Raw genomic sequence first — 72,089 nt, forward strand, 5'->3', positions numbered from 1 at the left:
ATGTGTTGATTTGCTCAAAAAGCCTGTCTGCCTTTGTTGTCTCCCACAACACAGACTGTAGCCAGCATGTGGCTGCTAGCTAATGCTGAGAGATGTAAGGCAGAGGGGAAGGGGAAAAAAATCCCTGCTTAGCAGGGAGAAGCCAAGCAGATGCTTACAGTCTGTGCCAGAGCTCCAGCCAGGGAGCAGAGGGGAGGGGCCAGCCCTGCTGGAGAGCAGAGAGTGCTGCCCAGCCCAGAGAGCATGCTGGTATGCTGGGGGATTGAAACTGGTTTCAGCCGTTTTCAAACTGGTTTATCTGCACTGAACATCTGTGGCCCTTGACACAGATGTGCAGAGCTCCCCTGGGGACAGGCTGAGATCTTGCAGCGATGACAGCATGGTCCAGAGCCAGGGCAGAGCTGCAATCTGCAGTCTGCACACCCTGGCAGATGTGCAGGCAGTGGATCATGGCTCTGCCCCAGCTCTGGACCATGCTGTCACTGCTGCAAGGAGCTGGGGCAGAGTCACAATCCACTACCTATATGTCCCTGCCTGGCAAGCACAGGCCACAGATTGTGGTTCTGCCCTGGCTCTGGACCACACTGTCACTGCACCAAGATCCCAGCCCAGCTCTGGAGCAGCTCTGCACCCTGCCATGCACTCTGCCATCAGAAATGCTGCTGGGGGTGGGAGAGGCTATAGCCACCCCAAAGTTCCCCTTAGCTCCCCATAGCCACCCATCCCAGTGGTGGTGCTGCTGCTGCTGTCTGCTAAGCCCATCCCTCTCCCACCTATAGCATAGCTCCCCCCTTAGCTCTCCCTCACCCCCCACCCCCACCACCAGGAAGAGGCTGGCACTGCTACTGCCTCCAGTGCTGCTGGGGCCAGTTTCCATGGAAACCTTGGCCCCCATGCTATCACAGCATGGCTGCTGCTGGGGTCCTAGCCACGGGGGCAGGGGCTGCTGGGAAATGAAGTCCACTGCCTGCTGGATCCAGCCCACAGTCCAGATTTTGCCTGCCCTTGCTTTAGAAGGGCTACAGATAGCTATCCTTTATTACTGCTATCAACACTAAGTAGAAGGTTTACACAGCTAATGAGAAATAGCAGCATTCCTATTTGTATTACCATAGCATTTTACTAGATACTGTACAGACACAGGGGGAAAAAGAAGATAAGACCAGCCCCAAAGAGATCTCAAATTGAGTATGAGCCAAAAGGAAACAATATATTGGAATATAGCAAGACAGTGTTGGTTGGCATGGTAAGCAGTTTAACCATTTTTATCAACATTGATTTGTGCATGAATGTCTGCAGCAAATCACAAACTTAAAATTAGTTGTAAAAAGGGTTTATGAAAAGTTTTAAAAGGAAGCATTAAGAAAACTGCAAGCTACTTGCAGATAATTCATGATCAGAAAAATAAATTAATATCAAATTAGTTACTTTGAATTATGTTGAGCTTTAACACTCAGTCACTAACCTGTTGTAAACTTCTGAATTAAACTTATGATCACACTTGTCACCATTCCAACTTAGTAAATGTGGCATATTGAGGAAGAACTGGCACTTTACTCTTGTCTTTTTGAAGAAGTTGCACCTAATGAAATATTTCAAGCTTTAACGTGTTTATGCATGAAAGAAACATACTTTCAAAGTTCTACTTTGAGTAAAGTTCTATCATTTATACTTGTTTGTTTGTACTCGGTTTTGAGGTTAGGATGTGGGATTGATTTAGCTGAACAGTGACTTATTAAGTGACAAAATGATGGCTTTCTGGGGTTTTTTTCTTAAATGCAATGAAGAAAAATCACATAAACAACTTTTAAGTGGCTTACTCATCATGAGCACAGCACTTAGAATTTGCATTTCCATCTAGCTAGATCCTGTCCATCTTCTTTTCCCTCTACATCTTTATTAAAGGAAGCAGCAAGTTACTATCAATCAATTGATCTCTGATATTTTTGCCGTCTTTTGGTAAGTTGAAAGGCCCTGGGCCTTTACCACAATAAACTACACTTTGAAATATTACTGTTTAGAGTTAGAGCAATTTTTGATCCTTTCTTAGACTCTTTCTTGAGTAGTAGCATCCCCTACCAACTACTAAATTGTGGCTTTAATTTAGCACACCAGGGTTGCATCCCCTTGAGTAGGAACGTGTGGGTTGTGGTGCCTCAAAGTCTTTTGAAGTGCCACAAAAGGCATGTGATGCAAGTTAATCTGTTCACTGTGCTGCATATTTGCTATGTGGAGGAAAAATTAGATACAGGAAATCCCAGTATCTTAAAAAAAAAAAAGCACCAAAAAACCAGCACAGCACATGTGGCAGCACCTGAAACTGGAGCCTGGCTAGCCAGAGCAAATGACCCACTGAACAACAGGTATCCTTATGACAATTCTGATTGACTCTGAAAGAGTACATGCTAGATCTACCGCACTTGTACAAGATGCTTCCCTCTGCTCTGGCCAATCCCTGCTGGCTGATGCAAAATTACAAGGGCCAAGGCTCAGATCTTGCCTCATTATTTTCCACACATTTCTACGGAAATAGTATACCTCAACACCAGGTGCAAACCTAAACCAAACTTTATATTTAGGAAGCAAAATAATTGTGGTCATAGCCAGTCTTTATGCTGAGGTTTGGAGGGAGAAAACTTCTTTTGTCTTTTCTGATATTATTTATCTATTCAGGGACATATACTCTCTGATGTTAATGTGTGTCTACTCAGAATTTGAGAATGAGGAAATGAATGGGGAGCTCTGGAGCTGTGTTGTACGTACTGAAATACAGCTGCTCTATTCCTGCTTCACATGTTAGTCGTAGGTAGAATCACTCAACAGTGTTCATTTCAGCAATTGAACGTGGCATCACAGAACAGATTCTTAGGAGTTCCCTCCTTAATCATGGTCAATTAAGTACTATATAAAAAAACTCATGGAATTCTAAAGTATACTTCTCACATTTTAGTGTCTTGAAAGTAAGGCTGTCTGTCTTGAAAGTAAGGCTGTCATGAGTCCTGACAATAGATATATTTCTGTCAACATTTGACATCTAAGAAATATGCAATCTAAATCAAGGATATCTACCTGTGTACAACACAGGAGCTAGACCTGTAACTCAGTTACACATAGGGCAATAGTTTCTAGTGAGTTCCATCAACTGTATTCATTCACAAAGATATCATAGAGAGGTAGGGCTAGAAGGGATTTCAGAGTTTATCTAGTCCAACTCTCTGCCAGGGCCCTCCTCCTCCAACCCCCTGCCAGATCCTCCTCCTCCAGCGGCTGGTGGCAGAGAAGCAGAAGGAGGCCATATTGACTTTAAAGGAAGAAGACTTGGCTTGGGAGGAGAGGTGGAGGGAGGAGGACTTTGGCTTGCCAGGAGAGGTCACAGGCAGAGGATATCACCCAGGAGGAGGCGTTTCAGGCCAAGTGCCTGGCCCTGGAGCAGGAGCAGGAGCAGGCCCTGTGGGAACAAAATTCCATCCTGGGCTGGTCTGTGCAGGTCATAGATGATAATTTTGGGGTTCTGGACATCGCCATGGTCCTTGCAGTCTCATACAGGCCAGCTGCTACCCAGCTCCCATTCCCAGTTCCACAGGTGCCCTGACAACTGTCCACCACCCCACAGCAGGGCCCCACCTGGGCCTGGGAGGAGGTCCTCCATTGCCTCCCACTGCCAGAAGCCCATGGCCCAGTGCGCCGCCCAGGTCCACCGCCACCCAGGCCCCCCACCTGGGCCCAGGCCTGCTGCTTGCATGGGTCCACATGGTCACAGAGCCAGATCAGACAGAAGTAGGAATAGGAACCCATGCCAACCCTGCTAGCCACAGACAGCTTCTCGCAGAGGGGGACCTACCCATGCTAGACAACCAGTGGCCACCCAGGGGCAAGCCCTCCACCCACCACATGCACCACAGCATATACCACCCCCCCCCCAGCAGAACAGCCTGAGGCTGGGGTGCTGGCCAGCCACTCCTGGGCTCTGCCTACTAGGCACCCCTCCCCCATGGCCCCCCACTCCAGGACATAAAAAAAACCCACTTTGTATATAGTTTTTGCTGGGAAGAGGGTTTTTCATTGTTGGTGGTTGGAGTGGGTAGTGGAGGGGTTCTGTTTGTTGGGGAAGGAGGAGAAGGGGGATCTATGTGTTGGAGAGGGAGAGGGGAGGGAGATGCGGGTGTGATGTGAGAAGAATAGAGTTATTGTTTGGACTCGTCTTCCATGATAGTGGTGCTGGGGGTTGGCAGGGAGTGGAGGGTCTGTGGGCAGCTGGGCAGGTGGGATAGAGTGGGGAGTGTAGGAGGTGGTAATCATCTGGAGCCTTCCACAGTGCCCTGACCCCACTGGTAGGTGCATGGCTTTCCTGGTGCCTTGGCAGGGGTGCCCACTGTTGCTAGCACAGGTGGTGCTCCTGCCGCAAGGCCACTTCCTTCTGCTGTGCCTCCTCCACAGAACATCTCTCCCTGGAGCTCGCAGATATTATGCAGCACTCAGGCTGTGATGATGACCTGGAGGAGGTTGTCCTTAGCAACCTCGAGGCAGGTGGTTAGGGAATGCCAGCAGCCCTTGAGGTGGCTGAAGGCACATGCAACCAGGGTGTGGGTCTAGCCCAGGCAGCAATTAAAGTGGGCCGTGTGGGGGTCCAGTGTAGGGCCGCATCAGCCGTGGCAGACACTGGTCAGTAGGGTCCCAAGTGAGCAGGGGTGGGAACACCATGGTGCCCAGCTGCAGGTCTAACACCCCCAGCATGAAGCGCCTGCTCTCCAGCAGTCCCACCTGGCTTGAGTTCTGAAAGATGTGGGCATCATGCACGCTGCCTTTCTTATCCAGCACTCACATGGGTGAACATGTCCCCATGGTCCGCAATGGCTTGCAGAACCATGGAGTGAAATTCCCATCAGCTGTAATAGGGGCAGTCTCCATGGGGAGGACATGTAACCACGATGTGGGTCCCATCCAGGTCCCAGATGCACTGGAACCCTGCCACCACTGCCAGGAGGTTATAGATACGGAGCACAATGTGCCCCAACACATTCTGGAGGTCCCCACACATCTCCAGGATGGCCTCCCCACTGATGACCTTGCCCATGCCAAACAGGTGTCCCACATAAGGGAGGCTGGAAGGCGTGGCCAGATTCAGCAGCATGAGGGACAGTTGTTGACAGGGAGGGCCAGGTACATGCCAGTGTCCTTCTGCTCCAGGTCAAGCCAGAGCCGCTGGAGCAGGTCCCAGAAGGTGACCCAGGTCAGTCAGAAGTTTTCCAGTCACTGTTCATTGTCCCAGGTCTGCTGGACAAGGTGTTACCAGATTTGCCCATCACCTTGGGGTGTGCTCATTTATTAGGGACATGTTTCTAGGGTATTTGTAATTCTATCAGTGTGCTGCTTGTGTTACTTGTGTTTCTATACAGAGCTGTATATCTCCCTTCTGCAAGTCCTCACCCCCAATGGAGCTATCTTTCAGGACTCAGATTCCCCATCATGCAGTGCTCCCCTGCTTCTCTGAGCTGGGCAGGGCAAACCAGCCATGGACCAGGTGACAATCAGCGCAGCAGACCAGTGAGATGATTACGGCAGCCAGCAGGATCCCCAGACTCTGGTGGTTGCTACCAGGGCCAGGGGCTAGGTGCAGAGAGGCGGAGTGCATCGTGCAGAGAGGTGGAGTGTGCATGGACAAAGGTGACATATGCTGCCTCTGCACTTGCTACACTGCTCCTAAGCAAAGGAAGAAGCTGCCCAGAGAGCAGAGAGTGAGCTTTTCAAGAAAGCTGCAAAGTGCTGGCAGCTGCAGCTGGAGCCTGGAGCAGACACCCTTACTGTGCAGCATTTTACTGCACAGTAAATCTAGGATGGAGTAAATGCATGTGTAGACACGCCCACTTTCATTGATTAAACCCTAAAGGATCAAATCCTAATCCCATCACTTGACACAGACAGGTTGAACAGTGCCCAGGTGTGAAAGAGAAGTAGGTGTGAAAGCATTTCTTAAAGGCCACCAAGTAGATTTGAAGTCATTATCTAAAATACGTTCTAGCTAATGACCACAGCTGGTATCACAGGTGAAAAAGCCAGGAGAATTTGCAGAGTAATAGGTGTTCTGGCTCTACCTTTGCTTTAGTTTACCCATGCCTCATCTCCTATACTTGAGCTTTGTACCATGCTAAGTACACAGCTTGCAAAACCCTTCAGAGACCTGCCTGAAATTGCATTTTGGTTTATTTGTTGATAGAGCCTCCTTGACATCATAGGCAGGAATAGAGCCTAATTCTAAAGTCCTGTTATTGGATTTGGTTAAGCTGCATGTTCTAAACTTCAGCAGTTTCCTGTGACATCACTAGGATTTTTGCTAATAATTTCTCTCAGTGGGGTTGGAGGCAAAATTTGAACACTGTGTTACTTCCAGGGTTTTTTGTTCAGATGTCAGGATCAGCTTTAGGGCTGTTTTTTGACCAAGATGGACTCTTTGATTGGTATCTGATTCATTAATATAAACCAGCTCTTGTTTCCCTGGACGTCCTGCTCTCCAGAGAAATGTACATGTTAACAGCTGTATTGCTGCGCTGAAAAAGTCCCATTGAATTACACAAATACAGTCGGAGGCTCTTAACAGTTAATACCCTTCTCCTTGCTGAGTCGAGAGGGTCTATCAATCAACCAGAAAGCCTGTTAGAACTGTGTGCTGCCCAAAAATATCAAGGGCCAGTGGAAAACATCTTTATACCATAGCAGAGGGCCAAGCAATTTTAAAAAGCACAACTCCCCAGCCATCTTCCCTGTGTATGCCACACATCTAACAATGTTTAGGCAGGAATAACACAGAGCCAGAAAATTCATTGCAGGTCTGGAAATGAGGAATTAAAAATAAGCCTGCAACTGGAGTACCCTTCAGGACAGCCTGGGAGATAGCTTACTTGAATGAGTGTTAACTCCTCAGCTACTATATAATGCCTTGGGAGCTGGCACTGCCCGAACATACATTTCAAAAACAAGAAACAGTTATTTCTTGATGAATCAGGTAAAGTGGAAGTTCAGAATCTAATTCCACAGGTTCTGTGAGCATCAAAGCTCAGGAATATTTTTAATGAACAGGACCCTTAATTAGTCATTTTGGTTGTTTTATCTTTAATTCATAATTACTGTTTTGCTGTTTTCAAAGATTTTATCAAAGGAAGCAGGCCATTATAATTCAGCATGTAGATTTTTGTTAGAGAAATGCTTTTGAACTAAATATTTTTAAACATACTTACATTTAATCTTGGATGTCTGTATGTTGTTATTTTATTTATTTTTTCAGACTCTATTGGAAAACCTCTGAGGTCAGTTATTTTCAGCAACAGTTTCTGGCAGGTAGTGAATTAAATTGGTCTGAGAAGTCACCTTGGAAAACTCATCTCACTGGAAACACAAAAAGTGAAAAGGAGAATAAAAGACTGATGCAAAAGAAAAAATGATGCTTTTCAATACTCTCTCTTTAACATTGTGATTAGAGGTCATGGATATCTTTATACTCCGAGACCTCTGATTTTAAGGTTAAAGAAAAGTCTATGGGTTCATTTGTCTTTACTAAGTAAGGTTCTGATCTTACATGTCTCTGAGTGAAAAGGCAAACTTAGGAAGTATGTGCCTTTGTGACTATAAAATACAGACAATGGTGTAAACTTTATACCATAGCATATTGAGCGGATGGGAAATTATCTGGATATTACTTGCATTCATATGATCTTGGGGGGAGAGAGAATATAAAGGGTAAATAAATATCATGCAACATTATTAAAAATTAAATGAAATCTCCATACAGTTCACACCAAAAGTGACAAAATATCTACATTTCACACCTTCTCCTATTTCTTGTATTAGTCTAGTTCAAAGACTTATCCAACACATGCCCTGCTTGCAGGAAAACAGCAGCAACATCTCTGTTTATTCTAGAATAAAATGTAACAGGCTCATTCAATAAACTTACAAAAACTTTTTAAATCAATGGAATACATTTTTAAAACAGACAGATAATTGCCATTCTTTTCAACATTTTTTTTCTCTCGTGTGTTTGAAACAAGTAAACTAAGAACCAATTCCATGTAAATCTGTGGAGTGCACACTTGCTTTCTTGCTCTCCCCTCTTGCCCCTCTCTCCATAACATAACTCATCATTCAATTTCCCAAAATAGATGCCTTGGAAGAATTGTCAGTGTTGGGGATTGGGGATGGGTTTTCAAAAGTTTTCATTCCTGGCCCAATTCTACCACTGAGCCTCTTGACAAAGCTGTCATGAACTTGTGTAGAAACAATTGGGCCACTGTTTTTGTGTTTTTTGAGAAGTCCTCTCTAGTCTTCAGAGTCATACCTAGTGAAGCGTTACTTCTCTGACTCCATGGTTAACTGAGCAAAAGAAAAGACTGTTCTTTTGAGAATGTGAGAGGGGACACGTAATCTGACCAAAATTGCAATACAAGATTAAGGAATAAAGAGAGCCAGAAACTAAGATAGCATAAACACTGAAGTCCATGAAGGAATAAATGCTACTTGAGGACCTGGCGCCCAGTGTTTGATATTTTCTGGCCATGTCTATGTGGGCAGCAGACTGTGCAGTTGTTACTGTTGCTGCACAAGTACAAGTTATTTACAGAAGTGCAACGCATGTGTAGAGAGTGATGGGGCTGTCTGGGGCACAAGGGTGCTACAGTGCAAGGGTGCTACAACGCCACCCACCCATAGCACGTTGAGCTGGGGGGAGCAGCTCCAGGCTGGCAGGCAGACCTCCAGGGACTCCTGCCAGCCAGGGCCACACTACCCCAGCTCAGTGTGCTGCAGCCCTGGGCACACACGTAAATACTGCACCCGCAAGCAATCAACTCCAGCACAAACTGCACTAGAGTTTATAGATAGTGCACATAGATGTACACATAGATGCACCCATAAAGTCGTTAACTCTCTTAGTATATACTTCCAATCTTTGCAGTGTTTTTGTCCCAAATGTAGGAAAGTTGTGCAAGTCATACAATACAGGAAAATTGGGTCTGTAGCTTAAAAGGCTAACTTCTCTTTGCCCTTATGCATTTAAGTTTCACAACAGGAACAACCTGATTCTTTGGATGAAGCAGAAGAGCTGTCAACTGCCAGAAGTGATGTTGAATGCCCTGCTTATGCTATTACAAGGACATTTTTTAAGTATTCTATTGGTTTAACTGCTCACATTGAAGTCAATGGAAGTTTTACCCTTGACCTCAATAGGAACAGAGTTAAGCCAATGCTGAATGCTTTGAAAAACCCACTGTTATCTGCTAGCTCACTCTGCAGAACAATTTGAGGTACAGCTGTTCAAAAACCATTGGAAAAAAATTGGAAAAAAATATCAAAGTTGTCTGCAATTTTCAGACTTCAAAATGAATCTAAGTTCCAAGTAGGAGTAGTGATGGTAACGATATCTAAAATAATTCCTCTAAGAAACACTAAGGCACATAAAGCAAGACTTGGGCAGACACTGGGCACATAAGTACAAAACCAATTAAAAAAAATATCTTGGAAGAGGCTGTTTAAACTCATTGAACTTTCCCTAGGTCCCTGCATTTATAGCAGTTCTGATTATCTGCCAAACTCATATTCTGATCAACTAGGCATGCAGGTGCTGTACTGATCTACATTCAAGATAGCACTTGGAAAATGTCAGTTCTTAGCTTGTACTTGTTTCTTGACTATAGAATAGTGATAGAGCAATTCTTGTGTTACAAAGAATTCAGAAAGACCATAGCACAATGTATGACATTATGGGTTCCTATTTTGAATTCCTGGGTATATCTTACAAATTATGTGTAGGTGCCAATATTGTGTGATACCCACATCACTTTTAAAGGGATCTTATGACACCCAAGAGTATCATAGCACACTGGTTGGGAATCACTGATCTAGAAATTTCTTGAAGAGCTGTAAATCTCCTGAGGGCAATCCAGTAGGCATGCTCAAAAACCCAAATACACATTGGCAACATGCAGTTTGGCTAAAAACTCAGTAACTACTTTTCTTCACAAGGGAATCATCACTGGCCTTTTATACAGTAGCCTAGCAGTTAGAATTGAAAGTTGGAGGTCTGGGTTTTATGCCCTCCTCACCCAGAAAGATTCAAATCCATATCTCCTACGTCCCATGAGAAAGCCCACATACTGGGCAATAGGCTAGCTTTGAGGGGGGAGGAAGGAGGAATAACTGTTACACTGTTGTGTAGTGAAGAATATGAAAGTCATGGGGGTCACAATGGAAGCAAGTAAGAAGGATCCTTGCCCAGTGATTAGGGCACTAAACTGGGAAGGGAGAATCTGGGTTCTGGTATCTAACTCCCTGGATTGTTTACATCTTATTAACAAAAACGAGTTATTAGTAGGGCTGTGCAAAATTTTGCTGGCTGTTTCATTTCAACAGCTTTGATTCATTTTGAGCTCAAAACAGTGAAATCAAAATGAAACAAAGGGCTTCAAAACAGCTTCAAAATGAAATGAGGGCAGCTGAAACATTTTTAAAGTTTTGAAATGTTTTGAGTTTCAAAGCTGAAGCTGGGCTTGCCTGCAGGGAAACAGAAAGTAAGGAGAGGGAGGAGGAAGAGGAGGAAAGGACTGCTCCCAGATAGACTGTGACTGTTTGGCTGCCTGAGATGCTGCTAGTGCTACTGTGCTGCTTACTAAGTTATTACCTGTTGTCATTTAAAGTGGTGGACTGGACTGAGGCTGTAGGGGAGGAAGAGACCTCATTGGGGCACTACCGTGTCATGTAGAGGCCCCAGGGCCAGTGAGGGCATGGTTTAACACACACACAGAGTCACACATGTCAGTAGTTTTGCTTGTCAGCAGCTCGAGGTGTAGTTTCCCAGAAACCCCTGCACCTATCTCCTTGAAACTTGGCAGTCTTTGTGGCCTCAGCAGGGGCTACCATGCTGGCTGTTTTTACCCCCTCCCCCCACCCCCCCCCGCCTTCACACGTACAAGTGGCACAAGTTTTGGTTCCAAGACTTTGAGGTGCAGTTTCCCAGAAACTCCTGCACCTATCTCTTTGAATCTTGTTAGGCTTCATACCCTCAGAAGGGGCTACCCTTCCTGCTGTTTTCATCCAAATCTGCCAAAAAATGACAAAGTTATAGGCAATTTTGTGATTCCCCATAATAGTCAATGGGCGAAATGTCAAAACAGCAAAACAGTTTCAACAAAACGAAACGGAACAGCACTTCGAAACGAGACAAAACTCAAAACAAAACATTGTCCCATTGAAAAGGAAGTCAAAATGAACTGGTGTGTTTCGCACAGCCCTAGTTATTAAATATAAAACAGAATTTTGTTATTGACTTTTCAAGGAAAAATGGACAACAACCCTAGTTGGCAGCTCTACTACAAGTGTTATCTTATGGCTGAGTTCAATGCTATTAATGTGAGTTAGGCCTAGCCACTATCCCAGCTACAACAGAGCTTATAGGGGAGTTAGGTGCTGCTGCATGCCTAAGTGCTCTGTGTGAATTGGTTCCAAACATGCACAGAAACCCTAGTATTGATGGCTGGGGCATTTTACAATCCAAAATAAGATAACCTAATGTTTTTAGGCACCTCATGAACTTGACTATTGGCACACTGTCAATTTGAATTACAATTTCAAATCTGGGCATGTAAATTCCACCTAAATTCTATTTAGTAGCCATTTGGAATCTTACCCACTGCAACCATAAAACTGACTATAATTAAGTGCCTTGAAGTAACAAAGCACTGTAGTTAGGTGTGTGTTGTTTCGCAGTATAGTGTGAATGATAAAGTTAATGTGAATGTACAGGTATTGAAAATAATAGCTCTCTATTCATGCTAAGTATTTTGCCATTATTGTTACAGTCAGTAAGACTCACAAGAGTTATTCAATGTAAATTCTTATATTAAATGTTTATAACAGGTTTGAAGAATATGAAAACAGTTTTAATGAGAACAGTAGTCAGTGATGTTAATTCCTCAATATCACTGAAGCAGTCAACCTCCTCAGCTGATTGACAGTTTTCCATACAAGATTGTTAAATAAGAAGAAATAGAGAGACACAATGGGGAAGCAGTGTTTCACTGTCCAGACTACCAAGGTCAGTTAAGACAGAGCATGGTGAGGGAAATAGGAAGTTGCTATCAAAGTTGGAGTAGGATTGGAGTGTTGTTGTAGCCATAACCTGAAACCAGGCTTGAAGAAGGGTATCTTTCTCAAAATCTTGTTTTGCTTTTTTTCAAATTATACAGTTTGTTTTTATATAATCACCTCCCCCTTCCCCTTGCTTATGTTGGAGCATTTCCCTTTTTTTAGAAATTCTCTCTTGGATGGCTTGGATGAAGAACCATATAAAAGCTAATAGGCTTTTACAAAGAGGACCTGGATACTGATTTATAAGAACTGAAAACTTAAGACTCTGACCCTACAATCTGATGCATGTTGGTGGTGCCCAATGGAAGATAATGTGAAGGCAGAACTGGAACTTTTCATATTTAATGCAGTTGTTCCCCAAATTTTGTCCCAATATTGTCCTGTATGTCTTATTAAATATGTAAACTGTTAGTGAGCACTTTCTTTATGATTTCCAAAAGCACTAGGTGAAGGGGATAAGGATAGTTCTACCTTGCAAAAAAGAAGAGGAACACCAGTTTGTTCAGGGAGTGTCTACACCTTAGGCCACACAGAACCCTTCATAGCGCTGAACTCCTTTTGTATCCCTGCAGAGATGTGCTTAGAGACAGACAGTGGGTTTCTGACAAGACTGATCGATTCCTCCTCTCAAGATAGGGGGATGTATGGACTTCAGAAGATACTGCAGCCCTTGTACATCAATAGCAGCTGTGTAGCCTGAAGAAGTTATTCTGTCTCACCAAAAAATCTGCAGAGGCAAGCCCATATGCTGTGGCTGAGTACATAGGGAAGCATTTCCCCTTGATGAAATGGGATCTTGTATAATTCTGTTCCTTGTTTTATATATAAGGCTTCTCTTTAAAAGTTAGACATGAATAAATAGATTTTTTTTCTTGAAAAGCAAATTCTCCTAGAGGAATTGTTCAAAACCTCATTCTCTTCAAATTAAATTCACATCTTGGGTTTAAAAAATGGAGGATATGCTAACTTTGAAAGAGATCAATCAACAGGGGACCATGATCTTCTGTATTTGAATCCCATGAGACAGCACAACTAAATGAGTCCCTGTTTTGTTTTTAAACCATCCTCCTTTCTTTGAAGTTGAGCTCCTCCTCCTGCTGCTGCTGTTACTGCTAAATAATGTATGTCCTTGTGTTCCAAAAAACTAGGCATCCATCACAGCATTCAAACATCACTTACTTTTCTGGCTCACAGCTGTAGGAATTCACAATGGTCCAAGGCAATTTTCTTCCCTCAAATGTGCTGCTCTCCTTTTGCTTCATATACTTTCACAAAGAAGAAAACCCCCTCTACACGGGTGCATGAGAGTCTTGCAGGTTTGTAGTTGAGCTCTGATATCAACACCAGCCTGTCTGATATGATGGGGATTTCCCATGGCTGGATTCAAGGCTGTCCAACTGGTGGCTGTAGGGCCTCATGAGGCCCATGAGGGGTTAATTTATGGCCCCTGGAGTCCCACCCAGCCATCCCTCCCTGCATTGCTCCAGCTGCAGTAGCAGCTGGGATCTCCCCCTCCCTCCTTCAGCTTCCACTTCCTCTCCCCACTTTGGGGTAGGGAGAGAAAGGAGGTGAGAGAGGAGGAGGAGGGTGTTACAATGCAGAGCCCTCATGTGGGGTGGGGTGGAAGAGGAGTCTATGGTTGCAGAGCTGAAAATGAGGCTGGCATGTCCATATGGTGTGCAGCCCAGGGGCCATGGCTTGTTGGACAGCCCTTGCTTGCCTGATTATGCTGCAAAATTGGGGCATTCTCTTCTGTCTGAATCTTGCCTCTCAGTAGAAGATCCATGGTCTCAGCAAAAATACAGGACCAAAGTAAGAAAATTCAGTTGACTGGCAAAGTTATTTGTGTTTAGTTCTGATCTCACATTAACACTTGCAAATCCAGCCTAACTCAATTGAAGATTATGTAATATATCAGTTTTATACAGGTGTGAGAACAGATTTGATGTTTGTTCTCTGAACCAAACCACAAAGTGGAAAGCAAGGATATAGATGTATTAACATGTTTTCCATTAATTTCAGTGGGTTTTGGACTAGGATCATAATTGCATGTATACTGCAATATATTTTAATGCCTGTCCTTACCGTATCTCCACTGCAAATGAGTTTACTTGAAATCAGCAGCTGTGAAAACCCATGTAGAAAGCCAGTGGTGATTGGTAATATATATGTATTGATTTTTCTTTTTAATTATTTGGATGACATAAGCTTACCGCATTTTCTCAGATCCTTTCTCCTTTTATCACATACTACTGTAGTTTTGTGGCTTACAATAGAGTTTCTACTCACTTGTTTATTATAGGCTAAAGTGGATGGATGTAAAAGGACCCCTTTTAGTCCCCCTTGCAAGGAAGAAGGGGAAAGATCCTGTAAGGATGATTACTGGCTGAAGACCTCACCACTTAGAGGAATATAAAGAAAAGGCCTCAGCAGTAAGATGCAGAAGGACTTGGACAGTGGAGAAACCTGAAAAGATTAGAAGGGCAGCCAGTACCATCCAAGGCTTATCCAGAAGACAAAAAAAAAAAAAGAAAAATTAATAAAAGGACTTTCCACGGAAGGGAAGACCAGCCATAACAGGCTTTGAATCAGTAGATTCCCTGGAGTCTCAGCTCTGAGAGTCACCCAACCAGCGAGGCTTCTCCCAGTGCCTGAACACGTCAGGTGAGTGGGGAACTGAAAAAAGAGGGAGGACCTGCTTGAAATGGGAATCATAAGGCCTGCACCATGTCCAGAAAAGGGGGCAGCACTGGGTGGTCACAGTGGTCTTAACAACAATAGATCCTGGGGTAAAAAGGAATCATGCCTTATTGTGACTCAACTGTTATGCAGTCACCTTTTACGCACATGATCTTATATTGTAGCATGTGGAAGCTAACCTGCAGAAGCTTAGCTCTTGGGGAAAGAGGGGTAAATTATCTCAGGCTGGCTTCCACTTTCATAGGTTAAACAAGTGAACAAGAAAGTTACTGCAGAGCAGATAATACATGTGTTCATTTTTTCATGTATCCATACCCTTAGAAATGGGAACTGTGTTCTCTTTCTGAATGTTAGTAATAAAAGGATTTAGAAAGAAATAATATCTGATTTATCTAGAAAAATGAAAACAAAATGAAAAGTAAGTAGAGCCTTTTTTTTTTTTTTTCCAGATCAGGGCTGGGAGGGAGAAGGAGGGCTGTTTCCATCTGCTGCAAAAAACCCAACCTGCCCCTGGCTTAGACTGACGTTGAAACGAAGCAGAACATTTTCCCTTTAGCAAAGATTCTTTTTTTGTCAGTGTGTTGAGTTTCTTTTGCTTTAAGGAAGGTAGCAAAATTTAAAGGAATTTCACAATATGTCAGAAGTCTGAAGTCTATTAGTGTTGGATTATTGGGAATTGAGCAATTCAAAAAGAATTGCTTTGAAAAGAGCAGGTCAAATGAGCAGTGTCAATACTCAACTATAGATCTGTCACTGAGGAACAGAAAGATTCTTTGTTGTAAAAGCCTAAGAAAGTAGGATTTGGACAGATCCAAATTCCACTGAAGTCAATAGGAGTTTTTCTATTGACTTCAGGGAACTTTGCATCAGCCTAAAGTTGGCAAGAGAGAATGTAATCGAAGCACAGATCAGTGTTGAATGTAATTAATGTCCTTTTGGGGAAAAAAGCCCTTCTCAACATTGTAGATGGACAATGTGAGATTATGACACACTGATCCTGGTAAAATGGAAGCACCCTCTTTCAAAAATATGTCCTTAATTTGGCTGAGTGAAATGTCCTTTACTCTGACTTCCCACAGGAAAAAAAGTATGTCCCTCTTTACTTGCAAGCTGTCAGTCATGCAGCAATGAACATAGACATTGTATGAGTCACTCTTCTTTCAGTTCTAATCTCTGTTCATAGTGACAAGTGAATCACAAAAAAATCTGTTTCTGACTCCTGAAATCTTCTGTCTGGAGAAAAAAACATATATATATAAAATGTGGGTGTATGCATATATTAAAAAAAATTATGCTTAACTTACCCCATAAAGGCTACAAACAGACATCACATTTTATCGCAGAACAAAGTGCAATTGTTCCGATGTCCATAACCATTGACCTGAGAGAGATCCTGAAAAGGCTCACAGGATAAATTAACAGCTTATCCCAAGACACTGCAAAGTGTGTCTGAATGGTTATCCCAGGATTACTTTACTGAATCAGTAGCAGAAAAGCAGTAGTGCAGTCATTCATTCACTAAACTCTGATTAGAAGCACAATGAGGGTACATGCCAATTCAGGACATTCCTGTTCCAGGCAAAGCACAACTTGTCCAGGGACAAATGCAACATCTGTCCCTAGCCTAAGAAACACTAATATTTAACATATACACCTGCTCAAATAAAGTGATCCTGATCCTTGAATAGTTTGGCAAGATAGTCGTGGAAAAAAATTAATGGATCCTAAGGGCCTAGAACATATGAACAACTTACTGAGAAATAAAAGCAGGTGTGGCTTTACCACACATCTGGTAAAATATGATAACTGCTAGTGTGCCCACCTTCCCCCAAGATAAGTGAAAGCTAACCTGTGGCAACTTTCACTCAGGCTGTGCTACCATGTTTCAGTTTTCATCTACCATGGAGTGAGAATATGTGCATAACGCAGGAGATGTGAGGTGATGCCTCTCCCCTTTTTATTCAACAGAAAGTTGCTCCTATGTCCATATCCTAAAATACTGAACACATGAAGTGAATGATCCTCGATGCGGATCTGCATAATTCAGAAACATAACCTAGCACAAAGACTTTTATCCCTAAACATTCTGTTAGCTCTCTGAAGCATGTTAAGCTAAGATATCCTCTAGGCAACTTGTCCATCTGGCCATACATCCATTTATTTAAGTTCTTATACAGTAATATCTAAGCAATTATTGATGTCCCACTGGTCTTCTTGGTGTGTATATATACGTATATAATCTTGCCATGCAACTGTAGTAGGAAGCCAGACACCTGGGGCATGAGCTGTACAGAAAACCAGAAAGAGGAAGCAGCTTTAGAGAGAGTTGTTCTCCTTATTCTGTCCTTTCAAAGTTGAAAGATTTTTTTTTTTTTTTTTTTTGCTGTAATCCTGTGCCATTGTCTCTTATCAGTGCAAAAATATTGGTTTTTAGATGGCACTTTCATTTTTCAGTTCAGCTTTAACTTCACCTTAAATTCATTCTAAATATTTTACCTGTAACTTTGACAGTAATACTGAAACGTACTGCAACTAAAAGATGCTAGGCTTTGTTTACACACAGATTTTGGACTGCTTGTAACTATTTTTTTAGGGATGTGACTTCTGGGGAATACTTTTCTTGAAATAGATAGACTAGTACACAGTATGGACATGGTTATATGAGAATTCAAGGGCCTATAATTTTCATCTTATTCCCCTTCTTGTTCAAGTATTGCTATTCTAGTATAAATCACCTTTCTACTGTCATATTTACACCTATGGTAAAGGGGTGGTGTCACTTAAACTATACTAGTTCCATTAAAACAGTGCATCTTATGTATACAGATGAGGTCTTAGAAAAAAAAAATCCTCAATTCTTCCTCCTGCCCTTCCCCAGTGTGTTGACTTTGTGCTGTTTCCACTCTGTAGGGTCTTTCACATAGCAGATGAGTAAAAAAAATGTAGATGGGTAAACCAGAAAAAAAAGTTGCGGGCAGGAGGTTGGGACATTTGTAATATTCAAAACTGTTTTTAACTGAGTTTCTGAAATTGATTAAACTTCAAGTTAATGATGCCCATTTAGGTAACAAAAATACTGCTAACAAATAAACATTGCTAGTTACTATGCATTTATTGGTAGGCATTTATTTTTATACTACACTTGTGAAGAAAAATGTACAAAGGGAACATCACAAACCTTGTAATCACTTTGCTTTGTACTGGCCATGTCAAATAGTCTCTCTATCTGTGAATCATACTGCAAGACACTCCTTGTAGGGGAAGGAAAACAGTGTTTCCATCCAGACTTAGACTGTCAGAAACCTAACTTACCTTGCCCCTAGTAAGACTGTTTAACAAAAAAGGACTTGACTGCTCAACACAATAAGTTATATTGTTGTGTAACTGCAAAAAGATTGATATAGCATAGTTTAAGACATCACAAGATGATATATCAGCACAAATATGAAAGCCTTAAATTATAATATACCCACTTTTCCTGTCATCATTATATACCATCATTCACAGAGGTACAGCACTTGAATTCTTGCTGAACTCTCTGGCACATGCCCATTAGACACATTTACTGCCAAATATATGTTCTCCTTAGTAAGCCCAGAGCTCCCATTGTTACTTAGGAAAACGTGACCTCGCGCCAGTAGAACCTTCAGAAAATAATTATAAAATTACGTCTGAAAAGAAAGAAACACAGGATTATGCCATTGTTGCATTTCTCACTATGCAGTTCTCACTATGCCATTCTTTGAAGACTCATTGGATTTTTTAGGGTAACAGCAGCAGTTTGAGGATTTTTTCTACCTATACCTGCTGTACAGTTTTGATAACACACAATTAAATACATATTGTGGTGTGTACCCATTTGGGGGAGAATTCTGTTTCACCTAGTGCATGACCTAAGTGCAGCTTGCAACCAACTCTGAGTTACCCTACTAAAATATAGAAGCAATTCTACCACCCTCTCTGGATGCATTAGTGCCCTTGTTATAAGAGAAGGATTGCCTCCCAGAAGTGGTCAGATGTCTCTAATTCCTATAACAGGAACACTTACAACCTAGAGGGGATAATGGAAATACTCCTATATGTTAGTTGGTTAATTCAGAGTTGGGCACAAGCTGCACTTTACTTGTCCACTAGGTGAAATATAATTATGCCCTTGGTGAATAGTACAGCTGTGAAAACTCTATAAATATAGTAGTTGAAGCATAATACAAACTTGAAAAATCTTAGGATTAAAGTGATGCAGTCTATCACTATTAAATTCTATGCAATATAAATAATCCTTAGAGTAGAAATGTTATATATTGATTTGTACTGAAATAAAATGCAACACCCCCCCCCACAAAAAAAACCCCAAACCCCAAACTTTTTTATTATTAACTAAGAATGTAAGTAAAATTTCTTTGTTCCTAGGATAAAATTATTTATTTTCTAAAAATAAATACTTAGATTTGGTGATTTCTGAGGGGTTTTTCCAATCTAATCTTTAGGCTTTATCTGAGGCACTGTAATTACAGCGTGTTGGAGCAGGCTCCAGCATCACATGTATTAGCATCCCTGCCTTAGCTGAAAAATGGCAGCAGGGGCGGTTTAACTAAAACTTGTTCAATGACCTTTAGTTAAAGCACCCCAACCGCTGTTTTTCAGTGCAGGGACACTGATACACATGATGCTTCTGACGGTTTAATTAGAGTGGCTCCCAGAGTACTCTCATAAATACTTAATGCAATCAGAATAAAGTATAATCTAACCTCAACAAAGTTTTGGAGTTTAAAATTTCTGTAAATACTGTGTCAATGCAAAGGTTCTGCAATAGATTGTTACAGAATCATAGGACCAGAAAGGACCTGTAAGATCATCAAGTCCAGTCCCTTGCCATGGGCAGGAAGTTATTGGGCTCAGGTGAGCTCAACAAGGTGCCTGTCCAGCCTCATCTTGAACACCTTCAAGAAGGATGACTGCACCATTTCTGCTGGGAGTGTGTTCCAGATTCTGCTGACCCTTACAGAGAACAAGTTCTTTCTTATATCTGGCCTGAATTTACCCTCTATTAGTTTAGGCCCATTGGTCCTTGTCCTCCCTTGAGGTGCCTTCCTGAAGAGTTGCTCCCCTAGATCTTGATGTTCAACCCTGAGGTACCTCTCAGCCTTCTCTTACTCAGACTGAACAGTCCCTGTTCCTGGAGTCTCTCCTCATAGGGCCTACCCTCCATGCCCTTGACCATATGGGTGGCCCTTCTTTGTACCCTCTCAAGCTTATCCATGTTCTTCTTGAAATGCAGTGTGCATAACTGGACACAGTACTCCAGCTGAGGCCTCATCAACACCAAATAGAGAGGGAGGAGCACCTCCCTCGGTCTATTGGCCACACGTCGGCTCATACACGCCACAGTTCTGTGTGCCCATCTGGCAGCCTCATCACGCTGTCGGCTCATCTTCATCTTCTGGTCAATTGTGACCCCCAGGTCTCATTCAGATGCTGTGCCAGCGAGTGGGCCACCACCTATAATGTAGTTGTGGTGAGGGTATTCATGCATCCCCAATAATATCAGGATGACTGATGCATACCAGCATTTTTTTAAATTAATTTTCCATCTAGATATCTATCACTCGATACTGATGAAAACATACTTTTTAGTGGATAAGTGAGCTGCTAAATTAGAACTCTTAAAATAACAGTAAACTGCCATAAAACATTTTCAAAGCACCATACTTTAGTTCTGATTTAAACTGCATGCTTGCATCTTGCCATATTCATAGCTTACAGTAAACCAGTGCTATACATGAGGAATAGGTCCTTTGTTTGTAAACTTCTCGCTGTTCACAACAGTAACACTGATTTCAATTAAATAACTCCAGTTTGACAGCCATACCATCTTCTTGACTCCAGTGATGCAGTTATTTCAACTTTATTCTGACAAAACTGTAAAAAGAAACTAGTTGTTTTGTTTTGATATGGCCTTGAATTCCATCATGTGTAGCTTCACATAAATCAAGAACCAAATTTGACCCATTTGGGAGAATTTAGGAAGAACAGGAGGGATACCAAACTCTGAGCAAAAACAGAAGAAAGGTATTCTTATTTTTATAGTCACTTTGATATAATATATCTGCATTTTGCCTAAATGTCATTCAGCAAACATGGCTTATTAAAAGAGCTCCATCTTCTGGTAACTAATAAGAAAGAACCCCTTCATAGATCTGTGTGTGGCAGGGAGGAGAAGCTCAAGCTTAAAATCATTTACAAAACTTAATGAAAAATTGATCCCGAGCAGCAAATGTCTCGAGTGGCATTCCATGGAGTCTCTGTGACATTTTTGTGTTATAGTAATTTGTTACTTGTTAACCTTGACTTCTAACCTTTTGTCAGGGATCCTAGTAATTATTGAATTAAAATAAAAGGGCAATATATTTTAGCAGTTTTGAGGAAGAAAAGTAATACAATACACAAAGAGTAACAAAAGGAAAAGGAAGATAACATACTGTTCATTTTGTGGCAGGTCATATTCCTAGCTAGATACATATTTGGGAGAGACCAAAGCCTCTAAAAAAATTTCTTTAGCTTTCAGTGAAGAACAGAAGTTATGTTTAAGAAATTTATGATTTCATGTATTCCTGGTCCGTCTATCTGACCTATGCACTTATAAGGTACCCACACAATCTACAAGGAACCGATTCTATGAAAGACCTGCATTACCCAATATTCCCTTGATTTTACTGATTTACATGCACTTGTTTGTCTCCAAGAGGGGATGTTGTAGCTGTGCTAAGGAAAACTATACTGGTCCCCAGGAGTCTCATTCCAGGATCTGTGGATCCTGACAGCATCTACAGGATGGTACAATGTTGGAAGTCAGATGAGAAATTACACTGAAAATTTTACCGCTCATCTCTGGTAGATACATAGGCAGATATTCAAGGTCTCATAGCACTTTCTTGACACTGTGATGGTATTAGAAGAAACTAGCTTAATTAAGACAGGATTACTGAACTGGGGGGATAAAAGATCTACAGCAGACAGAAAGACAGATAGATGGAAACAAACGGACAGGCTTCAGATCAAGAGTAATTGAAGCTCTAGTTAAGATATTGGAGCCTTTATTCTTCAAGCAACCCTGTGCAGGGGGGAAGCCCCATTGAAACTGGACTGACATAACTCTGGTTGTAATGCTAGGGCCTTAGACAGCACCTGACAATGCTGATAGCTAATAATTGCTTTTCAAATTAAAGGCCTAAATATTAAGAGCTGGAAATGGAAGATTTGGAATTTTGAGACTGATGAGCTGATATCCTATTGCAGGAAATATAAATCAGGTAATTGATTATTTACATTCCTATTTCACCATTACTAAATAGTTTATTGCTATTTCATCATTACTGATTAATTGCGTGTTCTGACAAATAATATGAAAAGTGTATTTTCAAGTATTAATCTTTTACTCCTCAGCCTGTAATGAAATTAAAAAAGCAGACAGGAAAGAATGTATCCCAAATGATCCATCAGATTTCTGTTATTTAGATTTTTAATAACTTTTTGTTAAGTTGTGTCTGGGGCAGTAATTACTGGATTCACTTTTTTAAAAAAAGTCCAGTATCTTTCAGGGGCATCTCTAAAATCACAGCTAAGTGTATTACATAATTGGTTATGAACTGAGTATGACTAACCTTAGAAAATTAGAAGTAGTTTCCTTATCATTAGAGCAGTACGGTTTGGGATCAACCTTCCATTAAACATAGTAGGTCAAGAATCCTAACAGGTTTTAAAATGGACCTTTGATATGTTTATGAAAGGGATTATATGATGTGGTGTCTGTGACAAATGGGAAATAAACTTAGTGACCCAGGAAGTCTTTTCCAGTCATATGTATCTTTTTATAGAACACATAAGTCAAAGGTATCAAATATGAGGCTCATGGACTAGATCTGGCCACAGAACCATTGTCTCTGGACTGATACTCCTCGTGGGGCTCTGAATTTGTGAGCAAGGCTGGGGGAGTTGCTGTAGAATTAGGGGTCATGGGGCCCCACTAGGTGTTATCATAGGGGGTAGTGGTGGCAAGTGAGGGCCAGTAAGTTTCCTTGGCCTGTTGATACTTGGTCCTCTGCTGCTTTTCTGCTGCCTTCACCATACCCCACTACTATCAAATCCAGATTCAGTCCTACAGTTTGGATCTGGCCCAGAGTATGTGATAAATTTGACAACCCTGACATAAGTAATCATATATGCAACTGGGAATCTGCCAGGATTGACTTTGTCCCTCATCCTGTAAGGCTCCATGCAGTACACAACAGGGAGTACCAGATTGTTACTCTCCACAACAGTTATGACCATACATCAGTAATATAAAGCGCTACATCCCAAATTTTAAAAAATGGCCACAAACTTAGAGTTCCCAAATATGCATCTTAAATCTGACATTCAGAAATTATGAGCAGTCCATAAACCCCCATGCACTTCAATTCCTAAAATGAAGTCTGAAATTATCTCCAGCTGGCTAACTAACAAGAGTGGGAACCAAAATCAATGGTAAGTTTTGAAAATTTTGATCTAGGCACAGTCATCTCAGTAGATCCAAGTGCCTTATATTCCTCCTCCCTTACTCTCTAGACTACAGGTAAAAAACGGGTGAAACATATGTGATGAGTAGAACTAAGGAGACATGGGTTTAAGTTTGACTCCCCCCTCCCCATGTAAGTGTAAATCTAGTGTATATATGTGCTCCCATACTCGATTTTACTCTGCTGCTAATCAAGTCTACCTGGCAGCTACATGGAAAACCTCTGATATATGATCCTGTTCCCCTCCGCAACCTGTGCCACTGATCAGCCTTTAACTATGAACTTTTACAGGCAAGACTGTATAACCACACAAAATAGAGCATTGCAGTGACACATAGGGGGTGCACGTGCACCCTCTGAGAACGCTGGTGCACCCTTTGACAAGCTGCACTCCCCACTTAGCTGACAAGCAGGGGGTGCAGGCTGGAGCACTGGTGTCCCCCCTGCGAGCACTGGCCAGGGAGTGGGGGCACCAAGTGAAGTGCTGCTGGTATATCCAGGAGTTGGTGCAGTTGGTGAGATTGGCCGTGGGGGGACCTCCCCCCCTGCCCCGGTTGCTGACTGGTCACTGAGGGGATACATGCTCCCCTCCTCCCCCCGATTCAGGTGGCACCAGTCGTCCATGGAGCATCAAACACCTCAGAGGAAAAAAATGTTAGTTGAGTGCTTCTTTGCTGTCACATACAGGCTGGTATTTCATTTTACATATAATACTTTTCAGTGTTTTGTTAACTAGTTTTCCCCAATGGTTCCTCATAGTGAATTGCAAACCCAATGAGTATATGCAAGTACAATGTCCTTTGACTAAGACTCAAAGGAGTCTGTAATACTAAGTTGCCTAAAAATCTGGTTCTTTCTGCATTTTTCTCCTGTTCAGGAAGAAAGGATATCCTTGGGCTCATTATAGATTTCGAAGTTATTCATTTGAATCTTCTTTAAAACCTCTCTGAAACTGAAGATGTTCAGGTCTAGTTTGACTTTGGTTCAGTAATTTTTTTAGAGGTATGAGAAGTAATGGAACTTTGACCCATCTGATTTGGGATTCCACCAGTTCCACAAGCTCAGCATTACTTTGATCTGAGGTTTCAGTTCAAACCTATCTCTAATAATAATAATAATAATAATATTCTTGTCCTACATTATAGCAGAAAAAGGAAAAACTACTTTTATTAAAATTGCAAACCATTCATTGTATCATTTACTCCCAGCTTTCTCCAGCTTTTGCTTTTCATACCGAAAATTATTAGGTTCTGTTTCTGCCCACAGGTAAACTTTATGGCCACAGATTAAAACTGGTTTAGCCACTTCTGTGCATGGTGACAGTAGGGGAAGAAAAATACATCTTTCCAACATAAAAATATTCTTGTGGTTTTACTGTGTTAGAAATTTTTACAGTCAAAACTAAGAAGGCATGAGAAGTGAAGCTGTGCATACCCTAATTCCAACAGAAATGTCTTTTTTTATTTCATCAGGGTGCAAAGGTCTGTCTGTAAGCTGTGCAGATAATTATTTGCATAATATTGACTTCATTAATCAATCTCTTTAAAAATCTGTGATACCACTGGTTTAAATGGTAGGACCCTTGGCTCAGTTCTTATATGGGAATACACCTGCCAGGTAACCTTGGCCAATTTGCAGTATCTCTTTTTCCTCGCTCACTCTTCGTCTTGTTAGTTCTTCCATTCATGCACTGCAGTAGCATAGGTAGGAGAAAGCAACAGTGGCACCAGATCCCATGCAGATATAAAAGGGATACCAAAACATCTCCTGAGAACCCCTTCTGGGTTAGCTACTGCAGCCACAGCACAGTGATCCTGCACTGCAGTGGCAGAAGCTGGGGTCTTTGAGTCTTTGGAGTGAGGTAAGATTCATTAATACCCTACTTTTCCACAAGCTGGGCACAACATCCTCTGTCTTCCCTCCTCCCCTGCCCCACCTCCACTTTTCCCAGGACACCAAAAAAGCCACTACGGCTTTGCAAAAAGGCAATGTTTTGTTTTGTTTTCAAATTTGGTGGTTTTGGAGGACAGCGAATCATTTCGGTGTTTCAGATCACTGTTCTGTTTTGATTCAGCTGAATCTGTTTTGGAGTTTCGATGCCGTTTCAGTGCTGATTTGGAGTTTCAGATCAGCCGAGGAGAGGCAGGCACAGTCGGGCGGCTCCAGGTTCTCCCACGACTCCTCCGGCTGTGCCTGCCTCCTTAAGTGGGGGAGCCATGGGAGAAGCCCCCATGGCTGCCCTGCCCTGCCCAGCCTATCCCCTGCCCAGCGCCAGCCTCCTGGCACTTTAAAAAAAAAACAAAAAACGCTCCCCACACACCGGCTGTAGCAACATTGATCAGGGCCCCTGAGGGCTTGTGGCAGAGCAGTAGGAATCACCACCCCCCCATCTCGCACCCACGTGACAGCTGTCCCATGGTGCAGGTGCAGCACATCTTGGCAGGGCACTGAATGCTGTCTGGGAGCTGGGGTGGCTGGGGCTGAGTGGTGCCAGGCTCTGGCTGACAGATGGATACAGCCCAGGTGGCAGCAGCTCCTTCTGGCTGCCACCACCACCGTTGCCATCCCCAGCCCTGTCTCAGCAGGGACCCACACTGCATAGCCTTAACCCCATAGTGTGTCCTGCGCCGGCTCCAGGCTTGGCCGTCGAGGCTCAGTAGCGGCAGCACAGGAGAGAAGCTGCTGGTCAGCATGAGGTAAAATCACCCCTCCCTCCTCCTGCTGATGGTGCTTCCTGGTGTAGCCCCCACAAAGCCCGTGCCAGGCTGCCCTGCACCTACACCACATCACCGTTGTTTCTGGGCTGCCTGGCGGGGCAGCAGTGGCAGCACAGAGCAGATGCAGGGCAGCCTGGCATGGGCTCCAGGAGGCTACATCAGGAAATGTCAGCAGTGGTAAGAAGGAAGAGACACTTTTTGTGGCAGTGAAGGAAGTGCCGGGAGGCTGGGGCTGGACAGGGGCTGGGGCCAGGCAGGGCAGCCATGGGGGCTTCTCCCATGGCACCGCCCACTGGGGCAGAGGCAGGCACAGCCAGAAGAGCCACGGGAGAAGCCCCTGTGGCTGCCCTGCCTGGCCCCAGCCCCTGCCCAGCCCCAGCCTCCTGGGACTTTAAAAGGAGGGCTGTGGGGCTGTGCCAGACTATTCCCAGGGGGCACCTCCAAAACATTCGAAACATTTCCAAAAGTTTTGGGATGGTTTTGTTTAGTTTTGGAGATGTTTCAGAACCTTCCATTTCATTTCAGATTCAGTGTTTTAGGCTCCAAAATGGGCCGAAACACCTCCAAAATGAAATTGCTGCCAAAATTTCGCACAGCCCCAATAGCCAGCCTCTGGACTGTCTCTTACAATCTGAGCTAAGACACTGAAAACTTTGCCAGATATTAACCCTAAATATTTTATCAGGTATTTGACTTCACCTTGCTTTCATGTAGGAGAAACCCTAGCACTGGGTACAAAGGGCTGTGGGTGGTCAGGGATTGCCACTGGCCGCTGCCAACACTGCCGGCAGCATCTGCAGATGGTTGCTGACCCCTGGTTAGCACTCGCCTTGCCACTTCCCCCTCCCTCCCTCCCTGCTGCCAACAGCACTGGCAGTGTCTGCGGGAGCTCCCCGCTTACCACTACCACACTTCTGCCACCATCAGTGCCACCATGCCCCCCTAGCCACCAGGGGCATGCGTCATTCATGGTTACAGCCAGTGACACTTGGGTTATCCATGTCCACAAACCAGGTCCCACAGCCCTCTGTACACATGTACTAGGTACATGAAAGCAAAGTGAAGTCAAATACCTGGCAAAATATTTAGCATTAATACCTGGGAAAGTTTTCAGTTTAGCTCAGAATGGTTCCTTTCATTTCAGCAATTAGATCTAACTAAGTCTGTTACTTCACAACCTAAAACAAGGAGGCTGTTGTCTGATGATTGGGGCTCTTGTGATTTATGAGCAAGGGCAGGGAGTTCTGAAAACAGGAATGTTGCCTTATATAGCTTTGCATTTGAGGGTTTAAGCTGTATTTAGGGACTGCAGCAGGAGACAATGCTGGGTTTCCTTTTGTTTGTATTCTTTAAGTTAAATGAGTATCCTTACACTAAACCCCAGAGAGGGGTGGCTAGGTTGGTTATGTTTTGTTGGGAAAAATTTGTGAAGTTACTTAGCTGCATGACATTGCTCCTGCAAGTAGGCTATTGAGTGCTCTCAATATCCAGGAAGGGTCTTGGAAAAAATTATAAGAAAAAAGGAAAAGTGTGAAAGGGCTAATTCATATAACAGAATGCCAAAAGGAAGTCTTTAGCCAGTTGAATAAGTAGTTTATAAAATCAGCTGTGAACAAACTGTGACAGCTAGAAAGGAGAATAAACCTCTTGTCACTGTCCAGTGAAGTACATAGAGTGGCTCTATTTGTGTAAGGTGCTTCTGTGTTGTCTTAGAACTATATTATCTGGGCCACCTACTACAAGTCACCTTCTCTCCTCCAAAGTTATTTATTTCGTCTCTATTAATGAAACTGTATAATAAGAACAATCCTATCACAGAAGCTCTGGGGATGTTTTTGCAGTGTATCCTGCAATTATATATTGAAGGTGATGAAATAATAGTATCCTTTGATGCATCTTCCCACATAGGGATCTGCAAAAGAAACCACTTGAGTCTTGAAAAAGGAAAACTAAAAAAGCTGTTGGCAAATAATTACAAAAAAACTAGTTAAGATCAAATTGCCTAAATATTCCTTCCATCACATGCTTAGAAAATTCATACTGTCTAAAGAAAACCAACAAAGGTCAGTGAAAGGTAGGAAAGATAGATGAGCATACTGGAAAGAAATAAAAACCCTACAAAAAGATGAACCTATTGTTCATTATACATCATTTTAATCCATATTTTCTTTCTCCTGCTCTTCTTATGCCTCTGTGCAAAGGATACATATTGGAGACAAACTGATTAGAAATACACAGATGCTGCAAATAAAATGTTGCATATCTGAACAAAATAAACATATGGCTGATGCCAAGAGAAAATATTAATTTGTCAGTAAAATGTGTAATTGTAACTCGCCACAAATTTGGCAAAGAAGCAAAACACATTCACACACAGAAAATCAGTGCCAGAAAATAAAACAACTAAACTGAGTAAGACAAGTTACATGCCATCAACAAAGTGGCCAGCTGCAGCTGCATCTTGAGCTCCCTGTCTAGCAGGGACTTGGGGCCAACCCACAGAGTTTGTTCTATTTTTGACAATGGCACATTCCTCCTGTGAATTAGATTACAGAAAAATTATAGCCAGAAAACAAACTGCTTGCACTTACTTCAAAAGAGTGACGTGTCCTCACGTTAAAAAATGAGCACAGCTGAAGAAGGACTCTGCAGTTCTTTTAAAAATACAAATTGACTACATTTGCCTGTCCTTTCCTGGTTTAAAATATAGACCAAATGCTAACTTAAGTAGAAAACTCCATAGACGAAAAAGCACTAAGGAGATGGCTAGAAAATATCCCCTATTTATGTAGTGGGGGCAGGTCTCAAACCTATGGAAAGGGAAAGAATTTATTTTTAGAATCCCTGGAATTTTGTATGATAGGAATGGATCAGTTCATTTTTCTCTTCTTCAAGTGGAGAGATTTGTGGCCCAGACAGCTGGATGTGGTCTGCCAATAATGAAATGCCCTATTATTTGTAAGGAAATCAAATAATTATTCCATGAACCCTATAGTTTTCTTCCCTTCACTGCTCGCTCTCAGGTTTCTCTGCCCACCTTTGTGAGGTTATTTCAAGTAACATGTAATCATTGACTGCTCTGTTTATGAGTGACTCATACATTTTCCATCCATCCCCTTCTGAGTGGGGTAGAATTCACAGATGGAATTAATGCTGCTGTTTGCAACATTTACTCCCATAGCCATTTCTGTTCAGGACTCCAGCAGACTAGGAGACAGTTGAAAAGAGTGAGTGCTCCCTAGACACATACTCAAACCACCGAGCCCTGACCATCCAGAAGGATTTATTGTGTAGTCAGAGGAGAAAAAAAAGTGATGAGTAACTCTAACTATTCTTGTACCATTTCTGGGCCTCAGAGTAAACAATAGAACACAAACGAATCATAATGATTTGGAGCAGCTCTTGGTTGATGTTTTACGTTTCATTTAAAATGCTTTAGGAAGTTGGAACACAGATAATCAGGCTACCACGGATTTCATGCTATCAAAAGGAATTCTCTGTTTTTTCCCCAAAACATCAGCACAGTAAAAGGACAAATAAGGGATGCCTCCAAGCAAGAATATGATTGTACAGTGTTTGAACATTAATTACGCTACATAGAGCACTAATTTTGGTCAGCAGTCAAATCCTAGAAATGATCCCTGTTGTCCGATCTGTAAAGTAAGATCCATACTGTATGCAAGGAGTAGGCAATTATTTTGGCTGGAGGGCCACTTAATGAGTTTTGGTGAGCTGTTGAGGGCTGCAAAGGTAGCCCTGCCCCCTGGTTGCCATCTTGGGACTGGAAGTTCTGCCCCTAAACCCTGACCTTTGCCACCGGGAGTCCCTCACCTTGCCCTCAGAAGTACTCCTTTTCTGAATGGGGAATGGGGTTTGCCATCTTGGAACCAGAAAAACAAATTATATACTAAAAATCAAACTGACAATAGCATACTTTAATTCTATTTTTAAAAATATTTTTGTCTTGATTTGTGTGTGTGTTGTTATATATATAGATGTGATTGCATAATATCTCAAAATTATGTCTTAGTCTTGTATATTGTGGGGGAGTGTGGAGGAGTGAGGGGGTAAAGGTGGGTGGGTATGGTGTTTGTGGGGGTCTGTAGGTGTGTGTAGCTGTATGTATGTAGGGTGTGGCGAGTGTGTGTGGGTATGCGGTTGGTGGGGGACTGTGGGGTGTGTGGAGAGGGAGGGTGGCTGGTACGTGTCTGGGGGAGTGCATGTGTGTGGTGGTGTGTGTGAATGTAGCAGTGTGTGAAGCTCCCCCCAGAGGTGCACGGGTATGTGTAGGTGGGTGTGGTGTTTGTGGGGGGTGTGATTGTGTGCAGGGGAGAGTGTGGCTGTAGGATTTGTGGGGGAAGGGTTTGTGGGTATGGTGAGCTGTGCATGGGATTCCCTCATGTGAGTGCCCCCAAGCTGTTCAGCTCCTGCCCCCACCCTGAAACAGCCTGGAGCCCACATGCCCTGCGGTGCCCCCCTGCCACTGCCAACAGCACACAGCCCCAGTGCACCCCATGCCTGCTCCAACTCACCCCTGCTGGAGCAGATCAGCCAGAACCCAGGCACAGCCTGGACCTGACCCACTCAGCAGCACCCACAGGTAGTAGGTCCTACTGCCCCCTGAGCATGCAGCAAGCATGGGGTGGCTCCATGGCTGAACTGCCTTTCTAGGCAGCCCAGGTGGCAGCAGCTTTTTCTGGCTGCTACCACCACTGCCGCCAGCCCCAACCCCAGGCCTGTGGTCTTGGCAGGGACCTGCACTGCATAGCCTCAACCCCATGTGTCCCACGCCTGTTCCAGGCTTGCCTGCCCAAGCTCAGCAATAACAGCACAGGCGAGAAGCTGCTGCTCAACATAGGTTAAAATCAGACCCTCCCCCTCCTGCTGCTGGTGCTTCCTGGTGTAGCTCCCCAGAGCCTGCACCAGGCTGCCCTTCATCTATACCACATCACTGCTTCCTCTGGACTGCCTGGCAGGGCAGCAGTGGCAGCACAGAGCAGACACAGGGCAGCCTGGCATGGGCTGCAAGAAGCTACATCAGGAAAAGTTGGCAGTGCTGAGGGGGAGGAGCCACTTTTACCCCATGCTGAGTTTCTGTCCTGCACTGCTGAGCCTCAGTGGGCAAGCCCAGGGCAGGTGCAAGGCACACAGGGCTGGGGCTGTGCAGTGCGGATCCCTGCCAGTACCAGGGGGCTTCGACCAGCTGTGACTACAGCTGGAAGGAGCCACCACCACCTGGGCTGCCTAGAAAGGCAGTCCAGCTGCAGAGCCACCTCAGCCCCACTCTGTGCCTGGGGGGCAGCAGGATAGGGTCTGCGCCAGGTGGAACCAAGGGACCTACTGCAGGCTGGACAAAGACCTGCTGTGGGCTGAATCCAGCCCATATGGAGGATTGAGTTCCACTTTTTGCCTAGCTGCAAAGCTCCATGCACACTGTGAGAGTTTAGCCACACCCACAGAATAAAATAACCTCATCCTTTATGGACTAGTTTATCTCTTCTTTTTTTTTTCTACTGCCACAACTTTGATGAAAAAGGTATGAAGATAAACACAGTCCTCAGTGACAGAGTTGTTATTGTATCTGCAGTTCAAAAAACTGACTCTTATTCACAAGGCTCCACCTTACCCAAACCCTGCCATTACCACGCCTGTTGTTTCAGCTGCGTATTTATTAAGTCTCTTCTAAAATAACACTCTCAAAATATTCTGTTCCATCTCTCTCTCAGGACACTCTTGTTCCTGATCACTTCTCCCATTCTTCCCCGCACGGGTCCCAAACACACTGTCATTTACTTCAACTCTGTCCTTATCTAATGGTGTCTGAGAATGAGGGAGTCATCTCCATACCCAGTTTCACTTCTCTCTTTCTCTAGATTGCCTGGAATGTATCCAAAGTCCCCCGGAATCAGAGTCACCGACTGGGTTGTCTCTGTGGTCTTCTCTCTTCCATTTTGCAGGTAAGTCTTTCTTCGGGACTCTTCTTCTGGTGCCCTCTCTTGGCTGTGTGATGTAGCACTCACACGTTCACACAGATCTTCTTCTGTGACCTTTTTTCTTTCTTTGGGAACCAGCTCCACATCCAGTTCCCCTTTAATTCTTCCCAGCTCTCAGCTGCGCCTCCCGCAGCTGTCACTCTCTTACTGCTTCTTTCTCCACCCCCGCAGTACCTTTTTTTTCATCTGGGTCTCCCTCTCTGTCATCAAAGTCTCTCTGCCCCGCTCTAGATTCATCGCATCATTCTCCATTTCCCATGCTCATTGCCCAGGTAAGTTCCTCTTTTCTCTTCACTCCCTTGGAGCTCCATGACAGGGCAGGTTTGCCCTGACACACACACCTATTATGGTATGCCTAATAATTAGTAACTAAATTCATTTTGAGGCGCAATTAAGGGAATTTAGCCTCACAGTGGGTGCATCTATAGGAGATGCTATGTCAATGTAGTGCAAACTATGTTGATGTAGTTCATCACTACAGTGACATAGCATCAGTGGGCAGTAACTATGATACCATTGCTACTGCACAGACACAACAAGCTACAGTGCAGTAGGGTCAGAAATTACCTTTGCACCACCAGGACTGTGCAGTACAAACCACATATAGATGTGCCCAGTATGCAGTATATTTATACTATAGTTTTATGGAATGAGTGAAAATACTATTTATGTTATATTGTCACCTAAAACACTTCATCAAAAGACATCCAGGAAAATGCAAAACTACTATGTGCAGTATAGTTGCATGTTTTTGTTTTGTTACCTCAGCAGTGCACAGTAATGTCTGGTTTGGGCACACATTGTCTATAGCTGGGAATAGCTGGGAAAGTCATTATCAGGCAGCTTGTGTCCACCAGCTGCTGTTGGGAAGGTGTGGATATGTAAGCTTGTGTGTACTGAATGTACTCTGACCACTGCTAAGGATGCCATTGCCAAGTGGCATGAGGAAATGATGTGAACCTAGTGGCCATTACTCCATGTCAGTTGTTAATTCCCAATAGATTTTTCTGCAGGTGAAGGTAATAATGAGCTTAGATTTTTTTTTTTTATCTATTTCATAGCTCTAACAAACACAAAGAAAATAAATTGATGACAAGTGTAATAAACTCCACAAGAGATTTTTTTCAGCTGAGTTGCATTAGTGATGAAAACTTTTGTAAAAAGCTTTTTGTAAAAACAAAATTAAAATTGTGACACAACTAAAGGCCCTAATCCTGCAATCTGTTCTATTATAGCTTGCAGATTCCAGTGTACTGCAGAGGCCAAAATTATAATAAATGTAATATTCAAACTAAATCATATTTAAGGAATTGCGAAATTACATTTTCCCTTTACCAAATGCTTTGGTGCAATAATTACTTTCCAGCAAACAGTTTCCTACAGAGTATAATAAGAATAACATTTCCTGTGCTGTAAGCTAAACTATGCACTATACCTGGCTGCTGTACATGTTTCTGCTGAGCTGAGCAGAGTTCATCCTGGCTCTGTGGTGTGAAGGTCATGTTTCTGAGCTTGTTATGTCATGCCGATTTCTTCTCTTGATTCCTTTTTTTTTTTTGCTTAAATTGCCTCTGCACAGTTGAACAGACTGTTTCACATCATTATTCTCTTGATAAACAAGCCTACAACAAGCAGCTGTTTTCCAGAGGGAATCCCTTGTGCACCAGGGTGCTGACGTTAGATAAGGACAAATAAAGCAAAAGGAATTCATGAAGGTTTGCCTGAACAAATATTTCAGGTTGACCTTGATGAACTTTACCACCCCCCCAACCCCCCATTATATTCTTTTCCTATCTAGGTCTGTACAAGAGACTTGGTTTGTTTGTTAAAAGGTTTGTAGAAAGTTAAATTTTCATGACTACTCATGCAAAAATGTGCCCATGCATATGTATGTTCTGGAAGTGCTAATGCAGCCCTCAAAATCTCTGTGATTTTTCTTCTGGGTATTTCATAGACATTAGAGCTGGAAGGGACCTCAGAAGATCAAGTCCAGCCCCCTGCCCCAGGGGCAAGAAATCAGCAGGGGTCATAGGATCCCAGCAAGATAAACATCCAAATTTCTCTTGAAAGCATTCAAAGTAGGTGCTTGAACCATCTCTGGTGGCAGTCTATTCCAGACTTTGGGGGCTCAGATAGTAAAGAAGTTCTTCCTTATGTCCAGCCTGAAACGGTCTTGGAGGAGCTCATGACCATTAGACCTTGTGATTCCTTGGGGCACTCTGGTGAACAAACATTCCCCCAGATCCTGGTGAACACCCCTGATAAACTTATAGGCAGCCATCAGATCACCCCTGAGCCTATGCTTTTCCAGGCTGAAGAGTCCCATAGCTCTCAGCCTCTAATCATAAGGTTTGTTTTCCTGACCTCTGATCATGCACATGGCTCTTCTCTAGACTCTCTCAAGCTTCTCCACATCCTTTTCAAATTGTAGAGCCCAAAACTGGAGGCAGAACTCCAGCTGTGGTCTCACCAAGGCCGAGTACAACAGGAGAATGACGTCCTGGGACTTGCTTTAGAAGCATCTATGGATGCAAACCAGCATTTTTCTCACTTTACTAGAAGCAGCATCACACTGATGGCTCATGTTCATCTTGTGGTCAATCATGACCCCTAAGTCCCTTTCATCCGTAGTGCTAGCCAGCGTAGCACTGCCGAACCTATAAGCACGCTGCAGGTTTTTCCTCCCAAGGTGGAGAACCTTGCATTTTTCAGTGTTAAACACCATCAGGTTCTCATCCACCCATTTCCTGAGTCTGTCAAGGTCATCCTGGATCGCCCTCCTGTCCTCAGGTATGGATGCTTTACCCCAAAGTTTGGTGTCATCGGTGAACTTTGCCAGTCTGCTTCTGACTTCAAAGTCCACATCATTAATGAAGATGTTGAATAATATAGGTCCGAGGACAGGGACTTGAGGGACCCACTGGTCACAACACACCACAATGATTGATTTCCATCAACCACCACCCTCTGGGTCCGACCACGGAGTCAGTTCCTCAGCCAGTGGATTGTGATGAACCTGAGGCTGCAGTTGGCCAGTTTTGCTAAAAGGTGATCATGAGATACCAGATCAAAGGCTTTTTTAAAGTCAAGATATATATGACATCAATCTCTTCTCCCTTGCCCAGGTGATAGGTCACCTGGCTGTAAAAGGAAATAAGATTAGTCAAGCAAGACCTCCCCACAACAAACACGTGCTGGCTGTCCCTCAGGATGTTGCTGTCAGCCAGTCCATTAAGAATGGCCTCTTTAATAATCTTTTCTAAGATCTTCCCCAGATTAGAGGTCAGGCTGATGGGCCTGTAGTTTGCTGGATCCGCTTTCCTCCCTTTCTTGAAGATAGGCATCACATTGGCCTTCCAATCTTTGGGCACATCACAAGAGCGCCATGGGTTCTTGAAGATCCATGCCAGGGGCTGAACTATGATGCTAGCCAGCTCCTTGAGTACCCTGGGGTGAAACCTGTCAGGGCCAGCTGACTTGAAGGTGTCCAGACTCTCAAGGTGTTCCTTCACAAGGTCAGTATTGATGGAGGGTAAGGAATCTCCCTCACATGGGCCATCCCATCCCGTAGTGGGCAGGGTTGACCCTTGGGACTGGTGAAAAACCAACACAGAGTACCCATTTAGTAAGTTGGCTTTTTCCTGGGCATCGGTTGTTAGTTGTCCCATCTGGTTTAGCAGGGGTCCAATGTTGCCCTTGCTTTTCCTCCAGCTCCCCACATATCTGGAGATATGTGGACTTTTTATTGTCCTTGATACTTGTAGCTAGTTGAAGTTCAGTTGCAGCCTTGGCTTTCCTGGTTCACTCCCTGCAGGTCTGGACCAGTGCAAAATATTCCTCCTTGGAGATGGATCCAGTTCTCCATCCTTTGTAGACCTTTCTTTTTAAATGCATGAGGTCCACTAGTTCCCTGCAGAGCCAAGGGGGCTGCTGTGCCCTTTTGCTGCCTTTCCTCCGAGACAGAATAGACTTAGCTTATGCATCCAGGATCACTCCCTTGAGGAGCAACCACTCTTCCTGAACTCCCCTCCCCTTTGGCTCATGTTCCCTTAGGGCCTCACTGACGAGCTTGTCAAAGTCAGCTTTCCTGAAGTCAAGGACTTCTATATTGCTGACTGGCTTGCCAGCTTTACGGCAGATGGTGAAGGTGATCAGCTCATGTTCACTGTCACCCAGCTTCCCTTCAATCATTAGATTGCTGATTAGGTCATCCCTGGTTGCCAGTACCAGGTTGAGCTGTGCTTTACTTCTTGTCAGCCCATAGACTTCCTGTGTCAAATAGAGCTCATCCACACATGTGAGGAAACTTTGAGAACATTCGGGCTTGGCCGAGTGCTCCTCCCATGAGATGTCAGGGTAGTTGAAGTCCCCCATGACAACCATGCACCAGGAGCATGCGGCCTTAGCCAATTCCCTGGCAAACTCCTGGTCAAGCTCTTGATCCTGGGTGGGAGGTCTGTAATAGAGTCCCACCATTGTGTCCCCTGTGCCACGTTCCCCATGGATTTTAACCCAGAGGGTCTCCAGTCATCCACCCTGGGCACCAGTGTCGGCTTACAGGGACACATAGCTCTCCTTGATGTAGAGAGCTACACCCCCATACCTTTTTTCCACTCGATCTCTTCTGTACAGGGTATAACCATCTATACCTGTGGCCCAGTCATGGGTGGAGTCCCACCAGGTCTCCGTTATCCCTATGACACCGTAATTATTTATGTTAAGCAGGAGGACAAGTTCCTCCTGTTTATTCCCCAAGCTCCTGGCATTTGTGTACAGGCGGGCAAGTGTTCCCTTGGGGGCCCTTGCCTTGCCTACAGATCATTCCAGGGCTGGGGCAGGGGTGGGCTCCCTTAAGTGCCTTGGCCTGCTGGCTTTGCAAAGGTTTCTCAGCGGGCCAGCAGTTGCGGTATTCCCCCCCATTCCCCAGTGGGCTTAGTTTAAAGCCTGGTGGAGCAGGTCAGCCAGTCTGGCTGAGAAGAGCCTCCTCCCCAGCAGAGAGAGGTGGAGGCCATCCCTTCCCAGCAGCTCACTGCCTCTTTCACCAAAGAACAGACTGTGGTCATGGAAACTGAAGCTTTCCTGATGACACCAGCCCTGCAGTCTTTGGTTTACTACCTCGATCCTGCTCTCCCTCCTCAGCCCGTAGCCTGAAACTGGGAGGATCAAGGAAAACACCACCTGTGTCCCCAACCCCTTGAGCCCTGCTCCCAAATCCCTATAGCACTTCATGATCCAGCTGGGATTGCTCTGAGCCCTGTCATTTGTGCCCATATGGATAAGGAGCATAGGTAGTGGTCAGTGGGCCGGAGGAGCTCAGGGATCCTCTCAACTATGTCTCAGATACAGGCTTACAGGAAGCAGCAAACTTCCTGGGATAAGGGGTCAGGGCAGCAGATTGCCCCCTCAGTCCTCCTCAGGATGAGCCTTCAGCTACCCCATCAGAGATAGTTAGAGGACCAATTTTTTTTTTTAAAGCTGTCCTTTAGGCATCAAAGTCCAAGTAAATGATCCACAAAAATCTGACCTAACCACTTTGGACCACAAAAATCTATAGCCATGTTAGATTTCAGATGAAAATGGACTTAGGCATCTAAAATTTAGCTATTGTACAAGGTTGGAATTTTCACCATTCTGGCTGCGCCAAATGTTTACGCACCCAAAGCTAAGTGTCCTCCCACTAACCCGAACCATTAGACAAGAAGAGATCACAACTAATATACACTGACAGCATTAAGTACAGAACCCATGATTATCCTCATTTAAGCACAAGGAGGCTAATAGGAGCTGCACCCACATTATATATTATTCTTTCAATTAGAACACTTACCTAGGGAGTAGGAGACTTGAGTTTGAGCCTAACAGAAGAATAGGAACCCAGGTCTCCTATTCTCTGGGCAGGTTCTTGGGGAACTAGGCTATTCTAGAAGAGATAAGCAGCACCCTATTCACCTAAAAGATTTACCCTGTCTCCTGTAAACTAAGGAAGAATTCAGATGCCAAAGCTAAATGGCTTCAGGGTGTGAATTCCATTTTTATGTAGAAACCTACCTCAAGTCATTTGTTAGGCACTAGGGTATGTGAAACGGGCTGTATTCAATTTGGATTTGGATTTGACCTGACAGCGATTCAATTCATTCATTCTGATCACTGTCCCGATTCAATTCAGCCAAATCCAAATCTGAAGATTTGATGCTGATCTGGAGACTCAGTGATTCAGCCATAGACACAGCTTTAAATGTTTTTTCTACATAACTTGAGGTACCATGTGCGGCTCATAAACACTGAGATGGTGGGATGGATGAAGCAGTATGGGGGCCTCCCCACGTGTGCAGTGGACCCCCCCCCCATGCCCTCCCAGCTTGGTGATTGGCCATGGGGGGACCCTAGGTGCCCCCCAGACCAAGCAGGCACCCGTCACCAAGCCAGGGGGAGAAAATAAAATGGCTAAATTCACTTACTGAATTGTCTTCTATGAATAGTTTCCCCAGCTCTACTTTTGCTGTTACACTGTACATTCTTCTAATCCAAATAATTCAAAAGTTATAATTCATGATTCATCACTACTCCAAGCTACTTATATTTGCTGTTTTAATCTATTCATTGTCAAAATTATCTTTTTGCCAAATAAAACCCTTACCTCTGATTGACTGGCTTACTGAATCTTGCACTAGTTTTCCCATAGTCATTTAAAATGCATTTCTAGGACACCAATCTCATTTGTGACTGTCAGGAATGATTCCCAAGCAGCTTATGCTCTAAACGCCTCAACTAGTTTTGTTTTTTTTCATGATACACCCTTACTAATTTGTACTTTGATCCTTTCAAATGTCAGAAACTAAACAGAGTCAGGTATGGTCAACACCTGGATCAGAGGACATGGGAAAGCAAATGGATACAGTAGAAGGTATTGGTGGTGATTCATTTCTAGGTCACTTTCCTAAAAATGTTAAAACCACTCCCTACATTGTAACAAGGAAACTGGGAAACTGAAGATACCAATTTTGAGGTAAACTCAGTTCTTGTCCACATAGTGTTAATTGTCCACTTTTCATATGAATTCTGTTATTTCATATGAACATCATGTGAACATCAGTCTTAGTCAAATTCTGATTTGGATAATTTCAGTCTGTCTACCTAAATTCCTCCTGTAATTTTCTTTGGAGATGAAATTATTCATTTCTTATCTATCTAAATTAGGTTTTCACACCCTGGTATTTTACAGTAGTTAAGAACAGGAATATCATTCTACTGCATTTTACTCTGGAAATGGCTGCTTTCCTGTGGTGGATGATTTTTTTTCCCCTCTACTTTAGGGTTTTGGGGACCTTAGATGTTATTCTAAAAGTTCTATGAAATCTTTGATTGAAAGGGCACAGTAAATATGAGGAGCATAATTTTTTTTCATATTCTCACACCATGGCCTGGTACAGACATTACACTTTTATTGGTATAAGTGGTAAGAAACCAGTTTATACCCATAATAGAACAGAAGTTCAGTACAAAAAACTGGTCTCTGCTCAGAACAGAAGTTCAGCACACATAGACTGGTTTAAAAATGGCAGAACTCGGTCTAATATTTGTCACCCCATTCCCAAAGGGAGAATACAAGTTCTGTTCACTGCAGATCTAAACTACTCCACTTACAGAAAACCACGTAACGTAGATTCGTTCCGCCTCAGGGTTTTTTAATGTGTACTTTGATCCTTTCAAATGTCAGAAACTAAACAGAGTCAGGTATGGTCAACACCTGGATCACAGCACATGGGAAAGCAAATGGATACAGTAGAAGGTACTGGTGGTGATTCATTTCTAGGTCACTTTCCTAGAAATGTTAAAACCACTCCCTACATTGTAACAAGGGAACTGGGAAACTGAAGGTACCAATTTTGAGGTAAACAGCCCATGGCTGTGTCCACATGAACTTGCACATGTCTGTTGCAGCATCTCAAAACAGTTTGAGATGGCACAGAAGGCACCCACAAACTAGAAAATGTTCTCTGCACTGCATATTTGCAGTGTGGACTCTAAATTTGATACTGGGGAATCCCATGCACCCTTGGACCATGCCTGAAAGCAATTGGAGCCTGGGTCCTCCAAAGAGATGCTCTAGCACCCAGTCAGATGGCTGCTGCATCTCTCTGTTGCTCCAGGACACCACCTCAGCATGCTGGAGAAAATCAAAGTGGGACATGACTGGCAGCAGTGGCTCTGGAGCTGGCTGAGACCCACAGCCAGCCTTCCTGGCACCCAAGGTCTTCCCTGGGCCCAGGCACATCATCAGGATCAGGCAGGATGCCTTGCAGCCATGCATGGAGGCCAGCTGTGCCTGCATCCTGGAGGCTGGGGCACCCAGGTCTCAGCTGCAGGCCAGAAGCACTGTCAGGAGGACTTGGAAGCTGTGGCAAGGCCCACGAGAAATCCTGGTAAGCAGGGTTCTGGGTTTTCTGTTTTCCATGGAAAAACATGGATTGTTCCTTTTGAAGGAACAAACAGTTCTCTGCAGGCTGGCAGAGTTCCAGCCTGCAAGAGCTACTTGCAGATAGGTGGGAAACGATAAGCTCGGGGCAGCCAAGGGACCTGCCCAGCTCAATGGGAAGTGTGGGTGGGTGTGGGAAGTGTGGGAGGGTAGGCCCCCCACTGCCAGCGGCAGTAGTAGCAGTCAGCAGAGGGCCCTCGGGGTGCTTATGGCCCACTGCAGGCAGAGCCCCCCAGTGGTGCATGGGTCTGCCTGAATCCCAGGGGCTACACATCATTACTTCAGGCTGAATCAAGCTAGCTGTGTGTAACCATGTGAGGTTCCCAGCACTGCAGGCAGGAGCCACGTGCCATCCAGCTTCTGGCACTCCAGCATACCCCAGTGACCTTGGCACAAGGCCTCACCCCCACCAGAGGCCTGGTCTGGCTCCACCTACCTCCCACAGCCCAGGGCCTAGGATCTGAGCTCTCTCAGCCAAGCCAGGCATCTGTCACCAAGACCTGGTAAGTCCTACACAGAGCATGGAGAACTGGGAACCTATCCCCACCATCCCCTGCCCCTCCCTTCTCCCCTGACCCACTTCTCCACAGGCTTTGCCTGCACCCCAACCCCATCCTCATCCCCAAGCCCATCTTCATCACCTCACTCCCTCCTCTCCTGACCCCCACTCATCCAACATGCTGGGGATTACTTCCCAACAGGGTCAAGACAATCTCCTCACCTTGCCAGCACTCCCTGCTGGATGGAACTGGCCCTGGCCATGAAGGCAGGGGGAGGAGTAGACTTCACCAGGGCCGTAAGCCCATGAGTCCCCAGCTCCATACCACTGGGGCTACTGCCTGACAGCCTGGGTCTCTTGGAACACCAATCTTCCCTGATAGGGGGAGAAGCTGGTGCCACAGGCTGGGCTAGCTGTGATGCTTGTCCCCAGGAGGATCCCTCCAGGCTGGGCCCTGTGAAGGCCACAGGCAGCAGGATACCTGGACACATTGGGAGGGGGTGGCCAGATCCAAGATGGCTGTGGCTCTTGTTGGGGGGTCCTGACTTGGAGGCCATCTGCCTGTCTGCATACCCAAGAGTGAAGCTACTCCCTGAGGACCCTCACTGAGGCCTGTTCTTGCCCCATGCCATGTTGCTGTAGCTGAAGATGGCCCTCTGTTCTCTCTCTCCAGACAGCCCAATACCAGAGAAGAAGTCAATGCCCTGTGCCCAGGAGCCACCTGCCAAGTCTCGCAAATATCAGGGGCCTTCTGAATGTGCCACCTGTGGCAAGCAGCAGCACACCCAGCAGGAGAGCTGGCAGTAGGAGGCTAGGAGGCACACCAGGCAGAGTGGGTGTGCCACCAGGAGGCTCAGGACTTCCACAACCAGGTCCTCAGCTGCTTTCACCATGACCAAGCCTTGGCCATGCAGTAGGTGTGAGCTGGGAGGGTGTCTCTGGAGCACCTGGTCACCCAGATTGAGTGGGAGTGACAGCTGGTCCTGGAGAGCTTGAAGGAGACATGCCAACTCTGGGCCTCCATTAACATGACCATAACACATGAGCGCAGGGTCACCAAGCAGTTCATGGACTCCATCCCTGCCCCAGCCACTCCTGCCTCTGTGACCCAGGCTCCATCAGCCATTTTCCCTCTCCCCCCGACAAGCCAGCCTGTACCCCCAGCATGAGGGGCAGGGCCTAGCTAGGAGCAGATTGGATGGATGATGTCACAGCTGGCACCCTAGCAGGCCCCACAGGCCCACTATGGCCATCAAGGGGCATGGGTCCTGCCTCCCTCTCTCCCAGGGCTGGGCCAACCCATGGCGGCTGCCCCTGAAGAGGAGGGCCCAGCCTCCTCCCCAGAGCAGCCGCACCCTGGGGCATGTTGTTGTGGCCTTCATACACAGGGTGGTCAGACCCAGGCCTGAGGCCTGGATTGGGGCATCAAGGCTGCCAACCCCTGAGTCCCTCCTCTCTGTGTGCAGCACATGGGCATCATGGGTGCTCCCAGCCCTCTCAGTGTAAATGTAGGTAAAGCAGCTACAATGGTTTATGATCATTTCAAGCATCACTGAGTGGTTGCCACAGTGGTTGATGTACTGCCACCTTCCCCCAGGGGAGCAGAGGATAGGGATGTGGGTCCTGTCTCCTGTCTAATCTTGTCTCAAGTAGCCCTGAGCTGCTCACCAGGGCAACTTTTTATGCTGCTGGGAACAGCACAGGTGCTGGCCCCAGCATCCAGCTCCCTCTGGCTGAAGATCCAGGAGGAGCTGGGCAGGGTCAGTTTGCCCCAAGTAGCACAATTTGCCCCACACCAAAGAGTGTGTTCAGGCACGTGTGCTGATGTACAAATCTCCAGCACAAATTTGTGCTGCTATTTGAGCTGCTGCAAGTGCACATGCCTGCATGTGTGGACACACCCCATACATTAGATATAAAGCTACTCTCAGCACAGTAACTAAAAATCAAGGAAATCACCACTGGCACCAACTTTCATGTACAGACCTACCTCACCTCCCATATTTTCATAAAGGAACATCATAACACCCAAATTAATTTTAAGACTCCAAAACAAATTCCCTTTAAACTGCACCATATAAAAGGCACCAAATGTCTTTGCAGCACTGGAGAAGTCAAACAGACACATCCCCTGTAGTGCTGCAAAAATAGTGGAAGTGCTACAGATGTGGTAATGGATGGAACTGCAATTTCTTTGTAAAGCTACATTTTGTAGAAGTACATATACCATCTGTATAGTGCACTGCACTGCTACAGTGATCTCCTAATTCTGTTGGTGCTCTGCTGCTCCTCTTCCCAAAGGAACGTTCACTGACCACTCTGATCTCCCATTTCCTTTGAGGCTGGGGGAGCAAGTAGTAGTCCCAGGGAAGCATTTAAGGTTTACCCTGCCTTCTTCTGCCTTGGCTTCTCTTTGACTTCAGACTAATATGGCTAACTACCTCACTGTATCTTATTTGTATGGGAAGTGTCTGAGCAGAGAAAGTATAACAACTCTTCTCGCCCACTCCTCTTCCTTCATTTTTATACAGGTGCAGCCCATGGATGGAGCTAGACTGTTCTCAATGGTGGCAGATGACAAAACAAAGAGCAACCATTTCAAGTTGCAGCAAGGGGAGTTTAGGTTAGATATTAGAAAGAATTTTATCACTAGGAGGGTAGTAAAACATTAGAACAGGTTACCCAGAAAGGTTGTGGAATCTCCATCCTTGGAGGTTTTCAAGACCTGGCTAGACAAAACTTTGGCTGGGATGATCCGGTTGGGGATGGTCCTGCTTTGAGCAGGAGGTTGGACTAGATGACCTCCTGAGGTCCCTTTCAACCCTCATTTTATATGATTCTATGGTTCTAATTTGTCCATATTTTCATTACAAGCTGTCAGGGAATTTTTAAATATGTCATTTGAAGGGGGACATTTTATTCAATGAGTAATTTCCATGTTCTTGAGTGGCAGAATATGGCTCTTGGTTTGTGCAGGCAGGTGTGTTTACTCTTTAATTTTGCAGTGAATGAAGTTACTCTGAGTTTTCCACTTGTGTAAGAGACAGCAGAATTTGACTCCTTATCTTGATTCTTCAGCTGGCTGTCAGATCTCCAGCAATATGTTTTGCAGATTGCAATAGAGTCTGGCTAACAATTTCCCTAGTGAGTTAATTAGCAGATGGCAGCTTGGAAATCTGGTTTCCTCCTTCTTTATTCATATTCCACTGCAAAATGTTGTGGCATGTTATTCGTGTATAGCTGAACCAACAGACATTGCATGAAATTCTATAAGCAATTTCATTTCTCTTTTCTGGTCCCCAAGTTAACTTGTTAAAATTTAATATATGTATACATACATACATGTGTATATATATGCATACATATATTCAATTTTAATAAGTTTAATCATATATATACATACACACAGGCACAAAAAAATAAATTAATGAACTTTGCTAATTGTTTACTTCAGCTTCTGGGTAAAATCGGTCATATACAAGAAACATGCATTACTTTAGTACCCATCTCTAATACTCTAGCTATTATAGGGCTCAAAAGTCTGCAAATGACAGAGCAATATTTATACAACATTTATTAGGGGATAGGATGTGACTGCATAACTACTTTACATTTATGAAATAAAGCAGAATCTTTAATGTTAAGTTCTCTGATCTGTCAATACATGGACATTTAGTAAAAGGTGCTTAATAACTAAAACAACATAGGTTTATTAAAGAGAGGTTATGTCAAACAAATCCAGTGACTCAGCTTCAATATAAATTCAGATTTTTTTGCTAAATGGAGCTCAGTGGATCAATGCTATGTATTGATATTTTAGTATACCATGCAATGCTAGGTAGTGTGCTTATAAATACCAGCTGGATAATAAATGCTATAGTGTGGATTAGTAATTGATGGTATATAGAAGTAGGAGGATTTGCTAATGAAAATACACCTAGGACTGCAGGCATCAGTACTGGGAATAGCATTAATGAGGTTAGAGAAATGTATGAACTCCACTGTGGTCATATTTGCAGGTGACACCTATGATATAGTGAAGGTAATGCACTATTCAGAAATACCTCCTTTCCTAGGAACACTTCCTCTGTGTCTTTATTCCACCACTGCTTGGCCTATTTATAGGAGCAATTTTTCTCAGTATGTCTTTGTGTGTTTTGAGTCTTTAGGATTAAGGTAGATGACCATTAGGTCCTTTCTAGCTTCTATATTTAGGTAGCTGCTGTGTGACAGAGCCAAGTAACCACACCTCTTATGTTCATTATTTCACAACTGGTTGCAGCTTGCTGCATCTACTCTTCTACCAGCTGGTGAAATTTTCTGAATGGGAGCTGATAAAAAAAAATTGTCTAATGGAAGATAATGTTTTGATGAAATATCTTGATTTCATCCCAACTTCTGATGGAAACCAGGAAAGCAGATTGTCAGCCAACCCATCTGCTTTTCTGCTAGCTTGGACTCTCTTGGGTGCCTGACCTTCCAGACAGCTGGTTCTCAAGGCAGCCTCACCAGGCAACCAGCTGCCTGGCTCTCATGGCTCCTCAGGGAATGTGGACTAAATATTTTTGAAAAAAACATTTGGTTCTTTCAAATTGAAGTAGTTATAAATACCCATGCTGTTAAAAAATAGTGCATATTTGGTTTCCCTCTAGACTTCGTTTTCTTATTGCTGAAGAGACTTTCAAACACTCAGAACAATAAAACAAGAAGGATACAACACCGCTTTGAAAGTACATGCAAACTGCAAGGTGGCCTGACAATACCAGCACAATATGACATGGATACTGGGGTAAGATCTAGTGCAAAAAAGATAGAAAGTGTTACCTCTAGGTAAAGATAAAAACAACATTTAAAAACAAAATGAAAGAAAATAAATGTATCATTAGAGCTGCTATCATTAGAGCAATAAATAAAAATACAGTCTGTCATTAGCAAATTACATATGAACTCACAGTATTTAACTCATACAATGGTTAAACAAAAACAAAATGCTATGTGGAAAATTGCATGCAGTTTGGGTCCTAGATCTGGGAAGATTTGGAAACAATAGAAAATACAGTGAAAATCAACTAGAATAATCCAGTCTAAAGCTCTGAGTATAATAGCAAGGGAACTATTGTATTTTATAGTATAGGAAAGGGAAAGCTCAGGGGAGTCATGGTTACAGTAGAGGTGGCAATAAACATGAATGAAGGGACTTATTCAGTCTCAGAAAATGGCATGGCAAGAAGCAAAGGCCTGAAGCTAAGGAAGAAAAAGTTTAAACTAGACATTCGTAAAGTCTAACAGTTAGAGCAATTGGGCAGCGTTAAAAAAAACACCCATGGGAGAGTCACAGCATCCTCACTGTCAGATATATTTGAAACAAGATTAGACAGAACATCTGATCTAGGAGGATCAAACCCATAAAATGGATGGTGTCATCCAGGGACTGCAAGGACTATACATAAATATTATATACAAGGCCTAGTTTAGAAAGAGAATAGTATCTCATGCAGTTGGTACTCACATTTGAAATCATTTTATAACTATTGTTTGAAAAACAATGTGGAGTTTTGGGGAAAAAGCCTAACTCTGAAGTGAAAATCACTGGACTTGAACTCATTGGAGAGATGTAGCAAATATCTAACCTTAACAAGGTTCCTGCTAAATACAAACAAATTGCATGTCTGCTATCAAATGTCTGCTCCTTCTTTTGTTTGATCTAATGATAGATTAAAATGAAGATAATGGTTACCTATAGAGAATTAACTAGGCTATAGCCAACTTATTGGACCAAGTAGATTTTGACTAAAGGGAAAAGGGCAGTTGTTCATGATGCTGGAAAGACAAAGGAAATCTCCTGTTAGATATAGGACAGAGTCATGAAAAAAAAATGTTCATGCTTTTCAGAAGGAAAAAAAAAGGCTAAACAACTTCCTTCAGGTCAAATCAGGATCCCCACCTTGGCTGTTATAAAGCCAGCATAGTCAGAATTTCACCATGCTCTTGAGACTTCTTACAAGATAACAAACATGCCAGGGATATGAGAGGATCTGGCCACAATCCACTGTAGTCCAGGAAAATTTACTCAATATAATCATCCCTTGGTAATTATGAAAATGCATATAAATTGAAGTTGCTTCCGTCCCTCCCTTCTTCATCCTGCTGTACACAGTGACCCTCTGGAACAGCTTAAAATCTGGCCCACAGAGTGTTACCTGATGCTCTGAAATATATTCCTATATATGACAAATAAATTATAGGAATAGGGTCTGAGCAAAAGTAAGGGGGAAAAAATCAAAAGTGAGGAAAAAAAATACAAGTGAAGCAAAGTACTTCTAAATACAGTGTCTGATTTCTTCAGTCTGGAGTAAAATTTAGCTCTTTTGAACCCCCTTTCAGGTAGTTGAATGTTGCTATTAAATCCCCTGTGAGTCTTCTCTTCTCTAGACTAAATAAGCCCAGTCCCCTTAGCCTCTCCTCATGTCATGTGTCCCAGTCCCCAACCATTTTCATTGCCCCCTGCTGGACTCTCTCCCATTTATCCACATCCTTTTTGTAGTGGGGGCCCAAAACTGGACACAATACTCCAAATGTGGCCTCACCAGTACTGAATAGAGGAGAATAGTCACTTCCCTTGATTTGCTGGTAACACTTCTACTAATGTAGCCCAGTATGCTGTTAACTTTCTTCACAACAAGGGAACACTGTTGCCTCATCATTTTTGGTCTATTGTCCACTGTAACCCCCTCCCCCCCCCCCCGGGTCCTTTTCTACAGAGCTGTTGCTTAGCCAGTTGGTCCCCAGACTGTACCAGTGCATGGGATTGTTCCATCCTAAGTGCAAGACTTTGTACTTCTCCTTATTGAACCTCACAATATTTTTTTTGGTCCAGTCCTCCAATTTGTCAAGGTCTCTCTGAATCCTAGCCCTACACCACAGTGCATCTACTATGGCCCCCAGCTTGGTGTTATTTGCAGACTTGCTGAGGGTGCATTCCATTCCATTTTCCAGGTCACTGATGAAGATACTGAACAAAACCAGCCCCAGAACTGACCCCTGGGACACTCCATTTGATACCAGTTTCCAACTAGACATCAAGCCATTAATTACTATCGTCTAAGCCCAATGATCCATCCAGTTCCCTATCTGCCTTACAGTCCATTTATTCAACACATACTGCCTTAGCTTACTTACAAGAATGTTGTGAGAGACCATATCAAAAGCCTTGCTAAAATCAAGGGATAATCACATCTGCTGCTCTTCCCACATCCATAGAGCCAGTCATCTCATCAGAGAAGGCAATCAGGTTGGTCAGGCATGTCTTGCCCTTGGTGTATATGTGCTGACTGTTCCTAATCACCTGCTTCTCCTCTAAGTGCATATAAATGAATTTATGAGGACCTGCTCCTTGATTTTTCCAGGGACTGAGGTGAGGCTGACTGGTCTGTAGTTCCCTGAATCCTCCTTCTTCCCTTTCTTAAAGATGGATGCTATATTTGCCCTTTTCCAATCATCTGGGACCTCCCCCAACCATCAAGGGTTTTCAAAGATAATGGCCAGCGGCTCTGCAATCACATTAGCCAACTCCCTCAGCACCCTCAGATGCATTGCATCCAGCCCCATGGACTTGTACAAATCCATCTATTCTAAATGGCCCCTAACCTGTTCTTTTGCTACTGTTAGCTGCTCACCTCCTCCCCTAATTGTACTGCCAGGTACAGTAGTCTAGGAGCTGACCTTACCTGTGAAGACTGAGGTGAAAAAGACATGGAGCATTTCAACCTTTTCCACATCATTTATCACCAGGCTGCCTCCCCCATTCAGTAAGGGACCCATACTTTCCCTTATCTTCCTCTTCTTGCTGACATACATGTAGAAACCCTTCTTGTTACCCTTCATGTCCTTTGCTAGCTGCAACTCCAGTTGCACTTTGGCCTTCCTGGCTTCATCCCTGCATGCCCAAGCAATGCTCTTACACTCCTCCCTAGTTGGTTGTCCAAGTCTCCATTTCTTGTAAACTGCTTTTTTTTGTGTTTTAGCTCACAGAAGAGTTACCTGCTAATTCAAGCGGGTCTTCTGCCATACTTGGTAGTCTTCCTGTGCATCGGGAGGGTTTGTTCCTGCACCCTCAGTATGGTTTCTTTACTTCACTAAAGCCAATGGCAAAACTTTCATTAGAAGATAACTTGGACTTTGTCTTTTGTGGTGATGTTTTGTTTATAAGAAGGTACTGTATTGATGCTCTTCAAATGTGTGTCTCGTTATTTCATCAACTACTATCTCACTATACAAACAGTGCCTCTAGAAGTATGAAATCTGAGGCAGGAACCAAATGACTGTCTGTTTGCTGTATAAAAGACCTTGTGGAGGGAAGAGGGAGCTGCATTAGTTCCATCAGTGCTGCTCTTCACTTTTCTCAGCTGAGGTTCTTTTATATGTTCATTCTTTTTGGGCATTACTTCAAAAGTAAATAAATTGATTTGCAACTTATATCCCTGGTATAATAAGTCTCATTTAAAGTGAGAATCTGTGTGTAGGGAATATTTTTTCCTCCTATCAGTTTTTCTACTTTTAGCTCAAGTTCCTTTTTAAACAAATTGGTTGGGGGGGGGGGGACATGGGATATTATAAAATCTTTTTTTCCCTTTTACATGTATTCTGTTCTTTTTTTCTCTCTCAAGTTGATCCACACTACTTCTTGCAAGTCATTATAATGTGCAAATGCCAGTGTCTCCAAGGGAGTGTGTTGTAAGTTATAACAAGGATCAAATTCTCATATTTGATACACAGGATATTAAGAAAGGAAAGAAAATTTGGGGATCAGTGATATGCTTTAAAAAAAAATTATCCTCTGTCACTCAAGTTAAGTCAACCAGCTCTACTGTTAGTTCCAAAAAATAATAATAAATATTAAATATAACCTAATTATATTTTTGTATAAGGAATACTCAGTGGATTTAATTATAAGGAAAGACTTTTACACTTTGTGGATAAATGCAACTTTACTTGAACTTTGTATCCATCTTCTATATATAGAGGCACACAAGAGACTACTAAGCTGACCTGTAGAGCCTGCTGCAGCTGAGAAATCAGTAGTTTGATTCTTAATGTCATTATCATAGCAATTAATATATAGCTGATGAATCTTGACATATCAAACTAGGGTGTGAGTCTGTAGACCATAGTGAGAAAAAAAATTTCCTGGAGAATTAAAGCAATCCTACAGCACTGATCCCATGCACACAGATGGATCAGTGTCTGCAAATGGCCCAGCTTCATGCCTTGAGCATAATCAGTTAACTCCTGATGCCAAATCCAAGGCTCTATAATTTTTAAAAAGGTTATAAAGGGAGAAACGGTTTGTCTAAATATGTAGTTATTCACTTTTATAATCAGATAAAAATACAGTGTTTTGGGGACTACATGTTCTGGAAATCCAGCAGCAATACAAAGGACTTGCTCTTGTTGTTTAATGGAATGACATGAAATAGTGCAAAGAACCATAGGGCTATTCAGTGCTGCTTCTTTGGCTTTATGTTACATGAAGCAGTTAAATATGTTCTTCATATCTCTATATGTTTCAATCTCTCCCCTCAACCAGACCAGCTCAATTTACTTGTAGTTAGGGTAAAAGCCAAGTGCATAAGTGAATATAACATTTAAAATAGGAACAGAAGGAATCCTCTTATTACTAATGTACCATAACTACAGCTTACAATATTCTGTAGTGTATCATTGCCACTTTTGCACAATATGCTGGTTCTATTACAGGTTGTTATACCAAGCAGATCATCCATTTACAGGAACAAGCATGTTGTATAAATGTACGTAAAATAAAAAAAGCAAACCTATTTTAGTTTAAGAGCTGCTTTTAAAAATATAAAGGGCCATATCCCTAATCCATTCCAACGCTTTTACACAGTTTTGTTGACACCAAGGATATGATCTATATAACATACTCCCTGTAGCTGCCCTTCCACAGCCAAGAGATGACAGGGCTGAAAAGCCACTGTACTCTGGAAACTGCTGACTAGCAAACAGCCTTCTGGGGGACCATTATCCACTGATATAGATCACTACAGTCCTAAAGCTTTTCTAATCTGTTCCACGACTAGCACAGAAGTGACCCCAGAATCAGGGAAGCACAATAAACTTGTTTTTACAAATCCCTCCTTCCTTCTCAGGCTCTTGTATGCCTAGAAGTTACTGGGTACAGGGAGAACCAGGAAAAAGTGCAATGCCATTACCCAGAATGCTCCTTCAGCTCTCATAGATTCATAGATGTTAGGATCATAAGGGACCTCAGTAGATCATTCAGTCCAACTGCCTGCCCTGGACAGAAAAGAGCGCTGGGGTCAGATAACCCCAGCTACGTGCTTGTCCAGTCTCCTCTTGAAGCCCTTCAAGATAGAGGACAGCACCACCTCCCTTGGAAGCCCATTCCAGATTCTGGCAACCCTAACCTTGAAGAAGTTATTTCTAATGTCCAACCTAAATCTGCTCTCCATCAATTTGTGGCTGTTCCTAGTTAGTAGTTACCCTTGTTTTTTTCAGAAGTCTTATACTTCTGTAACACATAGGAAGGATTGGGCAGGGACAAGGCAGTGCTGGTGGGAGCAGTGGGACAAGCCCCAGCTTGAGCTGGCAGCCCTGGGAGAAGTCGTGGCTCATTTGGCTGCTCCCCTGGCTCCCTGCCCCCACTGGGGCAAGGCAGGCAGTGCTGGCAACCCCTGGAGAAGCCGTGGGAGATAAGGGGAATGATCGGGGAGCTGGGGGATGGAACCAGGAGCTGGGGAGAATGATCAGGGGCTGGGGGAATGAACAAGGGCTTCCCCTCAGCTCCTGGTTTGATTCCCCAGCTCCTGGTTCAATTCCCCAGGTCCCAGTTCAATCCCCCAGCTCCCAATCATTCCCTCAGCTCCCCAATCATTCCCCCCAGCCCCTGTGGCTTCTCCCAGGGCTGCCGGCTCAAGCTGTGGCTCATCTGACTGCTCTCCCTGGCTGCCCACCCCCCAGGGCAAGGCAGACAATGCTGGCAGCCTTGGGAGAAGCCACGGGGGCTGGGGGGAATGATTTGGAGCTGGAGGGAATGAGCAGGGAGCTGGGGGAATGATTGGGAACTGGGGATTGAACTGGGAACTAAGGAATCAAACTGGGAGTGGGGAACGATATGGGGATGTGGGAATGAACAGGGGCTTCCCCCCAGCTCTCTGATCATCCCCCTCAGCCCCCACATCTTGTCCCAAGGCTGCCAGCACTGCCTGCCTTGCCCTGGCAGAGGGGAAGCCAGGGAGCAGCCGAACAAGCTGTGACTTCTCCTGGGGCTGCCGGCTCAAGCCAGGGCTCGTACCGGCACTACCTGCCTGTATAGTCTATGGCCAAATAAGATTCAGCATTGAATATCTTCAGATTTGGATTCGGCTGAATCAAATCGGGATGGTGATTCGAATTACTACCCCACCAAATCCGAAGCGAATACTTCCCGCTTCACACAGGTCTACTACAAAGGACATTGGAGATACGTCAGGAGCCAATGTAGATTTTACCATAGACAGTTATTTGTGCTGTCATTTGTACTGCCATGTTTTGCAGATAGTGCTTAAACAAATTACTTTAGGAAATTAAATTAGCCTAATCTGAAGTTCATTATTTTTCCTTTAGTTCACTGAAATATCTTGAGAATTTCAAATTAATACTTATCCATTGATCATGTCATTAAAGAAAAATAACTTGTCATTAACTTCTGCATCACAGCTAAATCTGAGCTGTTAGGCAGCTCTGTTTCCCGTGTAAATATTTTCTTGATGGTGAGCAGTGTGTGGGGTAGGTTCCAGGGACTTTGTTCTTGCTGCCAAACACAAACCAAAAAGCATCGTACATATTCTCTAACATGGTTTTATACAGAATATCCTCTTAAATGGGACTAATGTGATCTGAAACATTTATGTTCAAAGGTTAAGAATGCAATTAACAAACCAAAATATTTTTCTGTGATCTCAGACAATCTTTTTTAAAGTCATTGCATAAAAATTATGATGTAACACTTATACTGTCAGATCATTTTTACTGTTCCTGAGAGATTAGTTGCTGAAATAAGACCCTACTATGCTGCATTTTTTGGAGGTGACAGCCATGCCTGATTCTTAGCTGCAGAATGCCATGTAACATCTTAAGAACAGATATGTGAAATATTTGTCAGTTCCCTCAGGTGTGGGTCACGTCTGCCCCCCCTACCCCACACATGGGTCATACCTCCCCATACCCTCTGGTGGACCCTTGTTCCCCTCCAGGCTGTTGGACCCCCAAGCCTCCCCACTACCTCCCCCATCCTGAATTACCTGGTATCAGGCAGGCATTTTGTCAATTCCCTGGCATGGATGCAGTAGCCAACAAAATACTGCAGAAATTCTGACATGCACAATGAATGTTTTCCTTTTCCATTTTATTTTCTTGTTATCTACTGGTCAGTGTGTTTTACATTCACTTTCTCTGCCTGCTGCATACAGTTTAGACCTATTGCAATGTTCAGTTTTACTCAACTGTAAATTGTATGCTCCTTGCATTCAAAATGTGTCAGTTCAACACCTGTGATACAAAAGTGGGTGACCATCATGTCATACAAGGGCTCTTCTCTTTGTCTGCAGGAGTCTCTGGTGTTAGCCAAGATGATGGTCATGACATTTGCATGCATGGAGCAAAATACTTCTTAATTTCCAGGAGCAAAAACTCCCATAAAAATAGAAGGATCATTACAGTTCTGTACAAATGGGATCATGGAAATGTAGGACTGACAGGCACCTTTCTGCTCTGAGAAAGGATCAAGTAGATGTTCCCTGGGCAAACTCCCTAGCAGGTATTGGTCTAATTTGTTAAAAACCTCCAGTGAAGGAGATTCCACAACTTCTCTAGGCAACCTGTTCCAGTCTTCTGTAACCCTAGCAAATAGAAAGATTTTCCTAAGATCAAACCTAAAGCCTCTTTGTTGCAAAGGAAGCCTATTTAATTATGTACTTATCTCAGTTAACAGGGACAACAATTGATCACTATTCTCCTTTAACAACTTTCTACCTATTGCAAGACTCTTACCATGTCTCCCTCAGTCTTTCTTTTTCTAGACTAAAACCAAATTTCTTCAGCCTTTCATAGGTCATCATTTTATAATTCTGGTTATTCTCCTTGGGACTTCTTCCCTGTTTGAATCTTTGATGTGAAAAATTGAATGCAATTTCAGCTGCCACTTCACCAACACCAAGGAAGGTACAAGCTCTGTTATCTGGCATCCCCCAGGAAAGGGGGATGCTGGATAACAAAATATGCTGGTTAATTGAGTGGCCCTGGCCACCGCTTTTCACGCTGTTTCTGGGGTGTCCCTCTGCCCCTCCTGTGGCATCGCCACCCCTCCTGCAGGGCTCTGTGGGCCCCGCAGGACAGGGAGGCAGGTCCTGCACAGCCCCACACAGCCCATTATGCCCCTGGGCCATGGGGGCTCGGCAGTGCAGGCTGCTTTGCCCTGAGCAATGGGGCCTCAGAGAAACCAGAAGTGCCACGGTGGGCACTTCCGGTTTCACTTTATCTTACAAGCTGGCATGCCAGTTAGTGGCGCATGCAGGTTTGTAAGATGCTGGATAACAGAACTTTTACTGTACCATAATTATCTCCTGTTAATATAGCAGTGGCAGTCTTGTGAAAGGAATTTACAACTCTTCCATGTCATGGGAAACTGTTCTATGTCAGTTTTCTCCAAATTGAAGGAAACTGGGGCAGTAACATAATCTATGGGTCCATGGAAAGACAGATATAGTTATCTGGACCATGGGGCAAATGTTGCTATGAATACTGCCCTTAGATGATGGTAGTAGCTGTGGAACTACGAAGTTGGTGATACACAATCTGTGATTCATTATTCTTGGACATTCACTGTGAAAACTTGTGTAGTTTTAATTTATGCAGAATTTGGTTCATGAGGCACAAAAGCACTAAGTGCTAGGTGGTAACATTTAAGGGATGAACCCAAATGGATGTGTTACTGAGCTCTCCTCCTCCTCCCAGCCATTGGGAAAAACTTGTGCCTGAGGCAGTTAGCCTTATCTAGGAGTCCTTCAAATCAAATTAGTGTGCGTGTGTATGTGTACATGTGTGTACATGTACAAGTTCCTTCATTTTTAGGGAGGATGAAATACATTTCTTTCATCAGTACACTGGACCTATTCCATAGGGAGAGAACATTGCATGAGAGCATGAGCAAACAATCCCTGAGACTAAAGTATGCAGACTGCTTTATAGGAGTCTGTGTGCAAAAGGAGAGACTTTTTTCACTGTCTTAGCCATGTGAGGCCACTAAATGCTTATTTTACTAACTTGTGGGCTAAGTACAGACATTCAGGGACATTAGGGGGAGGTTAATCAATTCAAAATGCCTGCCTGATACCAGGTAATTCAGGATGGGGGAGGTAGTGGGGAGGTTTGGGGGTCCAGCAGCCTGGAGGGGAACAAGGGTCCACCAGAGGGTATGGGGAGGTATGACCCATGTGTGGGGTAGGGGGGGCAGACGTGACCCACACCTGAGGTAGGGTGAGAAGGTGTGACCCATGGGGGGGCAGGCACATCCCACAGGTGGCGTAGGGGGGCAGGTGTGACCCACAAGGGATAGGGGTGCAGACATGACCCATGGCTGGGGTCCCCCCCACCAAACTATCCCTCTTACCCCTTCACTCACTGGGACTTGCTTGCGTGGCTTCAGCAGCAGCAAACGCTGATAGAAGCAGCTGCACCTGGAGCGGTTTGTGGGATGGGGGTTGAGAGGGCTGGCTGATTGGGGGGGCAGGAGACAAGGGGCCAGGATGGGTGCAAAAAATAGCCCAATACGGAGGGAGGGAGCAGTGAATAAAGTAGCCCCTGGGTTGGTGCAAGTGGCTGGGTTTTTCTAGCCCTCTGGCTATGCAAGGAAAGTGGACAGAAGTTTAATTCACCAGTTTGACCTAAATCAAATAAGTTTGATACTACATAGATCCAGCTTTATCTTAAACCAGGTTCTGATATTTTTAGACCAGTTTGTGTAAATTGAACTTCTGTACAGTTATATGTTTTAGACTGATTGCCAGTCACTAAGACTGGGTCTGTAAGTGTAAGGTTGGCACCAGGATGAGCTAAGTTTAAACTGGATGGCCATTTTGAACCCAATTTAGCTTCCTCAAATGTCTGTACTTAGCCAAGAAGTCCAAAGTCTTTCAAATGAAAGTTCATATATGTATTTGCATTCAGCACTACTGAGAAGTGCTTCTTGCCTTTTGAAAATTCATCTCATCAGAGTTATAAGTGCAATTTCCATTTAGTTTGTTTGAGGCTTGGGGGAGCAGGATGATAGTGCAAAACTAACATACATCATATTTCACACACTTTCCCCTTTCAATGCCCCCCCGCCTCCCATTAAATTTTGCCCTACATGCTGGGCCTTAATTCATTGAGCCAATCAGACAGTGCAAAGGCAGCCAATACCATGAGAGCAGGTATCTAGGATCAAGCTTCTTTTTTTATTTTATGTTCTTAATGTAATGAGCAGTGGTTCAGTGATAATTAGCACTGTGCACATGCATAAACAGATAGACCAGTATTGCTCTAAGTATGTCTTTGACTATGTCCACTTAGCAAAAACGTATGCATATCCTTTGTAATATGCATCCCATGCAGCTAGATAATTTTAATAGACCTGGGGAATGTCTCAAATTCACATAATGGCCCAGATTCACAGCTGTTTTAAAACAAGGCTCTATTAAAGTGATTAAAGCTGCATGCTTTTTGTACCAGGTAAGAATCCAGTGCTAAATGCTATTGTAGTGCACAGACATACCTACATACTAACAACTACATAAACAATTTGTGGCCTTCTACTTACTTAATGATTCAACAGCAGAAGAGGCTGCTGCACAATTAGTGATTCTACCTAGTGGATAAAATTCCTTGCAAGCATAACATGGCCTCCTTGTCAGCATGCATTTGATGAGAAGGATCCAGTTGTGTTGTAGATTGAGCTGCAACTTACATTTCTGACCAAACCATGTCCTCTATCTGCACCAATGTGAAGGTGTTATTGAGTCCATGTAAAATACAATTTGAAGGGTAGAAATATCCAGCAGTATTTACATGTTGTAGTCAAGCTAATCCATCATTGTTGATCTTATCTGAAAACTGCCTTGCAGATCTGCTGGGATGATTTAGCCCTTAGTCCTGAGCATCTAAAGAGATGAGGCTATTGTGACTCAATTGTGTCAAATTATGTACATTTGTAATGTGATGTATGCTCTGGTCCTCTGTGACCAACTGAGAAAGCTGATCATTTTGTTGGAAACTAAACAAATGATAAACTGTGGCCCTCCAGGGAAAAGTAATGCATTCTCACTATGTCCTTTAACATTAAAACTAAGGAATGCATGCAACACAGTTATTAAATTTGCTCTTGGAAAACATCTTTAAACATTAGTTATGGTTAAGGTAATTATTTTTAAATGGTAAGAACCCTAAAGGTAACATAAATATACAGTTATTCTATAGAATCTGTTGTACTTAAATATTAATAAAAAGAAGGGTATATATCTAATATATCTTAGCTACACACCAGGTAAAGGTCCAGACCTCCTGCAATCTGAAGTATGCAGCAGGAGCAGCTCCAGCTCCAGCATGGGGCATGTGATAGCAGCAGCTCCAGGCCTTGCTGCATGCCCCATGCTGAAGCTGGAGTCACCACTTGCCTCATACCATGGCGTCAGGTTCAGCTCTGACTTCAGCACAGGGCATGAGGTGGAGACCAGCAACTGGGGAAGTAGAGTCATGGAAGTACTGATGGACAACAGGGCTGCTGCGTGACTGAAGTTGTGGCAGTCCTTGCTTAGCCTTCTGACACTGATCATCACATCTATCAGGGCCTGAGGGCCCTGGATACTGTGGCAAGCCACTCTCCTCCAGCCATACTAGGAGTCCAGCAGGCTGGATAGAGAAGCCCTACAAGCCAAATCTTTCTCATGGGCCATATATTTGATACTCCTTCCTTAGGGATTGGTCTTAGGGTAACCTTTCTGCCAGGTCCAGGACTCAGCAGTAACAAGAGCTAAGTTTAATTTTAGGGGTTTTACACAAATTTTCTCTTGGCTTGCACTGCTACCCATAAACCAACCATTAACAGTTTCTCAATAAGATCAGAGTTCTTATTCCCACACAGAGGGAACTTGGTAGCCAGTGCAGCTAGTATCCAAAGTTTTCCCCTTGCCTCACCATCTCTGGGGGGCACTGCTCTACCACTGCTGTCATCACTCTACACCACTGCAGGGGTGCTGCTCTGCTGCCAGACACTAAATTCTTGGAGGCACTGCTGTGTACTGCTCTGCTGCTGCTGTGTACTACTACTAGAGGAGGGGAGGGAGGTGCTGGACCTCTACCCAGCTCTTACAGACCTTGAGCAAACTCAAGATTTTCAGCTCCTTTAGAACAGGTTTCAACCTGACCCACTATGTGGATTCCAGAGAATTAATCTCTTTTAGAAAAAAGTGAGTAACGGGCCTTAACCTAAACCCATGACACAGATTTGTACATCACAAGTACTGTGAAGCTTAACATCAAAGTCCAATGCCATCCCAGGAGGTATGCTTGAAAAAAGATTTGCCAAGTCTCCTCTATGACTCCTGAGCTGAGAGTCCCTCCTTTGAGCCCAGTGAGCACTGACCCCTCAACAACCTTCACCGGATTTTCCAGGGCCCTCTTACGCCATCAGTACATAACACAGTGCACAAAACCCAACTCACCTGGCCCCTTACATTTAAACTGTTAAAATGCAATTAAAACATGTTAGTATAGTCACAACAAACAAAGGGTTTCCAGCTCCATAGACCATTCACACCAATGGAGATATGCAGGTAAGAGAGACAGTTCTTAGTAATCTAACAATATATACCAATGGAGGTATGCAACAGAGAGGTTGTTACACAGAACACCAATACACTAACAGGACTGCATTATAAATAATCTTATTTAATAGTAACATTTTTGTTAATGTTACAGACTTAAGTGAGAACATACTAACAAAGTTTTCTGATGACACAAAGCTGTGAGTAACAGCTGGGGGTGGATCTGGAAGTAGAGCAGAAAAAGCTGGATGACTTTGAGGGCTGGAATATTAGAAATGGGCTGAAATTCAAAAATATGAAATCTAAGGTCATGCACTTATGGCCTAACATGATTTTGTGCTAGAAAATGTGGAGTTCATCAGCTGGAAACTGCTGAGGGAGAGAAATGGTTGAAAACTGGAAACACAGTCTGAGAAGAGATATGTACAACAGAGATAAGGATGTACTGGTGCTTATTTTACAAGGCGCAGTTGAGACCTCACTTAGAATACTGTGTACAGCTCTGGATACCCTGCTCAAGAATGGTGATTTGAAATGGGAACAGGCATGAAGAAGAGCTGCTACAATGATGAGGGATATGGAGAGCTTAACATACAACGGGAGACTGGAGTTTGGTTTGTTCAGCCTATCAGAACGTAGCCTGAGGGGAGACATGATTGCTGCCTGTGAGTACATCATCTTCACACCAGTGAAGGAAAATAACTATTTTAGGACTGTGCTGACAGAAAAACAAATAGGCTGAAGCAGAGATCTGGGCAGAGATGTCAAACAGCAAGGGGAGGTACAGGGGCTGCAAAGAGCTGAAGACCTGGGAGCAGTGTCTCACTGGAGCCTCAAAAAACTCTGACTACCAGTGTGGTCTCCCTGCACACCAACAACTGCTGCTGTCAGGGAGAACTGTGCAGCGGTGTCAGTAGGAGTCATAGGCATGTGGGGATACCACACCACACCCCTCTGAATTAGCAGGTAGGGCCAGTGCTGCACTGATTATATTACTGCAAACGGGTATAAATGGACCATGAATACATTTAGGCTGAGATTAGGTTTGTAACCATTTGAACAGCAGTAGGAAGATGGAAGCAAACGTGCTAACCACTCTTACGATGGATGGTGCTCACTTTATGAAGAAAATGATGTGATGTGATTGCTTCTCCTAGTAGTACTTGATCCAGAAGATCTCTTCCAGGTGGATTTCAAAGGGGCAAGTTAAAGGATACCTTTTTCATAGAGAATCTTATTCCAGAGTCTAAAGTTCTTGTATGTTCCTTATCCATTGTACAGCCTCACAAAATTAGTTCATTAAGACTCACAACACCCCTTTATATAGGAAAGTGCTATTAATTGTGTTTTACAGAAGGACAATTGAGGCAGTTAGAGAGAGTGACTCACCCAAAACAGTCTGTGGTAGACCAGAAAACTGACCTCCCAACCTCAGACTAGCATTTGGAGCAGAGGACCAGCTTTCCTTACTATTTGTTTCCAACTGTTTTTACTCTTGGGTATGGAGAGAGCCAAGATTCATCACACCGACTGCCACTCTTTCCTCTCTCCCAGCCCCCTTGATGTGTCACAACAGAAGGGAAGACAGAGAATACTGGGTGAGTAGCAATATATGATTTGAGCCAGGTCAAGCAGAGGAATAAGATAGTAGGCCAGCTCCAATATACTCACTTATATGGTTAATATAAACTTAAGAGAAAATTTGGCGCTAATAAAGTAGTTGACTCTAAATACATAAACAAGTTGTTATTTTTCAAATTCATTTAGAAGCGTGTCTATACGAATTTGCAGATATGTAAACAGTTGCACCTTTACCTGGGGTGAAGCTAATAAATGTTTAATGTATTCTAAAGCAACATAACCTTTTCAAACGAGTGCCACATCTGAGTCTAATGCTTGCTGACAGAGTCTATTTTGGCAATTATTTTTTAAAGGTCTATTTCTCTTCATTTTATTAGTGTATGATAAAGCCAAGCCCCAAGGCATCCAATTTCTGGACTAAATGATGAAATACAGTAGTTACTGAGGAGGACTAAATGAAAAAGATAGAAATGATATTATGTTGTTTGAAAAAATTATCTGCATTTAGAGTGTTTTTAGAGACCCAGAAAGGCTCCTATGCACTACAGTTAGTGTAATGGTGATGGTATTTTATTGACAGTCCATGCTTTATAGTTCAATTCATATGGCTTTTAGCTGTTCTGGAAGTTAAGGCTACATGTTTTAGTGAATTTGAGAGAAAAAATTAACCCCTCTGACTTTGTAGAGTTTGGATGTAGCTAGCTGTTAACTGACTTAGTAAGAGATATTGGCAAGCCTAGGGCAGAAAGCTGACAAGCCAGTCACAAGTATTCTGAGGTTAGTTCATGTAGGTTCTTTATTAAGAATTGCTTTGTTTTGGATTTAAAATGCCAAAAGCAGGAAAGCAAGACGGACTCAGTCGCATTAGAAAACACATTTTTCCTTTTGTTTCTGTGAGAAATGAAGAACCATAAAATGACAGATCTAAACACTTGAAATGACTTTTCACTAATTATTCAAGCATATTCTGTTATCTTAAACAAGAAAAGAAAAGGGATATATTTTCTAAAGGAGAATTCCATTTAGTCTCTGTCTGTTCTGGTTAAGCTTAGGACTGAATTCTGCTCTGAATTAGTTCAATGCAACCCTGTCAATTTAAATAGGATAGTGTCTGCATAATTGAGAATAGAATTTGACCTTTGTCTTTAAGTATACAAGAAGAATATTGCAACCTGAATGGGATGTTATTAATCAGTAGACATTAAAAAAAACCCCAACCTGTTCAAGAACATTTTTCATTGAATGCATGTGAGCAGGAGAATCTTGGAATGACAATAATATTAGCTTCTATAACCTTATGTAGGCTTTTTGATATCCATGTTTTTTTAACAGCAGTGAGGCACTATTATTAAATGGCTTTTGACCTTAATGTAGTTAGGCAAGAAAACAAATTACCTGACTACATTGTACTATGTAGGTAGTTTTTTTAGTCACTAGTATTCTAAATAATCAGAGATGAGACACCCAAATAGTTTAGCAATGAGAAATATGTGTGTGCTCACGTGTGTTTGAGCATATGTGTGCATGCATGCACTTGCACACATTCATGTGTAAATGCTAGGAATCAGTGGAGTAGGACCAGGAACTGACTTGATTGCTAGGGCTGAGAAACCTGTTGAGACTAAGATGAGAGGGCTGAGATGAGAAACTGGGGAAAAAAGCCATGGTAGGAAAGATATCAGCAGGATTGGACCATGGATTCACATAGGAACAAGAATACAGAGACTGGGATGGATGAGGAGCCAAGTACTCCTGAGAGTAGGATGAAATCAATGGGAGAATTGTTTTAGCTTTCCTGTAACCATGCAAACTTTCCCTGTCACTCCTATTTCTTTTTTTCTTGCTCATCTAGTACAGACTGAATTTTGCTGTACCTCTGTGACCTGTTTCATCAGCTAATAGTGATCAGCATAATTTCAGTATAAAGGCTGGTCTCCAACAGACTGGCCAGGTGAAGAAAAGAGCAACTTATTTGTTTTATTAGCCAGGCAAATCTAGGTATAAGAATGGCTATTTGGGTTTTATGTTCTGATATTTCAGCAATTAGACAGTTGACATCAACAGTGGAAACTGATTTTTTCCCATCTTCTCTTGTACTTATTTGAAGAAGAAACAGGATTGGAATTTAATAGCAAAACAAGATAACTAAAGGATATCATCTAAAACTGGAGCTCTCTCTTTTAGGTAAGTTTTTAATAACCTTTGTTAAGGTTACTATGCAAACTGTGCATTAGATCCATATTAGCCCGTCTTGATTGTGCCCTGCAGGTGACAGACAAAATCCCCTGCACAGTTCTTAAGTATGAAAGCCCATGGTTCAGTCACTCAGATTGGATCTCAGAGATACAGCCACTTGATTCCAACTATGGTAACATGATAGGCCAAATGTGTTTTGTACCTGTAAGCTCCCTTTCTCCAGTTCCTATGACAGGAAGTGATTAAAGTGACTCAAAAACAGCTTCTTCAGTACAGAGCTGGAATTTTTTGTTTTCATCCAAAGGAGCATAGTAGCACAGAAAGAAAATGTTTTAAACAAACAAGAAAGACATATGCCTATGAATATTTCCTTGAAAGCATTTGTAAGATGTTTAGTTCAATTACCCCCATCCTTGGGTTGATAGACACATTCTGCTTGCTGCAATTTCTGTTTCTTCTTGTTTCTGCCAGTATCTCCTTTCCAGGCAGCAACTGACAATTCACTTAACCGCTCCCCCTGCCCCTCAGTACCTTTTCAGTTCTAACATCTCCTTTGGATCTTATGCTCAGGCCTTGGGAGAGTAAACCTTACCAGCCTGCTAAAACCAAAGATGAGCATTCCTCAATTAAAATCTTCCCAGCTGCTTTCTCAAGGACATTTGGCATTTTCTAGGACTGTGCCTTATCCTTTCCATTGTTTTGTGTCCTATTTTCTCCCAAACTGCCACCTTTGATATAATTCTTTGCAGTTGGGTAAGCTAGGAACAAACAGGAAAACTGAACTGCACTTGATACTTATCAAAAATAGTATTACACATCACTCCCCTATTCTCCCCACTCCATATAAATTAAGGATCCAAATTACCGATGATGATAGTAAAAGTTAGAAAAGAAGCATAGGCAATATGTAGGGAGGGCATTGGGGGGGGGATGTGCCTTCCCCGACAGAGCCATCCCCACTGCTGGCGGTGTCTGCGGGTGCTTGCAATCTCCATCCCCACCACCAACACCAATGTTGGCTTCTGTGGGTGCTTGTAAGCTCTGTCCCTGCCACCAACACTGCCAGCAGCATCCGCAGGTGCTCACAAGCTCCATCCCCACTGCCAGTGCCTGTGGGTGCCCCCCCCCCCCACCCAGACTGAGGAGGCACCAGTCGCCCGTGGAAGCAGATATGAAAACTTAAAATGTTAATATCCCCACGCACTGTTTGGATCCTCACAAGAATCTCCTAAGGAGTGTAGGACAATGTGAGGTATTGAAGAGGAAGGGTCAAGTTTGTATTTGGCTCATTATTCTTCAGAAAGCCAGTGAAGAGAACAGTGACATGGAGCAATTTGCTTTTCCTAGCTTGCTTTGCTGAGGTGCTTGTGTTTTGAATCTATTCTAACTGGCATAGGGTCAGAGGTTTCATTCCTGGGAACAAAGAGTTACAATAATCTAGCACATTCTTCCTTTAATAGAGTCCATTCTCAAATTTAAACAGAGAAACCAGGAGTGGAGGGGCCATGAAAGGGCATATGGTAAAACAAGAAGCAGAAGTGAAAAATATTGACATTATGTGAACCCTGCAGCCCCAGAAACTGGCACAAGAAGCAAGGGGGGAGGAGGGGACGCTCCCTCTTTTATATAAAAAATCATAGGGGTGAAGGTCACAAGCCAATGGGCCAAGGGAGGGAACAGGTAAATGGCAAAGAAACATCAATACCATGATAACATACACACAGCACTTTACAAGTGTTTAGTCCCTATAGTGCTCAAACAGCAGCTGACAGCTGCTCCCAAGTGTTGAGTCCAGCTCCTTCAGTCCACTCCTAGCTGACTGTGGCAGGGCATTGTTGGTGCCTGCCACTTTAAGGGCCAGAAGGCAGCAGTCGGCAGGTGCCTGATGGGGGCAGCCATTTTGGATCTGGGGCTGCCCATATAAACAGGGCAGCTCTGCTGCTGGAGGCCAGGCAATAACACTGCTTGGTTACAGAGCTGTGTGGATCATTTGGAGGTAAGGGAGGAGCTGTGGAGGATGGTCAGGAGGCTCCTGGTCCTGGGCATGATGTAAAACTGCACCCTGCTGGGAGTGGGTGGCCTGGTGGGGCTCTCAGTGGTGCAGGAGTCCCCAGGAAATGCCAGGCCAGTTACCACCCCGGTGAAAGGTGGGTCAGGGCACCTTAACCCCAGCCCTCACAACCGGGTGGGTTACCCCTTTGTTGGAGGGTTGGGAAGGTGGACCCCATGGTGAAAGAGTAAGGGCCATAGACTCAGACCTGTCTGAATTTCCCCTGACTGGCCCATGCTGGGGCCAGGACCAGAGGGGTTGAAGAGCTGGGGGGGCCCACCGTGAGGAACTCCCAAGAGCTGAGAGCCTGGGGCTCTGACTGGCCTGGAGGTGGGCCAGGGCTAGAGAGCTGAAGGTCCCAGTGGGGGGATCACACCCGCAGGGGGATCAGTTCAGGGAGTTATTTCTCCTGGTATGACGGTGGAAGAGTCTGCCTGAAGGGAGGAATCCAGGTGGGGTTCAATAATAGGGTTCTGGGGCCCAGTGTGGGGGCCGGTGATTTATGAGAACATCTAGATACCATCTGCAGGCTCGGGCTGCAGTGTAGGGGAGGAAAGGAGCTGCAGATAATGCTCCCTGGCATCGGGGCAGGAAATGGGCAGCCTCCTGCTTATTAACATCTAAATTAACTAATTAACAACAAGGCATGGCGGGTGAGAACATGGGCAGTTGGTCCAGGAACAGGTGGGTGGGCCAGTCTGAGAGTGGTCCCAAGCAGGCCCCCCTGTTACACTGACCAAACCTGCGGGGGGGGAAGGAGGGCGAACAGGACAACCACCTGGGCACCAAAGTGGAGAGGTGCCAACAGGCACTGCCCAGCTGGGACAGCGTGCAAACCACTCATTTGAGGGGAGGACACCAGGACAGGGCGAGGGTGGCTTCTGCCACTACGTGCATTCCTGGGCAAGCATACGGGGGCATGTGACCGGATCTGTGTGTGGGGTGAGGGCAGGCTGCCACTGTGGGCTTGCCCATGGTGCCAAACTTCCTTGCTACAGTACTATCTCCAGCTGCACTGTGCACTTCATAGTGCACAATGGAACCTCATCAACCCTATATGCGCTCTCTTCCTCTTACTCCAGCCTCAAGCTTCCTCTTCCTTTTCCCTTGCCCCCAGCCCCTGGGGGTTTTGGGGAGTTGTAATCCAAATTAACAGAGGTCTCAGCTCTGCAGACTGCCCCCTTGTTTCACCTGCTGTTCACACATTACATTCACATTACAACACCTTTCCTTATAAAAATATACCACAGCATCCTATTTTTTTTTAAATATAACAACATAAATCAGTAAAAGCCACGAAAAACCACTTAAATAACATTGAAAGTGTTGATTAACCCTCATAAAACCAGATAATTCAAACTGAAAATCTGTATTTACCTTATGTCATTTCCTTCTAAATGCTCTTCTACCTTCATTCAATTTAAGATGCAATAGCCTGGCATAATACAGTGTGTTAAGGAATGGAGTTTTAATGCTAATTTTGAATTTCTGTACTTTATGTAACATAGGCTTCTGGACCTATATGCAATATAAATAGGATGTGAATATACAAGGAAAAAGTGTTTTCTACCTAAAAAAGGATATAATGTTTGTGTTCTGCAGTAATTTTCATTCCCTTAGATGCAGGGAGCTAGTTCCTTCACATTACAGTTATTAGTTATGATCACCCTGCTCTCCCACACAGTATGGGTAAAGTCACTACCTCACTTCAGGATTGTCATCTTACAAGCTCAAAGAAGAATATTTAAGTCAGTGATATATCAGAATGATGCTGAGATGAAGTGTTGCCCAAATTTATGAACACTGAGCATTGAAAAAGGGAAAATATTATCAGCATAAAAGCACAGTGTGTGAAATACATACATTTATTCTTGCCTTTGAACAACTAAATATGATAAAACACCTGCCTCAAAGTCCCTTTACTCTTTCCATTAAAATTTGCACTGTTTGATTTTTATCCTTAAATAATATTCCTGTCAAATGTATGTACACAGTATGAGCTTGTTGGATTTTTCTTAACACTCCATCACAGCTGTTGTGCTCTCCTTTTATTTCTGATCTCCTTGCATTTTAGAGATTGCTGTGTATGGATTATGTTTATGGGGGTTAAAGAATACACATGTGAGACCCTGTAGAATACCCTCGCCAAAATGAATTCCTTTTTCAAACTGATAGCAGTTGATTCCTAAAGACAGTATTCCTGCTACTTCTGTGTGACCAGGAACAGCCGACTGATTATCTAAGGTAGCACATTTCTTAATTGCTGTTAAGGATAGCATACAGCATTAACCTATCTTGGCTCCTATTGAAGTAGGTGGGAGTTTATCGTCAATGTTAGTGAGTGCTTTTGAAAATCCTACCCTAAGGTACTTGGCTAACTGGCTAAGTCACTTTGTAATAGAAAATAACAAGAATGAGAAGCCAGAAAAACAGATGCTGAGAGGTATTGATAATAAAATTAAATGCCAAAGGTGGGCTGCCATGATGCATCTCATACCAAATTCTGGACACTAGCGTGCTGTCAGGACAGTTCAGACAGTGCCAGTGGCCATGGGATATCAGCAGAGTCCTTAGGATACTGAAGCTCCAGTAACCACTGGATTTCACTTTATGGGGCAGAATGGCCAGTGGCTCTATCGAATAGTCCCAATAGAGCAAGACTCCAACATTCACAAGGGGAATAGATCCCTGAACAAGGCTTCAAACCCGCTTTCCCATCTCTGTAGAAGAACTGCTGCAGTTCTGTTGGACGTCCATCTTGGAGACCTAAATGTAAAGGCAAAAGTAAGTGACTCTATGTAAACCCAGCTCCCATAAAAACAAAGCAATAATTTAGTAAGTCCTCATGGATAAGTGGTATTCCAGAAAGTGGAGAGATGAATAAACCTGTTTACTATTTGGTAAGATGATATCTGATTTTATGGGAAGAACTGAGGCTGCTTATTACTGCTTTTCAATTTTTTTTTTTATTGATCCAGGCTTCATAAAAATAACATTCAAATTATGGAAACAACTAGTTTCTGCAAAACTATGAAGTATATAAGCCATACATTTCACATTTCCTTGCAATGAAACCAACCCCACCACCAACACCTATGTCATTCAGACCATATCTAGACCACAAACTTACCCAGCAGTAGCACCTTCAAATCTCTGTGACACTAAGGGCAGGCTAATTAGTACTGCTGGGAATCGGTGCCAATTAGTCTGCTGTCTGTGATGCGTAGATTCAGCTTCACTGTTTCTGGTCCAGGCGTTAGTGCACACAGAGCCATATGGCTTGTTTAGGGACACTTCTGCTAATCATGGGGGATCTGCAGCTTAGACATGACCTCAGGATTAATGACAGTTAAATTTAGAAGAAATAAACTTATAGGAACATAAGACTGGAAGGAATTTCCTGATTCTGAGTCCAGTTCCCTGATATCACAGGCAACTACATAATAAAATCTCTTTCATTAACAGATCAACCTTCATCTTAAAACCAGATATTTTTTGTACCCATTGCTTGTAGAGCAAGGCTATTCCAGGGCTACTTTTTTCTGTAGCCTATAGTGAGACAATGAAACTCTCTACTGCAGCAGCTCATAGGGCACATCCACACATGCAAGCACGTGCACTTGCAGCAGCTCAAATAGAAGCAGGGCAAATTTGAGCCAGGGCTTTTTGCCTCAGCGCACATGCCTGGACATGCACTTTGGTGTGGAGCAAATTCTGCCACTTGGGGCAAAATAACCCTGTCTGGATCCTCCTGGGTCTGCAGCCAGGGGGAGCTAGAGCCTGGGGCAAGCACCTGTGCTGTCCCCGGCAGTATAAAAAGCTGCTCTGTCCTGGCCCCATCCATACAAAAAGCTGCCCTGGCAAGCAGCTCAGGGCTACTCACTCTCTGGAGCTTCTGGGGCCCAGCCAATTGATACCTGGGGACATTACCCCTTGTGCCAGCTGGACTGCTGCAGCAGCATCCCAAATCCATTTTTTAAAATACCCCCAAATCCATGTTCTTCCACATTTAAAACAAAAAAACCCACTCTACACGCACGCACGCACCCGCACACATATATCTAGAGAGATAGAGAGACAGTGATAAGTTGGGTAATGATTTATTGGTATATTTACAATGGTATAATTTACAATATAGTTGCAATTTGGAAGCCTACCAGTGTCTCTCATCATGAAAAAATAAATTCTAAATAATGATGTGTGTTGATCTGTGCTTTTGGTTTTCTTCACACATGATGGGTATGTGATGGGGGATGTGGTGTTTGCAGGAAGGTGGTGGGAAAGGTGTGGGAGAAGGCAGTGAGTGGATGTGGAGGGATGTGGGTTGGTCTGTGGATGGGAGTGGGGCAATTGCTGGGGGCACTGTGGGTGTGGGGGACCTTGTGTGGGGGCTGCTCAGGAGGGGTGGGTCCCCTGGTCCTCACAGGGTGTAGCCCCCCACACACAGGGCATGGAAAACCCTCCCCCACCCAGGGTCCCAGCTCCCCACTGGAGGGCCACAGCCCCTATCCCCCACAGGGCCCCAGCCCCCCTGCTCAGGGTCCCAGCCACCCTGGAGGCCTCTCCCACCCAGGGTCCCAGCTCCCCGCTAGAGGGCCACAGCCCCTATCCCCCACAGGGCCCCAGCCCCCTGCCCAGGGCCCATAACTGACCTTCAACAGCAGGAGCAGGGGGGCCATGTGCCGGGCCCAGTCTGGTTCTGCTGGCCCTGGGGCTTCTCTTGCCACCCAGCAGGGCTGGTCTTGTGGCAGCAGGACCCAGTGCAGCATGCGGGAACCATGTGCCAGGCCCAGCCTGCAGCCCAGCCCCCTCTGCAGCCCGGACAGGCTGAGGCCATGGTTACAGGACCTGGTGCGGCATGCAGGGACCACATGCAAGGCCCAGCAAGGTCCTGGGGTCGCTCTACAGCCCAGCTGGATTGGGCCCAGATCCCTGAGGCTCTCTAGTCTGGCTTTACACTGGAGCGGGTTGCACAGCTCCAGGAGGCACGCACAGGAGCCATACCTCCCAGAGCCCTGTGACCTGCTCAGGTGCAAGGTTCGACTAGTGAGCCAAATGGGGCTGGGTCAGGTCCTCAACCCCTGGCAGGCACAGGGCAGAGGCGGGAGCCAGCCCTGGGGCCCAGCCCATGCTGACAAGAGCTGGTACGGCACGCCGGGCCCTTCCTATAGCTACAGGACCTCGCCTGGTGTGCAGGGACCATGTGGAGCTGAGCCGGGTGTTCTCTGGCCTGGCCCAGTGTGCGACCATGCAGAGTCAAGCCGGGTCCTGCCGGCCTTGGGGCTGCTCATGCCACCTGGCTGCCAGGCAGCACGAGAAGCCCAGGGACATCCCCCCCGCCACTCTCCAAACCTCCCTCCATATTCCCCTGCCACCCCTCACCCCCCCAACACCCATGAACCCCCTCCCCCCCACCAACTTACCTTGGACAGTGCCAGGGGCAGCAGAAACACAAAAGAGACACTTTGGCCAAAACCAAAATGTCCCTTTTGGAGGACTGACTCCAGGCATGGTGTTAAACCATGCCTTGCTCCACTCTATTGCGGAGCAGTTTTTTAGACCCCTGGATATCTCCCGGATAACATTTTTTCATTCCCGCACGTGCCTGTTGCCCCATCTCAAAGGGGTTTGAGGCAGGGCAACAGGCATGTGTACACTCGTCTGGATGCGCCCATAGAGTTGCATATTCTACTTTATTGGTACCCAAGAGTCAAATCAGATGCACACGATTAGTCCATGGGCCCCATCTGGTCCATAGGGCCATGTCATCTAGCCCATGGGGCTCTGCACAGGTCCAGAAATTTGGTGGTGGGAGGAGCAGCAGCAGTATTAAGTAACTAATGTTACCACTGCTCCCGCAATATCAAATTTCTGGATCTGCAGGGAGACCTAAAGGATATATCCTTGTCACCCTTGGTCTAGCTGGATTTTAAAAAGCTGGTTAATTTTATGACTATTAATATGCAAGCTAAGACAAAGGAGATCAACTTTCACACTTCAGTAAGTCAGCAATACAGTGCAGGGAGAAGAAAATAAAATTCACTGTCTATAAGAATATACAGTTTATTATTACTAGGTAGAGATGGGATGTCTCAACTTTTGTTAAAACATCATTGGTCCCTGGCAGAAGGAGTTCACTGAACAGACTGGGACAATGATCATATAAGGTATAATAACTTCCTGTGGTACAAAGGGGCTGTAAAACTACCCTGTTAGAAGCTTGCTGTCTGGCACAAAGCCAATATTGTCATCTCCTAACATCATCTTTTTAGCTTCATCCATTCTGTGGCAAAGAAATGTGTCAAAGGATGCTAAAATTGAGGGAGAGTGACTGGAACACCTTGAGCACTGTCCATCAGGAGTGCTGAAGCAATGCTTAAAACAGCTGATGACGCTGCAGTAAGGTAGGGTAGATACAAGGATATTCTTATTTAAGACAGGGTTGTACTGGCTCCTGATTGGCTAAAATAGTGGGTATGCAGAGTTGCCTTCAAGTATAGTTCAGCATGTCCACAAAAAATGGTCCTCTGAGCCATGGAGGATTTTGAGCCAATGTGGTTAATCTCTGCTCCCATCTTAATGTGTGAATAAAATCTAATCAAGATATAAAGGGTTAAAACAATGCAACACCAGAGAAAATGATTAATACTTCTATTTCAAGTGGTCAGTTCCCACTCTGGGTGTCTTGAAGTAGATCGATACATCTCTGAACACCTGCCAATTACTTTTCCTTCAGAAAATCTCAATACTAAAATAAAATAACATTAAGCTTGGCCAGGAGGGTTTGTAATAACTCACCTCTACTCTTTAATAAGATCCTGATGTCTCCCTTTGAGGAAGATCACAATTTTATAGCAAGAGAATCTGTAAATTAAGTTTTTAAAACCTGAGGTAAAATTCTAAGCGGATTCTTTCCTTTCTTATATAAGACCCCAGTGGAATAGAGAGGTTAAACTGCCAACTTCTGTTTTAAGTAAGAGACTTGATACTTACTTCTCTTTTTATTTTGTGGTTAGAAAGGACCAGGTTCTGAAGCCATTTCTTAGTTTTTACTAGGTTTTCATGAAGTCAGAATTCTTATTGACTTCATCTGAATAAGGTAAGATTTCAAGATCGGACTTTACATTTTCAAGGCCGTTTTTAACTGTTTAGGCTCCAGTCTTGCAATGACTAATTGTAGTGCCCTGTGGTGGCTCTTAAGTCCATGGAACAACATAGGAGGGTAAAGTACATAAACAGTTATTACAGGATTGTGGTCTCCTGTTGTTTCCTCCAGCATCATAATTTATAGTGCAGTAATTCTCCAACATT

General features: G+C 43.9%; 1 long non-coding RNA gene across 2 annotated transcripts; it reads right to left on the minus strand.

The window, feature by feature from the left end:
- Positions 1 to 838: 838 nt before the first annotated feature.
- Positions 839 to 29,255, minus strand: LOC109284216 (uncharacterized). 2 transcript variants are annotated; one of them, XR_002091587.2, is made up of 3 exons: positions 28,696 to 29,255; positions 7,233 to 7,380; positions 839 to 1,582 (listed from the first exon to the last, which is right to left on the minus strand). It is a non-coding gene; the product is annotated as an uncharacterized LOC109284216 (long non-coding RNA). The 2 variants fall into 2 exon arrangements; XR_002091589.2 differs by having other exon boundaries at positions 839 to 3,448.
- Positions 29,256 to 72,089: the final 42,834 nt, after the last annotated feature.

The sequence above is a fragment of the Alligator mississippiensis genome, chromosome 4 (genome assembly GCF_030867095.1).
Source record: "Alligator mississippiensis isolate rAllMis1 chromosome 4, rAllMis1, whole genome shotgun sequence".
Lineage (NCBI taxonomy): Eukaryota > Metazoa > Chordata > Crocodylia > Alligatoridae > Alligator > Alligator mississippiensis.